Source organism: Anser cygnoides, chromosome 1, assembly GCF_040182565.1.
Source record: "Anser cygnoides isolate HZ-2024a breed goose chromosome 1, Taihu_goose_T2T_genome, whole genome shotgun sequence".
NCBI classification, from domain to species: domain Eukaryota; kingdom Metazoa; phylum Chordata; class Aves; order Anseriformes; family Anatidae; genus Anser; species Anser cygnoides.
The window spans coordinates 134,960,962-135,033,050 of NC_089873.1; the positions used below are offsets into that span (position 1 = coordinate 134,960,962).

Consider the following 72,089-nt stretch of genomic DNA (forward strand, 5'->3'; position numbering starts at 1 on the left):
ATCTAATAATTTTAATCTACGTCACTAATCTTCCAGTAAATAAATAGATCAGACTCAGAACAGAAGGAACAAGAGGCTAACAAACGTACTTAACATTAATCTACACACTTCTGGACAGATGAGAATGACAAGGGTCCTCCTGCTATTTTAGTGACTTTTGTACTTGCCTAAACTGTCACCCAAAGTATCAATTCAGATGTAAACATTTTCTCCATACTAATGTCTGCTACAAATTAGAACTCTATAGTTAAGGAAAGATTCTTTTTCCACTAGTAGGACTTATGCAGCCTTCTCAACCTCAAGCTCGTCCTGTCAATACGGGGAAAAAGTACAAGATGACAAAAAGAGAAGGCAGTAATTTCACCATAAGATGGTTTGGTTGTGTGCAAGATAAACCCAGGGCCCTCTTTTGCAACTATTTTTCATGTGGATTTGGGCTGCAAGTCAGTTGCTGTTGCTGCCGCTTCCTCTTCCTGTCCATACAAAATATGTGCATCGAATTTAGTTAGAATTTCCCAAACCACCAAAACCATGCGTAACACCTTTTGTAAAGTATTATTAAAGGACTATTCCTCAACACACAGAAAAATTCAAATAAAACAATGTTTTATGCATGAAGACTTCAGTATCTTCTATCAGTCCCATGGAGTTTGTTCATATTTTTATATATGTATTCTTTTTACAGATCACCATTCGTGCGAAAATGCCAGATATTCACCTTTTGTCCCTGTGAAAATGGCACACAGACATTTCTGTATTACTGTAATTAGGAGGATAAATAGGATTGTGCCCTTGATTAATTTCTCTCCCCCCTTCTTTAAAAGCTGTATTTTAATTTATAAATTGAGGACGTGAGCTATCACAGGAGAATAAATAAATAAATAGGTAAACAAATAAATAAAAATCCAAGGCAACCGATCAGACTCCCAGTAAGCAATTTCAAAGCCGTGTTAACCAAAAAGATGCCAACAGCACTTCCAGACACATTTTCTGAACGCTCTCACGCCGCCAGCACCTGCCGCACTGAACGCCTTTACTCCTTATGCTGAAGAGCAGCGCGCAGATCGGCACCTCCCAACTGAGCGACGTGCGTTTGTTCGCATTTGTTGTTGCCTGATCACCTATATACGTAATAAAAGCTATTTTTTTCCCTGTGATTTACGTTTTAAATATTACGTTCCTGCCAAAACTCTGCTAATTTATCTTCATTATAGGCTAGCATGTACAATGCCGGGTTATGTTACAGCAGGGTCTCGCCTCTGTATATGCACTTTGCGTGATGATTGCACGTACATACACCATCCTGCAGACTTTTATTTCCTACTCCAGAAAAGCCACTTACACCACCACAACCCTATGCCTGCGGGTGGGGTGCTGAGCTCAGAGCAATTAGTGGAACAGAGGCAGAACTACCACCCGCACATCCCCCCGCCGCTGCAACAGAGCCCCTCACATCATGGCGGCTCCCCCAGCCGCGGGCTCCCCCTTCCCCCCTCCCACCCCGAAGCCTCGCCGCGGTCTCGCGAGGTTAGGTGCGGGGCGAGGCTAGGTGCGGGGCGAGGCGGCGCGGCCGGCGGTGGGCGCCGCGGGCGAGGTGCGGCTCGGGCTGCCCGCGGCACCCGCCGCCATCTTGGCTCCGCCGCAGGGAGGGGCGGGGAGAAAAGAGGGCGTGTGTGTGTGTGTGTGTGTGTTTAAGGTTAAAGTTGGAAAGGAGGAGGCCCGCTGAAAAATTGGCTTTCTGGCTCGAGTGTAAAAGATTTCGTGGCTTTTCTTAACGTCGCGATCGCTGATATTGTCGGCTGGCTTTCTGTAGATGTCACACGTGAAAAGTGGGTCTCGCAGTTTGAGCTCTGTGTCGCTTGTTGATGGCGGTTGTTTACTGGGCGTGGGGGGAGGGAGGAACAGTCAAATTGCTTTGTAAGCCTCAATTTACGGCCCACGAGATGAAATAGATAAATTGAAGCTCACCTGAGTGGGATTAAATGTGGAGCTGAGACCCTGTCCACTCAGAACAGTGCTGTTTGTTTTGCACTGGTAGTCAGGGCAATAGCCTGTTCAAGCAATTGTATTTCTGTGTATTATCCTTTAGAGTCCGAGTCTTGCTGGGTGTAAACCAGATTTACAGCTTGATCTGTGTGTAACTCCCGTGAGACCCTTGCAGCACAGAAAAGCACGAGGTTTTTCTGGTACTGACCAGCAAGCCTGAGTCTCACCAGGCTCCGGCATCGCCACTTTGGTTTTGCGGGCAGTTGGCTTAAGTGGCTGGAACAGGCCTGTCAAATTTTTCGGCAGGGGCAGAAAGAACCACCTGTTCATGTTGTTAATTATAAGGGAGGCTTTGTTTGTTTGGTCTCTGCAGTATTATCAACGGTAGTTCTTCCTGTTTTTGAAATGAATAACTCAGTTTATGGTTGGTGGTGAATAGCACAGTGCTAGATGGGTGCTGGAGGGAGAGAGGAGTAGCAACTGAAAAGTTCTGCCTGAAACTGTTACATTTTCTTACAAATCAACTGTTAACACATCTATGTTTTGGGTTGTGATCCCTTGAAAGCTAAATGTGAGGGGGCTGTGAAGGGAGCTATGTTTATAGGGTCAGGGCCTTGGTGTGCAGCTACCTTTCAGCTACTTCATGTTCTGTTTTTGTTTTGTTTCTTCATGTTTTTAAACAGGTTATGTTTAGAAGAGAGGAAGTTTCTACTGTGTAATTGTCGTGTCCAAGAGGTCGTCTGTTGATATTCCCTGTGTAGCTCCATGGTAAAACAGCTTCTGAGAGTGTCATCATCTTGATCTAGAGGTTACTTTTAAGAAAATGTGGACTGTTAGAAGTCTCTGTACTGCTCAAATACAGTTATGTCAGTTTAAAGAAGGCAGACTGTGTAGTTGTGTATTTCCACAAACCCAGAAGTTCTGGATTGGATTTCTAAATTATTGCACCATAACAGCACCACATGACAGACTTAAATGCCAGGTAAGTATTTACTTTTGTGGTGTTCTAGGCATAAGTGATATGCAACGATACAATGATGGTGCATCAGTTCTTTTAGAACCTACAGTCCTAAATTTTCATCATAGGTATCTTTTGATGCCTATAAAAAACATCTTTATGAATTGAAGATGCCTTTTATAAATAAAGATTAAGGGCCAGGCAGCAAGAAGTTGCAGGAGAACCAGTGTTGTAGAATGAACTTTTTTTGTATCTTGTAATTCTGAGCTGGGGAGAAACATTAATTTGTTTCAAGTTATGCTCCAGACAATCCTGAACCATGGCTGACAGCCTTACTAGTCCTTGAAAAACCCTTTAGTGAAGAATAGGACCAGAGTTCTCCAGAAAACTATCTTTACTAATACAGTATTGCACAGGGGAAAAAAACAAGTCTGTGTTTACTGGATTGATAAAATAAAAATAAGAATTTGATTAGTAAATCTGTGGATATTAACAAACTTTGTGGGAAAGGACACAAAATTAAGGCTAATCTCAGAGACTTGACTGTTCTAAGTTGTAATGCTTCTCTTTATCTAGATGTCTAATTAAGTTTATCTTTAAAATAGAAATTGCTGCACATAGTTTATAAATAATAGATTGTGGTTTCAACTAGTTAAATGAGGGCTAAGCAATTCTGAGAAATTCTTCTGGATGGTTTTATGACTATTTTAATAGACTTTTAAAATCTATTTGAGTATAATTCTTTTTTTTTCTTATATATACTTGTTCTTTCAGTTTTAAATATTCCTATTTTATTATAACATTGTAGGTTTCTGAGGTAAATGTTAAACCATCGGTAATAGATACAACAGTTGCTGTTAGTGCAGAAGGAACTAAAGCAGATGCTGGAAAGAGTCCCAGTGAAGAATGTGATGGAAGACAACGTGAGTTAGAAGGTATTAAAACTTTTCCCACCATCTTAAAAGCAAGCTTTTCCCATCCTTTCTAGATAACTTGTATTAATGATCAAGATAGTCTAAATTATTAATTTGAAAGTTTGACATCACGTGTTTTATTTATTTTTCTAGTTTTAAGGAGAACATATATGTTTTTTTATGTCTTGCAAAGACTCATGTAATTTTCCTAAGAGTATTGATGCCTGATTGGATCATATACTGATTTTTTAAATTATTGTATTTTTTTCCTTCAACTTCATCAAACTTGCACAATGCTTATTCATTGTGACGGGATATATGCAAAACTTAGTTTTATCATTCTAGCAACTGTGGTGATACTTAATTAGAGTACAGTCTGTTGGATGGGTTATCATTTTGTGTGAGCCTGTTTTTGATGGGAAAAATCAATTCCTTGAATATTTACTGAAGGCTGTGAATAGTGTGTGGTGCTAGTGAACTTTTTTCCTGCTCTAAACATGAAAAACAGTTAAACATTCCTTTGTGAGTGCTGATTTCTGATTTGGGTAAATTTAAGATATTCTTGTGCCTTTATAGTAACAAACATGGCCTTTATTTTAGCCTCTCTGCTCACCTAACTAGTTCTTCCATACCTTTGTTTGTTTTCTCGTTCCTAGCTAATAACAGATTTTCAAATGTCCTGCTATGTGTCATCCATTATATCTCAAACTACTTCACGGTAGTTTTTAGCTCCTGTGCTTCAGGGTGCTTGGTCATTCATTCTCATTCTGTGTATATTTAATTTTTATTTGTAAAGGGTTCCAGTCAGTTGCTGTAGGCATTTCCAGGTCTTGTTTAGAAACGGGATGTCAGGGAGGTAGTTACAACTGGTTAAGGCATTGAGATCATATACTGTTTATATAATTACATTGTTCAGGGAACATCAATATGAGAAATTGTTGTGCCATTTCTTGCTCATGACAACTAAGAAAAGAGTACCCTGAAAAAGCTATATTGTAATACAATCTAATTCTGCAGTAGAAGCTTGTCCCTTTATATATACACTTTCTTGTCAATTTGCATTAGAAATGGTTGAGATATGACTGAGTATAAAGTATTCCCCTCCAAATACATTTTTAATTGCCAATGAATTTGTTTTGCAGATATGAGAATCTTTTAAAGAGAAGTCCTAGGGTTATGTTTATTCCTGAATGCTTTTGCACTATCTATAAAGTAGGGAGATTGAACAGCTCCAGTGTCCTTCCTTCTAGTTTCTTGTACTTCTGTTAAATTTTTATTTTTCTCATAGGCAACAGAACCATACATGCCCCTGTGTCTGGCTGAAATATTTTGAAATTGCCAGTCATGTAAGATGACAGTGTTTTTCAAAAGCAGTGGCAGGCAAATGCATTTGGTATGTCCTGTTTATAAGTCAGATCTCTACAGTGTATATACTGTACAGAGCTCTGCTGAAATGTGTTTGTTCATCTTGTAAGGTGCATTTAATCTTTTTTTTTCTGAAGGCATGCCAATATGATAATTTTTGAATTAATAAATAATATCTTTAAGAAGATAATATCTTTAAGAACTTCTGTTAAACCCTCAAATAATATTTATTCTGAAGTCTTGTGGAACAGGTGTTTTGTACCATTTCTAAGATAGCAAGGCTTCTGCTATTTGCTCAGTCAGCTGAAAAAAAAAAAAAGGCCTATGCCCAGAAGTGACAGTGCTCCTCTTTCCAGTGTTCTGTTAGAAACTGGCAGGGAATAATTATACTGTACACTTGATTACATTTCTCTGTATGTCCTCTTTAAAATTGTTATAACGCTACTATTCTTTCCGATCAAAAGAACACTGATCTACCCGAACATCAAAGCAGAAGAATCTTTTGAATCATACTGTCTGAAATACACTATTCTAACTTGCAAATCAAGTGCACTATGACAAATTTGCAAGAATCAAAAGAAATGAGACAGTTTATATTCTTATAAAAGTGAGTATATTGGTTTCCTTTTTCTGATTTTACAGGGCACTCACCTAATGCTGTCTCATCTTTTCCTCTTATTCAGGGAATACTTTGCAAGGTCAAACAACATTGCTTAACTGCATCTGTCAGGCAGATAGCCTGTGGTAGAACCATGGTTTCTATTCATCTGTATCATATTTGCAGGTTAACTGCTTTGTTATAGGTTTCTTCTTGCAGTGTGGTTTGTTTGTTCGTACGTATGTGTTGTTTTTTTTTTTTAGTAGGATTTTTTTTAAGAGGCCCTCAATTCAGTGTGCAAACCTCCCTGCAAGTAGATGCCTACTGCTGAATAAGATTTTTCTCTTCTGCTATTTCTTCTCTGTAATTAAGATTATTTGTAATGATTTTTTTCCTCGTTGAAAGGTTGAAGGGTTTTCTCAGTCATGCAGCTAGCTTTAACAACTGGATCTGCCTCTTGAACCCGAGTGTAATCTGCCAACTAATGTTTGTTCTGAAGTACTTTTAAATTTCATGTATATGAAACAATATATAATGTAGACCTGGGAACTGACCCAAATTAATAAAAATGCAGTGCTGTGATAACGCAGCAATGCTGTTGCTAGTGTTGATTTGAAATCTTCTTGGGAAATTTGTAAAGCATTGTTGTAATGTTAGACATACAAACCCAGTGTATCAGGTAATTCTGTTTTGTTCTTTGTTTTTCTTTTTGAATTGTTTTTGACTGCTTTTGGGGTTGCATTAGAATAATGCCTTCATTTTATCCGTTTGGACTGGCAATCAACTTATTCTTAACAGAGTATCAGGCTCCGCAGTTGTCTTCAACAGTAGTTCTTTATGTGAAATCTCTTTTTTTCTTCTTGCTTGTTCATATCATGCTGAATTCTTTTGTCAGTCAAGAAACTGATGTAAATACTCATCCAGTAATTTCCCTTTCTGCCCATTGGGAGGGGAATGAAGAAAGAGGAGTGTATGGGATCTAACTGTTAAAAAAATAACTTGTCGTAGAGTAATGCTGTGTCATTCAAGAACAGTGGTTACTCACAATAACTGATAATTCAATAGAACTGAAGCTCATATAGGAAGATGAAGCTTTGTTAAGAAGCCTTATAAGAGAAGGCAAGGACATTTCACTTCAGTCAGTATTTTTTCAGCAGTTTTTGCTGAAGTCTTGACTTAAGTCACCTGTTGGATTCATGTAACTTCCCTGAGAAGTAATCCCTGGGATTTGTGAACTATTGCTTTCCTTGTTAATGTTATGACTATTCAACTACATAAGTGTGGTCCTTATTTAATGTAATATTTCACATTAGTGTTTTATTGAGCCCGAAATCTTTTTTGAACAAAAATGGGAGTTAACTTTTCCATACTTGGGTTTCTTCCTACCTAATAATAAAATTGCTTTAACTCATGTCACATTTTGTCAGAATGGCCCTTGATGTAAGCATTTTGCCCCATATTTGTAGAGGGCATGGAAACAGCTGCAGGAGTTAATTAAACTTCCAAGAGTTTAACTAGCCCAAAAGTAAGCACATCATGGCATCATATTTCTATTTTAGTTTTCACTCTGAAGATTGCTTTTAGTATTGCTTCTTTTTTTCCAGTAAAATCTTGACCAAACTTTTTTTTTTTTAACTTCTATGCTGTGATTTTTTTCTTGTAATTTAAAGAGCGTTTTTTAGAAGAATTTACATGGTCTATCATTTGCTTCATTGCAAATGCCTTTTTCTCATATTCCCAAAGCAAAAATCACCCTGAACTCCATGCTATCAGTACTGAATGTGTTAGATGCAAGCTACAGGTGTTCATACTCGCTAATGCATATGCAAGTGTTTCCTGTGTAAAGGGGGATAAAATGCAGTTGATAAATTACCTTATGAGAGTGTGGTGTTTTAGCAGAATGACTGTCCTAAAACAGCAAGTGGAATGCCCTGATACTCTCCTTTTTTTTTTTTCTAAAGGGAAATAGTAATCCTTATGCTTAAACAGAGAGAAAGGCCCATTTGCAGTCTGAATTTAAACATACTGTAGGTAAAGCAGTTAAGTTTAGCATGTCTCCGTATCTGCTGGTTTTAGAAAGTTCTGCTTACCCTCATCTTTTCTACTCCTCCCATCATTGAGCTGAAGAGCAACCTAGCCAAAAATCTGTTGCTGTATGTCTCCCTCTCTTCATCAGAACTGACACCAGAGTGTCTGTAGGTGGTTTCCAAAATAAAAATGTCATCAGCTATCTCATTATTATAACCGAAACAATCAGGTATATTCCTGAGTGTACTGATGTATTTAGTCCCATTCATATAGATGTGTACCCAAATGTACAAGATTTTATTTTTAAATTCAATACGAAGATAACCTGTACAATGTCTTGTGAATCTGTGCAAATGTAGAATATCTTGCTCTTACAATTGTAATTATTTGCAGAAAAAAAAGAGCTAATAAAATATATAGCCTTACATTTTTTCTTTTTTAATAAACCACCCCTAACAATCTGAACTTATGCTTTCTCTTTTTCTGTGCTTGATGCTTTGAGTGTGTTCACACATTCATGAGCAAACTTCTGCTTCGTATTTATATTTTACCTCAGTGTTTTTTCTGTCTTCTTTTTAATAGTACCAGTGATATGTTCTGTGTTTTTCCTTTCTAAATAAGAAATGGCTTCATAAGAATTTGTCAATTACTGAATACTAGTACTAGTAAGTAAATGAACTCCGAAGATGGAAGGACAAAAATCGCTTCTCTGGAGAATTATATTGGGTTCAAGACTGTACATATAAGGGGATAATGATGATACTTGAGTGGCCAGCAGTTTTGTAATTAATTTGATTCTGACTCTGGGGGGGGGGGCTGTGTTCTCTCTCCAGCATAACTTTTAATACTTTTAAGTTGCTACTTCTATATTTCTTTGACAAATTATACGAAAATGTGCAGTTATGTTATATATAGATGGGTTTTTAATGTCCTGATTGAAAAAGGGATTTGTGCTAAGGATTTTAGAATGGTGGTTCTCAATTTTTGGGGATGATAAACTTGAACGGCTACTTATTTGAGGTATTTGGTAATCAAAAGTGCTTACGATTTAAAAATAAACCGCTTTTTATATAGGTATTAAATATTATGTATTCTTTGCCAAAAAATAGGTTTGTGTTATAAGATAAAAGTAACTGGTCCTTTTCCTGACTGCAAAACTTTATTTCCACAGCAAAAATGAAACATATCAATCTGTCATTTGCAGCTTGTGGGTTTCTGGGTATTTACCACTTGGGGGCAGCAGCTGCTCTTTACAGACATGGTAAGAAGTTACTGAAAGTTGTTAAAGATTATGCTGGAGCTTCTGCGGGATCCCTGGCTGCCACTGTCCTATTAGCAGTACCAGAAAATATAGAGGTAAATTAATAAACTCATAAGTATAGGACATGATCATTTTCAAAGAATATTTTAAAAATATACTCATCTACCATTAAGTTGCTTAAATGTAAATATTTTTTCTTGCTTCTTGTAAAGAAACAGGACTCATTTATGTGTTTTCATTAACAAAATCTGTGAAGCATGGACAAAAATGTTTATGAAGTAAGAATTTATGACAAAAGTTGGTGCTCAGTTTATAGTAGAAAATTGTGTGGACTGTATATTTTAAGCTATGTAAATATAGTGTGTGTCTGAATGCTGAGTTGTATGCAACCAGATATATTTCAGTTCTAGTATGACAAAATGTGTCTGTATTTTATTTAATCATTGTGCATTCTTGGCTAGATGCAGGCTTTGTTAAGCAAATGTATGGCACCATCCTTTGTGAGAGGAGTTTAAAATGAGTGATGACTATTCTTAAAGTCAAAACACCACGCACGGGCTCGCATTTTCATAGGCTCCTTGCAGTTTGTGCTCCATTAGAGAGCTTTAGACAGCACCAGCTTTACACTCAGGGCTAAGTAGCAATAGCAGCACTGTATGCCAAAGGAGGATTAACCCTTACAAGCTATTGTTCTAGCATGTCACATACATGTTAGGCCTTCTGTTAGGCATTTGATATAGTCCCACACATCCTTGCTACTAAATTGGAGGGGTATGTTAGATGGGTGGACTGTTAGATAGATAAAGAATTGGATGTGGCTGTTAAGCCAAAGAGCTACAGTCCACAGCTCAGTGTCCATGTGGAAAACAGATACAAGTGGTGTCCCTAAAGGGTCTGTGCAAGGACCAATACTATTTAATATCTTCATCAGTGACACAGATAGTGAGATTAATTACACACTCAGCAAGTTTGCGGTTGCCATCAAACTGAGTGGTGCAGCTGATACATGAAAGGTAACGGATGGCATCCAGAGAGTCCTTGACAGGCTTAATGAGGCCTATGCAAATCTCATGAAGTTCAGCAAGGCCAGGTGCAACCTGTGTGGGGCAGAGGTGTACAGACCGGGGGATGAATTGATAGAGGGCAGCCCCGCAGAGAAGGACCTGGGGATACTAGTGGATGAAAAAGTCATCATGAGATGGCTGTGTGCACGTGCAGCCCAGAAAGCCAATTGTATTCTGGGCCCATATAAAAAAAAAAAAAAAAGGTGTGGCCAGCAAGTCAAGGGAGATGATTTTTCCGCTCTGCACTCATGAGACTTCATCTGGAGTACTGCACCCAGTTCTGGGGTCCCCGGTATATGAGAGAGAGAGACCTGTTACAGTAGGTTCAGAGGAGGGCCACAAAAATAGTCAGAGGGCTCAAACATCCCTCCTATGAAGAAAGGCTCAGAGAGCTGTTTTTGTTTTTCAGGTTGGAGAAAAGAAAGTTCCAGGGAGACCTTATAGCAACCTTTCAATACATAAAGGGGGCTTATAAGGAAGGTGGAGAAAACTTTACCAAGGACTGTAGTGACAGGACAAGGGGCAATGGTTTTAAGTCACTCTTTTCTCACCATGGATGTGGTGTAATGTAAAGACAGCAAAGTGATATTCAATGACTGCTCTATAACAGGCTTTCTGTGAAAACATTACCTTTTATCCAGTTTTGTTACGTTTGATTGTTTTTCCCCATAGCTTAAGGCTGCTTCACCCTCCTGATGTGCCTGTAGAAAGTTTGCTTTAATATATGTAGAGGACTCTGCCTTGCTGAAATGTTAATATTTCTTTAATATTCTTCAGTGATCAGAAACAGCATTATTGGAAGGGGTTGGACTGCTAGATAATTTATTTGTTCTAAGTACCCTTAGGTTTCAATCTAGTGAACATCAGATAACTTTTTCTATGCCACTCTGTAAAGACTTTAATGGCTTTTGATTCAAACAATGGTGTCAGCTAAGACTGTGTTTTGCCACTGAATTCTTTATTTTGTTTCTGCTATGACACAAATTTAGCTTGCAGAGTTAGCTATACTTCTGTTGCTTTCAACAGTAAGTTCTTCCCTTGGCTTCTTTCCACCCCTGCCCCATCAAGTGCATTCTTTGTATGGTTTGATATTAGCCAAGTTCCAATCTGTTGTGAAGATAACATTATATATGTTCTATACAGTTTTTTTTTCCTTTTCTGTAACCTTTGTTTAGTAGTAGTTCAGTTTCAACTTCACCTAGTATAATACTTACCTCTAACCCAGTTTTCCTATATGATAAGTACTAATTTCCCATATGGTAAGCAGCTAGCCTTTTATTACCCCAAGGAAATGTTTCTACTTTATTCTAGGTTCTGGGCAGGAGAATTTGTTCCCAGCCTGATACAGGTTACAAAGATATTTCTAAGCAAATATATGAGAAGAATTTTTGGTTTTTATTTTTGTGGAAATTGTCCGTTACATTGAGTCTGACGGGCTTTACCTTGAAAATACCATTTTAGCATAAACTGAAAAGTGTGTCTAAACTTTTTAGCCCTTTAATTTTCTTACTGATATTTTAGTTATTCTATTATATTGTTTGAATGGAAAATTGAGAAATATTTAAAGGTGGGTCAGAAATATTTCCTAATTCTCATGGCATTTAAGTAAGGGCAGTGTTGTGTGCTGAATAGAAAATACTGCATTTTAATATCATTTATTTATTTTTATTGAAATTTCTACTAACTTTTCATATCAGCATAAATATATTATTACATTTATTATGTATTTCTAACTGTTGAAATATCTGATATCCACTATTGTAATTCTGACATCTATTAGGTTTTATTTATTTTCGGAGTGATGGCTGTGTTACACAAGCTGTAATTAGGAGTTTTCTCCATTTCATGGTCTCAAAGCTCTAATACAAAGTTTTATGAACTAGGAGACAATGTAACACTGAGGATTTCTTGTTTTGACTATTGCTGTTCTAATATGACAGCTTGTAAATGCATTTCTGATGTGTCTTAGATTTTTGTCACTATTGAAAAGGCAAGGGACTTGAGAATTCTAGGGACAGATTTTCAAATGTATGAAGGCTTACAGTTACAGATAATTACCTATTCCTTTCAGAAGTACTTGATCATGTTAGATGTCAAGTTTGCTTAAATCAATACAAGTACTTACCATTTCTAAACATGTCCTCAGTCCCTATTTAAAATTTAGATGCACTGTTTAAAGTTTCTGGCACTAAAAATTATAAATAATTTATAGCTGCAAGAAGTCGTCCCTTTTGACAGCAAGAATTGAGAGTCTAGGTATGATCACTTCTTAGCATTTGTAGTATGAAAAGAAGTTCTGTCATTCATTTGGAGTTGTCCAGCTCCCTATTACTCCTACTTCCCTGTCACTTTAGTCACTTTATTAAGACATTTTAGATCTAAAGATAGTATTCCTGAGATGCTTCTATAATCTGTAGAAGTTCGTGGGTTTCTTCTGTCCTTGGTAAGTGAAGTTCCACCTAGAGTAAAAGTTCAAATTTAACCTATGTTTAATGAATTAGCATGAGTCTTTACAGGGATCATTGCTTTAAGAGGTATAGAAGTCTTAATCCTGACTAGCATTTTTGATACATTTGTTAGAAGGCCATACAGGAAAAGTGGATGCAAGAACCACATCTCTACCTTTCACTTAGGAAAGTGCTCTATCGTACTTAGGAGAGTTCAAGTGATGTGAGGGAGTTAAAACTGCCCCAGCCAGCTCGCTCCTCGTCTTGTGCTGGCCCTCACCCCAACTCTTTCCCTGTTGCTTCTTCCATATACTCCCTCCTCAACACAACACATTCACCTATCATCTTTTTGAATTTCACCACTCATGTCAATCATTTATTTTGTTGCTATCAATATATTTGTTCTTCATGCAAGAAGCTAATAAGCCAAGAACCCCAAACTATTTATAGACAGTTTCTACAGTCTTGTAAGCATAGACGCACAGTATGTTTATTGAGTACCAGTTTCAAAAAGTTGGATAAGATTGTATTTCAGGGTTTTCCTAAATTCAGGGCTTAAGAGTCTTTTTTGCTAAAAAATAAACATTTCATATTCTTTTACTTCTTTTGGAGTTTGTATAGCTCACATTCCAAGCTATCTTTCCACAGTCATTAACACTAGGCATTTCAGCTCATGAAAAAAATGTTCTCTGTGCTGTGGAATCTATAACCTGTTTTTCTTCAGCTGGTCTTTTGATCCTTTGTCTTCCATCAGCTGTAGTAAATGTAGTATTTCACTCATAGGGAGGTGTGTTTTTTGTTTTTGTTTTTTTTTGGTGTCGTGTTTGTTGTTTGTTTTCCTTTTATTGTTATTGCTTCATTAAGAATTGTTATATATGCTTTCTTACAAACTAGTTCTTATGACAAGATCAACAATTTGTTATACATATCTTGTTACAAGCACATACAGGAAAATATCTTAATATGGTGTTATATTGACTAAAGTCTTAGCTGTTAGTATATTCTAGATACCACAGTTAAATTTACTTTCTGTAATGAAAACGTCCTTAATGGTGAATATTTTAATTTTCAGAAATGTGAACAGTTTACCTATGGATTTGCAGAGGAAATTAGAAAATTGGACTTCGGTGCAGTAACGCCTGGTTATGATTTTATGAAAAGACTTAGGTACTTAGACTTAATGTATCTATTAAATATATTTTTGTGAAGCTTTCTAAATAAAAATGGAGGGTAAGCATATTTTTTCCATGCTGTGGGGAGCTCAACTTTCTTTCTTTATCCTGTAACATATTTGCAAGATCTTTAAATAATAGTGGTGAATAATGTTTACTACTTTCTTCGTTCTAGGGAAGGCATAGAGTCTATTCTTCCTTCTAATGCACATGAGATAGCTGAAAATCGTCTCTATGTGTCAGTCACCAACGTGAGAAATGGGAAAAATTACTTGTTTTCAAGTTTTGCCTCCAGAGAGGACCTCATTAAGGTAATGAAGTTGCATGTAGTTGCTTTAAATAAAAATGCATGAGATTCTTCAATGCATAGGAGTATGTTATTAGGTATACAATAAATAACTGTTTTTTTAGTCAAGTGCTCACTTACACTATAGTGGTATGACAACAAGCAGAATTTGATTCCGAAGTTTCAGAGATTTTGCTAAAATGTATTTGTAATGTGTTTCCTTTCTTTGTTTTAGAAGTACTACCTTGTGCTAGTACCACTTGTACTACTTTAAAGCCTACTAAAAAAAAACCAACACCAACAGAGTAACTAATGATTAATTACTTAGTAGGTTAGAATAAAATAGAGAATCTTCAAGTTTTCTAACAATTCTGTTCGTCATTTTTGCATCTCTTATTTCACTCATATCACTTACTATGCTCAATCACAAAAGAAAGCGAACAAAAAGAATTCCTGTCTTTAAAAAAAAAAAAAAAGGCAGTTTTTGGAGAGTAGTCATACTGTCTTTAAAAATCTGTATCATGATTGTAAACATAAGCTGATATAAAACAGTAGGAGGAATTCAGGTGCGTGTAAAGAAAATGTTCTAATAATTGGTTGCATTTTAATAGAACACACTAAGATATTGCAGAATAAAGGAGAAAATAGAATAAGCAGGAAGCTTTGAAGAGGAATTCCTTCTTTCCCTGTCCTTCTAGATGCTTAGAGAAGTGGGTTTGAGGTACACCTTTTCTTAGGGTTTTGTCATGGGAAGGCTTTTCTGGTAGAGAAATAGCTAATGTTTCACTTTTGAAAAATAGAAGACACAGCCTTTCTGTGCAAGTTCAGACAAATCTCTGGTGCTTTAGATCACTGGGAAGAGAAATAAGCAAGGAAAAGAGCTGTCAAAGTGAGAGTTAAAGCCTTCATATAGAGCCTTAATCCATATTTGTTTGTGGAGGAGAGATGTGGCTGAAAGGTTGGGCATTTTTTATGTAATCTTCATGGGTTGTTGTTTTTGTTGTTGTTGTTTGCACCCGATTGCCTTTCACATCGTATATACCGCTGTTTGTAACCTGCTTCTGTTCCTCAGATCTGCTTCTCATACCCACACACGAGCACATGGCATGCATATGGACCATATTTAGCTATATTAAAATTTCTGACATGCACCTCAGCGTCTTTGAGGTGTAGTATACTAATTTTGTAGATTATAGATGGATGTTTGGGTACATGTACATATAAGTAGGTGCATGCCACACACACATTCATAGATCCTGTGTGGATCTATGATGGTGGGTAGAAAGTTATGTGTGTGCGCACATCTACACTTAACAGAAGAGCAGAAGAGGTGTCTCGGTCTTAAAAAAAAAAAAAAAAAAAAAAAAAAAATTGAGAACTGCAGTAGACAACAGTGTAGGCTTGCAGAAGAACAAGTAGGAATTTGTTAATACTGGAACATACTAAATATAAAGTATTAAACTCATGAAGGATGTACATATGTGAATTTTCAGGCTGTTTGTAATATTTTGGAAATTTTGAATTACTTCCAAAATCTGATTTATTAGATTATTAAACACTGCATTTACATGCCAGAAGAATGATTGGATTGGCTTCTTTTTTTTGCCAATACTCTGTACTGCATTTTTTTAGAATATATGCATTTCTGCAAAATCAAAGATTTACTTGACGTTGTGTGAGATTAAATTCATACTCCTGTATCATATTAATCAATAAGTCAATCAATTTCTGATAACTTTGCTTTGAAAATTGTCCTTGTCATCATTAAACCTACTGAATTATTTTAATCACGTTTTGAGAACCCCCAGCAGCAAGACTTTTTAAGATGGTAATGATTATATGTAAAACTAATGTATTTATTTGCTACTTCTATATTCTTTAATAGAGATAAATAGGTATGAAAATAGTTACTGGTTCAGAATTATTTTGTTGCCTTATCTTCACTCTCCTCCTCTATGCCTCCTCCTTTTCTTTTCTCTAGGTCCTGCTAGCAAGTAGTTTTATACCAGTGTATGCAGGAATGAAGCCAGTGGAATATAAAGGAGAGGTAATGTTTCATTATGTTTGAGTTCTGTTTTTATTCTTTTTCTCTTTTTGTTTTTTTTTTCAAGAGCATCCTTCATTTATGGTTTAATTGTTTAATCTTAAGGGAAGTTAGGTGGGGATTGCAGTACTGTATTTTGTAGAAGTTATTGTTTCTATGGACACTGGAGGTTAACACCGTGGAAGATGGTAAGAGTTTGTTCCTATGTTATTTCAAAAATTAGGAGTGCTGAGACTGAAGTGATGTCTTCAGTGTGGAGCTGTTCCCTCAATATGTTTAACATTTACAATGAGAAGTCTCCCTTAGTAAAGATGCTTCTTATGACAAGCTGTGTTGCCAACTCTAAAACACTGCAACTAAAAGAATCATCACTCTGCTTTTCTGTGTAATGGAAGGAATGATAAGAGAGGTCTTGGCAGCCTGTACACTCCTGAAGCACCTGTGTCTATGTATGTGTTATAATTCTGTTGAGAACTTGAAAACATGCCTCACCAAGCACTTCCAAAACTCTTAGCTCTGAACAAACATTAAAGAATAATCTTTATATTCTCCCTATCATGCAAGGCTATGAAGTTTTGAAAGGCATACACTACTATAGGAAAACCTTTTTACCTTTATCCTATAGCTTACTTAGCTCCAAGAACTTTTTTTTTTTACAAAATATATTTACATTGTAAAAAAAATTTGATTTAGTCTGTAATCACTAGACGCAGAAAAATTTTGTGCTCTTTTTAAGATACACTATACTTTTTCCTTTCTTTTCCTCATTGTGGTGGTTTTACTCAGGCAGGGAGCCGAGTTCCACCACGGCCGCTCTCTTCCTCAAAGAGGGAGGGAGAGAAAATACGACACAAAGAGCTCAAGGTTTGAGATAAGGATGATTTATTTAAAGGGAAAAGGCGGGGGGGGGGGGGGGGGGGGGGGGGGAAGGCCATGTGGAAGCACAGAGAGAGAGGAAAAAAAGTTACTCTCTACTTCCCATCAATGAGTGATGTTCGGCCATGTCCTGGGAAGCAATACGCGTTAACGGTTGTTCAGGAGGACAGAAGCTTCCACCACGAGAGCCCCCTCACTGCTTCCCCTTTTCCACTTTTTATTGCTGAGTGTGACATCATATTGTATGGAATATCCCTATGGTTGGTTTAGGTCAGCTGCCCTGGCGATGTCCCCTCCCCATCACTTGCCCACCCCCAGACTGCTGGCTCTTGGGGGCTTGGAGGGAGTCCTGATGTGGTGCCAGTATTGTGCAGCAATAGACACAACACTGGTGTGATACCAGTGCTGTTACAGATACAAGTGCAGAGCACAACACGGTATGGGCTGCTGCAGGGAAAGTTAACTCCATCCCAACCAGACCCAGCACACTCATATGCATCAAAGTGATGTCTTGAGAGTATCATTCATTCCCATGACCACCATGCAAAAAAAAAAAACAACAACAAACCATCACTGCTAAATTGTACCCATTTGTCCCTAGAAATTATTTATATCTAGGGACTTTGAGTTCATTTTGAATGTCAGAAAGCTTTTCAGCTTTAGAATTACTTATACAGCGATAGATATCAGCTAAAATGCCTCTAGGGTTCAAATCAGTATGCCTGACTGCTTGAGTTAAATGGAGACTGGTTTGCAGCTTGCCAGAGTCTCAAGATTTTGGTGATTGGAGTATTTGTATGTTTCTGAGACATACGTGGATGTTTGAGGTTCATTCTGCCACTACTTAAAGAGAAGGGAGTGTCTTTGTTAAACCTCTTATGTTGTTGTCAATTAACGAATTGAAAAGTTGGATCAGAGTTTTGTCCAAATTGATTTAAAACCTGTTTTACTGGATGAACATTGCTATTATGATTTGCCTGGGTTTTGTGGTATTTACTGAAACACCTTCAGCCTTTTCTTAGTGGACAGTTCTCATTCCTGCCTAGCTTTATTTTTTGTATTCAGAAGTTAAATCAATGAATATTTTAGGGCAGTTAGTTTTCTGTTATTTAAAACTGCTTGTCATTCTCAAAGCTTCTTACTACTCTCATTAAGTCAGATTCATCAAAGGTAGTTTCTGGGAAATAGGTTGGTTTCATTTATTCTTTGTTGTAATGGATTAGTTCTGTGTATCTGCACTGACTTCTCATACAGTGCATTTGTGGTTTGGGATTCTTTTATTTATCTGAGAAAACTGTTGCCTGTAAATAGAAGTGACTTCTGGTCCAAAACACTTTGAGCAGTGCGAGAGCAAAAAACCTTAGAATCTTTATTGCAATTGTATTTCTGTGGCTCGGAATAGTGGATGATGAGGTTGTGTGGGTAGGCGTCCTAGAGTGTGCAGTGTAGAGCCAGGTATGTGGAACGGCACCTTGTGATCCCGATACGGTAAGCACTGACGCCTGTACGATGGATTGGATATTGACTAGGCTTTGCAAGCCCACCTATCATGTTAGCATCATATTCCAAGTTTTCTGGAAGTTCTGCTGTAACGGATCAAAATTCTGACTGTCTGCATTTACACTAGTTTCAGGGAGGAAATTCCCTAGACCATATGGCCCATGGCAGCATGGAATCAGGCTTGTGCCCTGACAGCTGCTTGTGTCTACTAGCTGTATGTGTGCTTTAGAACAGTTGGTTGGGATCATTGCAGGGCTACCTGTGTCACCTGAATAGATATCAACAAGTTGTCTGAGAGTAATTTTTTAAAACATAGTATGTTTTCTGAGCTATTTATTGTGTGATATGTAAGGGAGTATGTTGATGCACTTTTGCTGGAATACTATCAAAAAGGAGTCAAACCTATTATCTTGTACATACTGCCTGTAGAGAGTGAACCCTGGTGGGAATTGTTCCCAGCATTGCACTTTAGTTTTCTTTTTGTCAGGAAGCGTTTGGCTTATGCTAGAATAAGCTGGCATATCTGCACAAAGCATGCCAGGAGACGAGATGTCTGGGGTGAAATGGGTAAATTGCACGGTAGTGTAGCCATTGCAACGATCTGTTCATAGTGTGTTTTGTTTTGGTTTTATAGGCCTAAAAATAACCTGAAGGAAAAGGGTGTGTAATACAAAGAGAGCATCTGAGAACTTAAGTCTGTTAATGATCTTAACCACAGTGGGCTAGGTTTTTACCTGGATTGGGTATTTAAGATGCCCATGGACTACACTTCCAATAACAGCAGAGAGGCCCTCTGCTATGCATACTTGTGCATGCTGTCTTTTGTTGAAACAAGCGTTTCCTGGAAGCAGTGGGACTCATTTCTTGTACACTTCTACATGGACCAAACGTGCTCCAAGTGCCATAACCTTTATTTGAGTTGGGTTGGTGTCTTCTGAACCTCTGGCAAGGTTAATCTTTGAGCTAAATAAAGATCTTCAGATGACTGAGTTGACTGTTTCTCATGATGAAGCTATAGTGTTGTATCACTGTAGTTAGTTTTTACAGAATGGTTTTGTAAAAGCAATCTACTGGTAAGTAAGTAGATTACACTAGTGTCACAGAATTGATTTTACACAACTTTAATGTAGCAGTAATTAAGGATTTATTATATAATTTTATGGTAAAGAACAAGATTATACTGTATGATTTTTAACAGCACTTAGCATTTAAGTATCAGACAATTTAAAACAATGATTTTAGCAGAATTTGCTATAATAGAAGCAGCAACTTAGTTAAAGATTTGAAAATGACAAGGTTCACACGAGAGACTACCGCAGGGTATTAGGAGTTTCTAAACTCAGCCTCATACTTCTATGATTCTCTCCTAAGGAGAGAATCTCACCATTCTTCCTCATCAGTGTTTGTCCATAGATGAGCTTCATCCTTGAGGAGTCAGCCCTCAGATGCACTTTATCTCAGGTGTCCCAGCTCAGGGGGAGACTGAGCATACAGCCTACTGCTTCTGGAGCAAGAACTCCAGTAGTTCTTGCTTGAGATCGCTGTCTATAGTATCATGAGATAATTGACTTTTAGTTGGTGATTTTCCAGAATTCAGGTCTTTTTCACTTTGTTTATGATTCAAGTAGGGTCAGTGTAAAAACTGAACACTAACAGAATAGTATTTCATGTGCCTAACTACAAACCTATTAGCTAAAAGTTTCACAACCAACAAAATCAACACGGTGTTCATGCAAATGAAGACTTAGGGGTAAAGTTTGCAGCTGTCCTTGGTTATGCTGGGATGGAATTTGGCTGTGGCCTCTATAAAAATCAGTCTTGTACTTCTGGACTGTCTTGAGAATCAAGAAGTATGTGACAATCTGCAAGAAATTCATTGGTTGCTTTGTTTTTTCTTGCTTGTTCTCTCCTATACTCAACTCTTGTAGCAGACTTGGTGTCTACTCCCTGCGGTTTGCCATGGATGTCTAGCTCCTTCCCACTTTTTTATTCTCTGCTTTCCATCTACTGCTGTCTTTGTGGTGTGATGCATGATAGTGTTTTTGGATGTAAGGAAACATGAGACTCTAGGAGACAGTAAGAGAAGTTATGTGTGTGTTGTGGTTTAACCCGGCTGGCAGCTAAACACCACACAGCCGTTCGCTCACCCTCCCCCCTCCCTCTCTGGGATGGGGGAGAGAAACGGGAAAGTGAAGCCTGTGAGTTGAGATAAGGACAGTTTATTAAGACAGGAAAATAATAATAACAATAATAATAATAATAGTGATAATGGTAATAGTATTAACAATAATAATGTGTAAGAAAACAAGTGATGCACAATGCAATTGCTCACCACCCGCTGACCGATGCCCAGCCTATTCCCGAGCAGCCGGCCCCCCCACCCCGGCCAGCCACCCCTATATATTGTTTAGCATGACGCCAGATGGTATGGAATACCCCTTTGGCCAGTTTGGGTCAGCTGTCCTGGGTCTGTCCCCTCCCAGCTCCTGCTGCACCCCCAGCCTGCTCGCTGGCAGGACAGAGCAAGAAGCCGAAAAGTCCTTGGCCTGGTGTAAACACTGCTCTGCAACAATTAAAACATCAGCATGTTATCAGCGCTCTTCTCATCCTAATCCAAAACATAGCACCCTACCAGCTACTATGAGCTACTTAACTCTGTCCTAACTGGAACCAGGACAGTGTGTTTCAGCTCATGCAGTCACTTTACCAGCATATATGTACATTGTCCAGCTTCTACTTTGCAAGACAGGAGTATACCTTACCTGGAATGGTTCATGTGTCGTAGTAATGATCTTACCTTTTCCTTACCTGTTGACATAAAATTTGTATTTTTAAACTCTGTGGGGCATTTTGTTAATCAACTAAACAAGCCGCCTTAGCTTGATTAAAACATTTAGGTGTCTGGAGAATTTATAAATATATTTACACATTGTTGAACACTGTGTATGTACATTGTCAGTTCCTTGATTTTTATGCCTCTTATCCTCCAAGTTGCTTACTCATGGTATTCTGAGAAGAAAAATTCCTAATTTTCTTGAAAGTGGTTGTCGAGGAGACTGGAACAGAAAGGATGAAGTATTTGATTATTACCATATTGTACTAAAGCTACTTTGAAAATACTTTTATTTTTCAGTAGAAGTGGGTTGATGGTGGCCTTACCAATGGCCTTCCTATCTTGCCTGCTGGACGAACCGTGACAATTTCTCCTTTCAGCGGTCGATTAGATATCTGTCCACAAGATAAAGGACGCGTGGATCTTTATGTTAAACTTGCAAAACAAGATTTAATGGTGAGTTGCTGGTTTATTTAATAACTTCAGAAGAAGAAAAGGTAGTTGAGTAGTTAAGTTTATGCTTATTTTTGATTGTTTGTTTTCTGTATATACATTACTTTTATATAACATTTTTGGCATTTTCTGTTTTGACATGGAGTGTAAATATTCCCTTATACAGAAGGGAGAGGAAAAATGTAGAATAAATTTTGTCAGAAGGGTTGAAAAGTATTTATCTAGTACAAAATAGAGCAAGTATGTCACAGGTTATTCAATTTAAATAATCTAGACTTGCTTTACATATCATTTGTCTTTGGCTAGGCAGTGTTTACAGAGAAAAAAAAAAACTTAAGACTTCCCTAAAATACCTCAGGAGAGGGAAACTAGCTCATCCATTCAAACATACTGAAATGAGCTGCTGTAACTGAATTTAAAATATGAGTTTTAAGTTGTACATTTGAAATGATATACACTTGACACTTCATTGCTCGGGAGAGCTTATGTTAAGATTTTGAACCTTGTAACCACTACACTTTTCCCGAATTTTTGTTTGATGTTACAAAAATGTTTGTGTGTAATGACTAAGGCTTAGACTGATTTTTATGACCTCCTTTTCATTGTTGACATTTCTGTCTCTGCAAGCTTTTTCTCACAAACTTTTACCACAGTATTGCATCCTTTGTCATGATGAAAGAAAATACTGAAGGCAGTAGACTTATCATTACTATCAACAAAATTTCATTAGAAAGAAAAAAGAATGTTTAGCAATATTTGCTACACATCTTAAGTTTCACTTTGACAGTTCTTAATGTGTTTTCTGAATTTGAGTAAAAAATAATGTTCTCTGGTGTCCTAGACTGTGACAATTTCTGAATCTTTGTAGTGTTCCACAGAGATTTTAAGCATCATAGTACTTGGTAAATGATCATAAAGCACGAGAATACTTATTTTACTGATAACATGCATAGTTTATGTTTCTTGGTTGCGGCTTGTGTCTAGTATCTGATGCATCTAGAGGAAGAAAATGAGTTGATGAGTGGATTAATTTTGAGAATTAATTGCGTAGTTGCATTGCTGCTTGGATCCTCCAAATGCAGACTTGTGTAAAATTTTGTACAACGTTTAAAATATTCTTTTTAAAGCACCCTTGTGTTTTAGAGCTGTAAAAATGTGAACTAAGAAAAATTTTCTTTCAGCAATATCATAATCTGTATAAAATGAAGAGTTGTCTATCTGTCTTTGTATCTGGATTGGAATGTGAAGAGTGTTCTCTCTTTGAACATCATCCCTCTATTAGTGTCAAAATGTAAATTTTTTTTCAAATGATGATGATTTTGGCACTGTGTTGCAATATTTCTATAGATAAAGTATATGGCTAAAGTAGATATTAAATTATTCATATAAATGAAGTATTTAAATCTTTATTAAATCTGTTTGTAGTTTTCCTGTAAACAACTTAATAATGTCTTTATTTAAAAACAAAGTTCTAAAATCTTCCTAGTTTACCAGGAAGGTCAACAAAGTGACCCTTTAAGATGTTAAGTAATTTTTACTTTGTCGGAAGTAAGAAGCTGCATTTGTACTCATACGTAAAAGATCGACTGGGAATGTTTTGCTGGGCTGGATGGGGCTTTGAGTAATGTGGTCTAGTGGGAGGTGTCCATTCCCATGGCAGTGGCGTTGGAACTGGATGGTCTTTAAGGACCTTTCCAACCCAAGCCATTCTGTGATTCTATTATCACAGTGACAAGTTCTCTGGATACCCAGTACCCTGAGCTGGTGGAAGGGGATGGGGAGCAGAATGTGGCCCCCACAATCCACAAGGAAAGGGTTGGCAACCTGCTACAACACTTAAATGTACGCAAGTTGATGGGGCTGGATGGGATCCACCCGAGGGTACTGAGAACTGGCGGAGGAGCTGGCTAAGCCACTTTCCATCATTTTTTCAGCAGTCCTGGCTATCAGGGAAGGTCCCAGTAGACTGGCGGCTAGCAAACGTGATGCCCGTCTACGTGAAGGGCTGGAGGGTAGACCCGGAAAACTATAGGCCTGTTAGTTTGACTTCACCACCAGGGAAACTCATGGAGCAGATTATCTTGAGTGTCATCACGTGGCACTTGCAGGGCAACCAGGCGATCAGGCCCAGTCAGCATGGGCAACAGGTCCTGCTTCACGAACCTGATCTCCTTCTGTGACAAAGTGACGCATTTAGTAGTTGAGGGAAAGGCTGTGCATGTGGTCTACCTTGACTTCAGTAAGGCTTTTGACACTTTTCCACAGCATTCTTGTGAAGAAACTGGCTGCTCATGGCTTGGACTGGCGTACGCTTCATTGGGTTAAAAACTGGCTGGATAGCTGGGCCCAAAGAGTTGTGGTGAATGGAGTTAAATCCAGTTGGAGGCCGGTCACTAGTGGAGTCCCCCAGGGCTCAGTACTGGGGCCAGTCCTCTTTAACATCTTTATCGATGATCTGGATGAGGGGATCGAGTGCACCCTCAGTAAGTTGCAGATGACACCAAGTTAGGTGCGTGTGTCGATCTGCTTGAGGGTAGGAAGGCTCTGCAGGAGGATCTGGATAGGCTGGACCAATGGGCTGAGGCCAACTGTATGAAGTTCAACAAGGCCAAGTGCTGGGTCCTGCATCCTGGGGCACAACAACCCCAAGCAGCACTACATGCTGGGAGAGGAGTGGTTGGAAAGCTGCCTGGCAGAGAAGGACCTGGGAGTATTGGTTGATAGTCGGCCGAATATGAGCCAGCAGTGTGCGCAGGTGGCCAAGAAGGCCAACAGCATCCTGGCCTGTATAAGAAACAGTGTGGCCGGCAGGGCTAGGGAAGTGATTGTCCCCCTGTACTCAGCTCTGGTGAGGCCGCACCTTGAGTACTGTGTTCAGTTTTGGGCCCCTCGCTACAAGAAGGACATGGAGGTGCTTGAGCGAGTCCAGAGAAGGGCAACGAAGCTGGTGAGAGGTCTGGAGAACAAGTCTTACGAGGAGCGGCTGAGGGAGCTGGGATTGTTCAGCCTGGAGAAGAGGAGGCTCAGGGGCGACCTTATTGCTCTCTACAGGTACCTTAAAGGAGGCTGTAGCGAGGTGGGGGTTGGTCTTTTCTCCCACATGCCTGGTGACATGACGAGGGAGAATGGGCTAAAGTTGCGACAGGGGAGGTTTAGGTTGGATGTTAGGAAGAACTTCTTTACTGAAAGGGTTGTTAGGCATTGGAATAGGCTGCCCAGGGGAGTGGTTGAGTCACCATCCCTGGAGGTCTTTAAAAGACATTTAGATATAGAGCTTAGTGATACGGTTTAGTGGAGGACTTGTTAGTGTTAGGTCAGAGGTTGGACTCAGTGATCTTGGAGGTCTCTTCCAACCTAGATGATTCTGTAATTCTGTGGGTTGAAAAGGACCTTAAAGATCATCTAGTTTCAACTCCCCTGCTCTGGGCAGGGTTGCCAACCACTAGAGCAGACTGCCAGAGCCGCATCCAGCCTGGCCTTGAATGCCTCCAGGGATGGGGCATCCACATCCTCTCTGGGCAGCCTGTTCCAGGGCCTCACCACCCTCTATTATGCCATATTCTGGAGAATGTGATTGTTCACATTAGGAAGCGGTCAAAATCCTTACACAAGTTTAGCTTGTGTCAGCTACCACTCCCCGAGACAGTTCCTGGAATGCGTCCGTACTTAAAATGTTTCAGAAACTCTGGGCAGTTTTACAGTCAGATAGCTTGTCTTAGAGGCTATGAATTTGTGCCAGTTTGTGTTGGTTCTCAGCAACGTACCTGAACATGTGTGATTTACTAGTATAGACTTAGCCATGCTGGTGTTTTGTTTTTACATATGCTACATGGAACAGATAACTGAACAGAAACACAGTCAAGTCTAACATAAGTTGCTTTAATATATTAATTTCTATCACTTCTCTCTGTTGCAGCTGTCTCTGGCCAACCTAGTAAGACTTAATCAAGCTATGTTCCCACCAAACCAAGAGAAAATGGAATCACTGTACCAAAATGGATTTGATGATGCTGTTCATTTTTTACTAAAAGAAAACTGGTTTGAATAGACAGCACATAGAAAATAAAACCTGGTGGCTGTTGAAGCACAGCTATAGGTATCCTTACCTATCCTAGATTGCTGTCACAATTTCTGTTTATCGAAATAAAAATCTCAGCTGGAATTGCTTCAGCTTCTGCCAAGAAAGTATCAATTCCATCCCGAAGAGCTGTATAAACACGTCAGAATGGGAACTGTACTTGCCTGGTAATTGTTTTGTTTTGAGGTAACTCAAATTTAGATCCATTTTGCTGCAGCACTGGACTTTAACTTGGTGAGCTTGTGTTACCATAATTACAGAAATTTGGAAGTCTTATCTGATATTATTTGAGAGACTCATCATGGTTGTATCATGAAAAATTACAGTCTGTATTCTTCAGTTAGTATAATTGTTGTGCATGCTCATCAGGTGTTTACAATGTTGCTAGTCTAATGTTTATTCTACAATGCTCTAGAGGATTTGAACTCAGCGCTAGCCACAAGAAATAAAATATTTGCACTTTTACTCTGAGTATTTTTTTAAACAATAAAAGCTCTTGCCCTTTTCAGTGAATGCAGTCTTTCTAAATTTAAAATACTATTTATTTTTTTTAACAGAAGTGTGATGTTTGTGATATTAAAATATCTTGTGCATAGGAATAGTTATTTTTTATGTTTTCTTCCTTTGCTAAAATTGAATAAATATATTTTCTTGAAACTTTTGTCGAGCTCATTTATGAATTTCTCAGAATGCTATAACAATCTGATTGTCTACAGAAAATAGTCAGTTGGAAATAAGTTGAAGTAAGTCAGCAGGTAATGAACCCACTGATATCTTGTTCTGTTACTATTCACCTTGTATTGATTTCCTTAAGTGCAAGTTCAAAATTTTCAGTCTTAATACCTAAAATCCACAGCTGTTTAAAATCGAAGTGTTAGGTTTTTAAATGTGCTTTTTAAGTTGAGCTCTTAATACTTACAAAACTTTATAGAACTCAAAATGATGGAAAATCTAGGGAGGTAACAAATAATAATTAAAAGCCTCTTCAGCACATAACCATGTATTTCTGTTCATACATAGATTGTATCTAGGATTCATGCGGTAGGGATTGAATTATTCTATTAACTGTTTTTGTTAGAAAAAGAAGTAATTAAAACAGAAAGTTTTGCACCAGCATTTTTAGATGCATTAGGTTCTGTATGCAATGAAAATAGGATAGCTGTATGACTTCCAGATCTGTACGACAGCATTTCTACAGGTAGAAATGAGGTACATTACTTTTGTGCTGTCAAAACACCTGTGGCTGGCTTACTTGCTTACTTGTTTATACAAAGGATAACTTTTAGCATAAGTAGAAATGTGAATAATGCTATTAAAAATTTCTTCTTTAACGCTGATCTGGTGTAGCCTGAGTTTCTAATTCAATGATGTTTTGTCAGTATGGCAGAAACTTATTCACTTAGAATTCTGAGGGTTTGGAGCTACTCACAAGCTTTTGGAAACAGCATACGTGCTCCACTCGGTTACCTTCCTAAGCAGTAATGGAGCCATGCGTATTTAGAAAACCTGTAAAAAGCTTGTTTATCTGGATGCAGTTCTGTAAGAGTTGCTTTTAAAGAAGATTATTATCAGTAAATGAACTTTGCATTTAACGTATGTTGGTTTTGAGCATGGAGTGTCACAGTTTGCTATGCTCTTTAGTCTAGGAAAATCTGACTTCTTTCTGCATGTATTAATGTCACAGACAGGAACATATGCCATATCCTGTTCACTGAACTCTGAGAGCTACAGGTAATGTTCAGTGCTTTAGAAATTGACCTTCAGAGGCTTATGATAATTTGACAGAACACTTTTCAGGAAGAATAAAATTACGTTTAAGCAGAGAAAAGCTGCAGAAGTGTTTATAAAGATAAGATGAAGTTTTGTTGTTGGGGGGGGGGGGGTTGTTGTGTTTTTTTTTTTTTTAATATCTCGGAGCATAAAACTTCAATGAGAACAGAAGTCTGTTCAGACATAACACCAATGTTCAGAATGGTACTGAACAGCAAGACTCAGAGATTTTTATTACCTCCATTTTATAAATATTTTCTGATTGTGTATGACCTACCAAAAGCAGAAGAACGCAAGCCTATTGTCTTATTGTATTTAAGCTGTTCATCTGGTCCTAAAGAGCATAGTAAAGCACATTCAGAAATGCATTATCCTCAGCCAACGTTTGAACCCATTTTGTGTGGAAAAAATTAAATCTTCTTAAAAAAAAAAAAAGTTTCTTGATCAAATAGGCTTGCAGGGTAGGATTTGCAGAAGGCAGTTTTAAATCATGAGGACAGTTGCAATCTCTTTGTTTTAGGGAAGAAGCAATGTCTGCTTCTGTACGTTCAGATTTTGTTAGTACTACCCATTTTATTTCCTCCTTCAAACACATGCAGCTGTATAATCTCAAAAATTTAATATGTAGAGTTTTAAGTAAATTTATTTTTTCTAAGCTAAGTAGTGCTTTTGCAATAGAGACATACCTTACTAAAGATGAATTTGTTTTCATACTGGTTTGGTCTCCAAAATTGTGTGAATTGGTCACAGTTACCTTCTATTTATCTTCATAAACTTCAAAACTTTAATTTAAAAGTATCTATAATGCAATAGTAATGCTTTTGTTTCTGAAAATAATCCAATGTAGGGGAGCCCATATGGATGCGGGGAATACAGTTTCTGTTTTTGTGGAACGTACATGCCATTTGTCGCTACACAAATGAGGGGTAACCTATAAATGTTTGTAAAAGCTGCCTTTAGGATAGGAAGACTAGTAAGAGTACCTTTAGGTCAGTCTGCTTCATGGCAAAAGACGTGATCCCTTTCAGCTAATTTCCTGCTTGTCTTCATCTGTAGTCGTACTAATTCTGTCCATACCCTGTCCCAGGTCTCCTAGTTGGAGATACATACGGCTGTGTATGTTCCTAACCGAAACCTTAGTTCTGTTTTAAATCTCTTCTGTATATGGTCTTACTGGGCAATTACATGCATACACTTTTAAATATTTTCTCTTTAAACAGAAATCTAATGAAGTCAGACTTGTCTTAAGCTTTCTTGTATTATCAGCAGTGATATTCCTCAAGTGAATATTAGCTTTACTGCATTAAGGAAATTTAGTGTAGTTGTTTGTTTTACAACACTGCAGGTTCTTCAGTTTTGTATGGATCTTTTCTGGTTAATTTTGCTGACTAATAGCTGGAATTTTCTGTTAGAGCATCATAACTGTTATACTGAGAAAGGTTCTGACTACCTTCTTAACATTTCTCAAAAGCCTAAGGCAGTAGGGAGTCCTCTTTCAAAAAGTAGCGGATAAATGGATTTGAAAAGCAGTTACCAATCTCCTTTATCAAAACAAACCAAAATCAAATATATTAATTTGTAATTTGAAGAATACTTCTTAAATAGATTCATTTTCTGTAAGGGTTGTTTTAGGTGAAGTCCTTGGAGGGCTGAAAGCATAATCTGCACTTGCTAGAATTTCATATTCTGATGGACTTGCTACATAAATAGGCTGCATAACCTTTTTTAGAAAATGTTATTAATATCTTAAAAGGTTGAAGGAAATTAGACTTGCTAAATCTCATATCTATTTTCTACCTTGATGCTGCTGATAAGTGGTTGTGATGAAGATAATAGCAAGCAATACTAATTATATATATATATATATACATGCCATTTCTGCTGAAACCTTGTTACTATCTCAGCCGGTCACATTGTCTAGGAAACTTTTTTCTTTTTAAACTCACATTTCACAAATTCTTTTGAAAATCATTAGTATCAATACGGTCAAATCTAGAAAATGAGACAAAGATAATATTCTGAAGATTAACATATTTTTGTGATAAAGCACAATGCTAGTATATCTGTTCTGAGGTTATTCAGGTTATGCTAAGGATATGCTAAGGTGCTTTTGTTCATGTTTGTTTGTTCTTTTGTTATTTAAATGCAGAGGTATGTTTAAGCAGGCAAGAAATACAAATCCTAAGAGGTTATTAAGAAATAATTTGTTTCTGTACTGCATCTGTTTCTTTCTCTCTTGGCATATAGATAGTAAAGTGTGTTTTAGGCAGTATGGGTCATTTTATACTGAAATATTTTTACTGGTTTTAGGAAACTAGTCTGAGATACTGTTGTATTCTGGAGATATGCTTTACGTGATATTTTTTTTTCATATGATTTAGGTATTGTTTTGTCAGTGTTGTTTTTTTTTTTTTTTTCTCAAATCCTTTTTGTATTTCCTAAATGAATAGGCTTGTGTTTGAGAATGTAAGCTATATGGAGGTATTGTTCCTCCTTCAGGCAGGTCGTTGTGGCATTTTTTGCGCATGCCACAAAGCAATGGAAAATTTGAAATGCGAGTTTTTTAATCACTCAGGTAATTACACGGAAGAGAACTTGTGTAGTTGTGATGTACTAATGAAAGACAAGCCCCAAGAAAATTGGTTTCCATATTTGTGAATTGGACAGCTGTGCAGGACTTCGTGGCTTCCATTTTAATTTTGCTAGGGATATAAAACATGACACCTACTGAGAAAACCGGAATTTCAGTGTGAAAACAAACAATGTGGTAACTTTCCATTTTTTCTCATTAAACCAAAAATAAACTCTAGAAAAGCTGCCAACTGTCCTTCCTCTCTACTCAGCACTGGTAAGACCACATCTGAAGTAGTGGCTCCAGTGCTGGATTCCCCGGGATGAGAAAGATAGGGACTTACTGGAGAGAATGCACTGCAGGGTCACAAAGAGTGGGGTCTGGGGCATCTGACATATGAGGAGAGACTGAGGGACCTGGATCTGTTTAGCCTTGTGAGGAGAAGGCTAAGGGGGGGGGTCTTATCCGTGTGTATAAATAGCTGATGGGAAGGAATGTAAGAGATGGAGCCTGGCTTTGGTCAGTGGTGGCCAGTGACAACACAAGAGGCAATGGGCACAAACTAAAACATGGAAGCTTCCCTTTGAACATAAGGAAAAAGTTTTTCACTGTGTGGGTAGCAGAGCACTGGGACTGGTTGCCCACAAGGGTCGTGGAGTCTTCTCCTTAGAGATCTTCAAAAACTGCCTGGACAATGGGCCTGGGTACCCTGCTTTAGGTGATGGGTGGCCCTGGTTAAGCAGGATGATTGGGCTTACATGAGCTCCAGAAGTACCCTCTAACCAATGGTTCTGTGATTCTGTGATTTACTGTAGAATTTGTTTGATACTGTGATGATTTTACCCTGCTCGCCCTCTCCTCAAAGGGAAAGGGGGAGGAAATATGATGGAAAGGTCTGGGGTTGAAATAAGGGTGATCACTCACCAGTTATCATCACTGGCAAAACAGATTCAGTAGTGGGGAGATTAATATAATTTATTGCCTATCACTAGTAGACTAGAGCAGCAAAAAACTAAAAGCAAGCTAAAAAGGTTCCCCTTCCCATAGGGAACGGCGGCTGCAGTCAGTGCCTAACTCTTTGTCTCTGCTGCTCCTTCATGGTCACTCTGCCCCTGCTCCCCGTGGGGTCCCTCCCACGGGATGCCGTCCTGCCCGAACTGAGCCTGCGGGGGCTGCCCACAGGCAGCAGCTGTTCAAGCACTGCTCCCACACGGCTCCGTACCACAGGGTCCATCCATCCCCCAGGAGCAAACTGCTCCAGCACGGGTCCCCCACGGGCGGCAGCTCCCCCCAGACCCCCTGCTCCTGCGGGGGCTCCTCTCCACGGGCTGCAGCTCCGGCCCGGGGCCTGCTCCTGCGGGGGCTCTCCATGGGCCGCAGCCTCCTCCAGGCCACATCCACCTGCTCCACCGGGGGCTCCTCCACGGGCTGCAGCGTGGAGATCTGCTCCGTGTGGGACCCATGGGCTGCAGGGGGACAGCCTGCTCCACCAGGGGCCTCTCCACAGCCCGCAGGGGAACTGCTGCTGCGTGCCTGGAGCATCTTCTGCCCTCCTGCTGCACTGACCTTGGGGGCTGCCGGACTGGTTCTCACTCCTCACTCTCCCAGCTGCTGTTGCACAGCAGGTTTTTTCCCTTTCTTCAATCTGCTCTCCCAGAGGCCCACCCAGCATCGCTCCCTGGCTCAGCTCTGGCCAGCAGCAGGTCCCTTCTGGAGCCTGCTGGAGCTGGCTCTGGTCTGACGTGGGGCAGCTGCTGGGCTCTGCTCACAGTGGCCACACCTGCAGGCCCCCCACCAAAACCTGGCCACATAAACCGGATACACATATAAATATTAACATTCCTTACACTACAACATTGACTTTTTAAAGCATAAATTGGAAAAAGTAATATTTCATATGTCTAATATTAAGTGCTTGCACTATAAACTCATTTTGAATTCAGTCCTGATGTGTCATTCTGTTCTAAGCTGCCATAAAATTTCCACGACCTTGCTGACTTCAACATAATTTTTTTTTTTTTTTACTATTGCTATTGGTGTTAGATGGTGGCACATATTACCTATTATTTGTTTTTATTTCCTCTGAACTTTCAAAGTACTTAACCTTTCTCACTGAAAGTTAGACATAAACTTCTTCAGAAACATTACGTAGAAAATACCTTGGCTGTTTCTGAGAAGCGTGTGAAAAAGTGCCAAAATTGTGTTGACCTTCATTTGAAGGGCCATTGATCCAGAGTGGAGTCAGTGTTATGAAGTGGAAAGAAAACAGCCTCATTCAAGTATATGAGTTATCTGAATGAGATGCCTTTTAAATCTGCGCTCTAGTTATGTCTGCTAGAGTAGGTATGAATTCTTGTTATTTTTGCCAAAATGCCAGAGTTGGAAGATTTCACTGAATGCATTGACCTCTTTGTGCTTCTTGTACTTGAAGGTGACTTTGGTTCACTGACTCCTGCCTTCAGTTCTCTTCACAGAAATGAATCTTCCTTTCCGATGGACTTAACACCTTGCACTGTAAAGGATGAATTGACATTCTCTCTCTCTAAAGCTACATGTTGAAATGTATAAACATGCCCTGTATTTAACCCAATTTAAAATTTTAACTTTAAAATGAAGTGTTAGACATGTATTATATACAACAAGGCTTTTATTTTTAAAGATGCTTAAAATATGAAATTTGAGGTGCTTCTGAAGAGCTAATTTCTCTGGAAAATAGACACACATATTTACATCCACAATTAGAGTTTGGGTTCCTGATTCTGGAAACTTATATATCTATGCCTGTTTGGGTAGAGGAGTGGGGAAGACTGTTATTTAGTTCCTGCTGTCTAGCATGGTTTAGTGGCAGACTTTAGTACTAGTTTAAAGGTTGGACTATGCTCAAGCATAGTCTGCCTGTCCCTCTGTAAGTCATGTTTAACTTTCTCTAAGTGTATCAAACAGCTTCACCAAAAGGAGTCAAATAGTGAGATGAATTTCTTAAATGAAAATGATTTTAATTGGTATCTTTGGTGATTGAATAGGGAAATATTTTAGAAAAAGACACCGGTGATGAAGTTTAAGCTGAACTTTATTAGCAATGTATATCCACTTCTTAAAATACAGTTTTGAGTATCAACTGTGACTTATTGGTCTCCCTCCTCCTCCCCCCCCCCCCAAGTAAAAAAGAGTTTACTCACTTTTTATAATTACTGCATAATTAATGTGTAAGGCTGTAATCTCTGACATTTTATTCTATGAATTTTTTCTTTTCACATAGTGTAGTTTCAGTGGTAAGCAAATTGGAAACACAATATTCAGCTTGCAATATTTGAGGGAAAAAAAATCTATTTTCAACAATTTATGTAGTTTGTCAAAATATTAACTTAAAGTCAACACATACATAAGTATTCCATGGCACTACTTGCTCAAGTGCCTAATTACTACACAAATTACGATAAGCTTTTTCTATGCAACTTAATTCTATTGTTATTTACATGAATTCCAAAGTATTCTAATTCAAACAAGTTTAAAAGACACTTATTTATGCAAATAGCTTATCTTATAATTTTAGGTATTGCACATGGGCAGCAAAGACAAGCCCTACAACAGAAGCGATTATATTTTTCTTCAGAAATTAAAACTTTCAAAAACACATTATTTTCATTCTGTTGGGAGATGCATGTACCCAAAGCACGTTATCTGAGTAGCATAGGTGGCTACAAAACTAAGTGTGGAAGACTTTGCAGGGATTTATAAACATGGGGGTTGTATAGGGAGTTAGAAATAAGATCAAAAAGAGCATGTGAGAAATTTCTCTATGATAAACTCTTTAAATTCATCACAATCTATCACTACCGTGGACAGATACTATATTACAGAATTTGGCATTGCTATTGTAAAGCAAAGAAACTGTCTTAAGCCAAGGAAAAGCAAAATTCCAACTGTGTCTTTTTGTTTGAAATGGAAAAAAAAATTCAGTATGTGTGGTCAGACTTGTTGGCATTAAAAAGAAGTTTGAATATCTTTAACTTTTACAGTATTTTGATGCTAGCTGTGTACAATAAAGCTCATTGTATCTGTAGCTGTATAGACCGTTATTTCATTAGTTTGAAATAAATACATGAACAAATGAAAAGAGTCTTGAACAAGGAAGATTCCAAGCTAATGAAGTGTCTTGTGTGTATATTTCTTCCATATTTCGAAGTAGTATATATCACAGATACTTACATCTTTACAGTTACAACTGTATGGTTTATTTTTCATATCATTTTCCTTTCAATGTGACTAAAGTTCTTACTAGTGACATATCTTCATATTCTTGGTTAAACCCATTATTAACTGCTCTGGATGGCTTGTCATAAGTCCATTCACTTTTCAGGGTAGCGCTGCTATCTCTATTTCTTGACTCATTCTTGCACTTTTTACAGCACTGGTAAATCTGTTTCAATATTCCACAAAACATATTGTTAGGCAATAAAAAAGTGTTTCCATCAGATACTCATCTTTTTAGAGATCATATTCCTCGCTTTACTGGGATAGCAACCCAGTATTTATTGTGAGTTGTTTGTAAAGTTATAATACTTTTCACAGCACAAGTAAACATGGAAATACTAATGTTAAATACAACTTCATGAACTGACATACTATTCAGTATTATTCGTAATAAATTTCAGTGGTATGTTAGCTAAGACCCTAATACCTAAGTAACTAACATGTTGGTATTTCATAGCCTGTATAGTTTTAACTAAGTGGTATATGGTCAACTGTAGACAATTATGATACAGTAAAACAATTATGGTATGTTTTAGTTTAAAATAAGAGCAAGAACTAATATTAAACATTATTAAATTGATTGATTAGCTTTTTATATGCTGAATTCTAAGACTTTACAGTTAGCAGAATAAGGGTAATTCATAAAAGTAGGTAGAAAGTGTGTCCAACTGTATACCAGTGATTTCATTTAATACTTCTCCAATTCCCAATACTATCTCTTAAGGTGCATACATGCTGCTACTTTATAAAAATAGAGCATAGGTTAGGGGGAGAGAGATTATTATTGTTTAATAATTTATTTATTCTTTATTCTTATGTAATTTAAATCAGTGGTTTTTTTGGTTTTTTTTTTTTTTTTTGGAGAGTGGATGAGATGGGTATCTTTTGGGGAAAATAAACAACTAACAGCTGTAATGGTTTCTCCATAAAGTATACACAATTGTCATGCAAGTTTCACTGCAAAAGTGCATTGCGATGCCCTATTGTAGACTTTGAAGCACAGAAAAAGTTTGACAGAGGTAAGGGAACAGCTAAGAGAATTTTAGGCTAAGAAAAGGTGAGTCATACCTCTTCCTGAGATAGCAGCTCCTTCCAGAAGCTACCTGAAGGGTTCAGCCAACCATGACATACCAGATTTAACCAGTGGCCTAGAAGGGCTGAAGGGCCTTTGAGTGATTCAGTCCCTCTTTCATTATTGCACGCTCTGATTTTGACATGATACACATTTTCATGATGTTAAACATTTGTCATTTAGTGAAAAAAAAAAAAAAGACCCATAAGAAGTTCTAAACTCTCTGACTTTGTAAATCTCAGTGTCTTTCTCTTTAGCTGGTGCAGTGGGTTGACCCTGGCCAGCAGCCAAGCAACCACAGAGCTGCTTGCTCACAACCCAGTCCCCAGCAGAAGAGGGGAGAGGACAGGAAGAACAAAAGTGAAAAATCTCCAGGGTCAAGATAAAGACAGTTTAATAGGTGAAGGAAAGAGAAAAAAAAAAAAAAAAAGCGAAGCAAAGGAAATCAGGAAATCACTCACCAGCTCCCTCCAGCAGACCAATGCCAAGCCATTCTCTGAGCAATGGTTACCTTGGTAGTGCAAAGTGCTATTGTATCTCAGCGAGTTTTTTTGTTTGTTTGTTTCTTTTTTGTTGTTGTTGTTTATCACTTCTCTCTCTGGCTTGAGTTGACTCTGTCTAACCACACATCCTTTGTCTCCAACTGCCTGAACTGTGTGAACATTTCTGGTTTTGATGTGGCTTTGAGGTAACAGAACTTAACAACTGGGTTTCTAAAGAAAATAAAACCCAAACCTTATTTGACCCAGAAGGGCAACCAGATACCGTAAATATCTTTGTAGGTCTTGTAACTTATGTCACTGGTGTCAAGTCTTTTCATAATGAAATTCTCTACTGTGGAGTAGCATCAGTAGAGAGAGCTGTTGCCGTAATGCTAGGTTCACTAATGCTTAAATAGCCCTTTTAAATTTCACAAGCTGAGAAAGCCTGCTAAGTTTGTTGTCTGTTCCCTCCTAGTCCAATTTAAACTGCATTTGTTAACTTCTAAGGGACTGTACAATATAGTTTTTTGAGAGGGGAGATTGTTGGTGAAGCACAAGGAACTTTTTATGTCTCATAAATGATAATCTTTGAACTACATTTGCAAGTAAGGAGCTTGTAAATATAACTAGAGCACATTGTAGCACTGTCCCTGCCTTCAAAGATTGTGTAATGCTCATTTGCATCAAGTTATGACATAGCTCAGATTTCTTCAGCTCAGATTTATTTCCTTATGCAAAGTTTCCTTCACATAAAAGATATTTCCAAATATGATCAAAATAAAACTATTAGTTGAAAGCTGCCTTTTAGTTTTTTGTTCCGTAAAAAGTGATTGATTAAAATGATTATAAGTAGGGGAACAGAGCCACGATTAGGGAAGACAGAAGGATTTGTAGAATATATAGGAAGCATAAGAAATCACTCTCATCTTACACAGTTTTGTATCAAAAAAAAAAGTATTTTCTCCTTCTCTTGAAAATATTTTCAAGTTTTCAAGTTGTCAGTGTGCTTCACTGCTGGCCAGGAAAATGTCAGGCAGGGACCCATATCAGCTGGGGGGTCAGGGTGGACATAAAACCCTGGTATGACTGGTTGACTGACTGAAACATGAGTAAAACGAAAGATGAGCAGACATCCATGTATGCCCAGTGGAGCTCATTAGGAGCTGGAGCCCAGGAATGTGGAGGAAGCAGGATGTGTTTTAAAATGCTGATTGTGTGGTTTTTTATTATTATTATTTATTTTGTTTTGTTTTCTAATTCTGTTTCCTTTCCAGGTAAAAGTAATAACTCTAGATGAACCACCAGCATAGACAATAGCTTCCCAGTTGTCAGCAAGCTTAGAAAACAGATTTAATTTCTCTGTGCATCTCCACTGCCACAGCTTTCTGTTTCTTTTATGGTCATGCTCTCAAAACATCCAAAGGCAGGGAGTTCTACCTCTAGCTCTTTAGTTAACAGAAAACAGACTGAGTTTTCACTTTGCTGCAGCTGCACAATCTATTTATCATTTCTTTCCATCAAAAGATGCCACCCTTCTTTAGGTCTGTAGTATTTATTTTTGAAGTTATTACTTACACCAAAAGCCATGATAACTGTGGTGACAAAGATGGTGTATCCAAGAAGGAACCACCACCACCCGGTCGTTTCTGATCTTGTACAGTCTTTACATTTGAAATCTGAAATGAAGAGAACAAAAAATAAGTACCTGGAAAAAAAAAAGTTGCTTTTCTGATAAAATTTCAATTGAAGGATTAGTGAGGATTAGTCAGCACAGTTGTCTTCATTTTTATCACATTTTCTTTCACTCTTTTTTTTTCAGGCTAAAAGGTTAAGCCTCTCATTTGAGAACTGTTGTCTTCTTTGTTATTCAGATGAAATTTTTGAAACTGTTCTTAACAATTTATAAAATGAAAAGTAAACAAAATTCTCAGTGGGCTCAAAGTGGGATATACAAAAACATCTTTGTTATACAGCACACACTTATGCAATGATAAAAAAGCCTGCGGTGGTTTTTGTTGGTGTTTTTTTTTTTTTTTTTTGCTTGCTTGTTAGCTTTTTAAACTAAACCAAACATGATTATGGTGTGTAAGTCAAAAGAATTTCATCGACAACTGTTTTTCTTTAGGAACTTAAAAGCACTGCATTGGACAATTGTTATACATAAAGTGAAATCTAGAAACAGTGAAATTCTTTGCAGTACTTAGCATACGGCTAGTTAGATTTGCCTGGAAAGTCTACATGCACAAAACTTGGCTCCGCTACAATAGTGTACCTTAGTCACTGAGTTCACAGTCCCCATCAGGATTACAGAAATTATTTAGATAATTTGAGGACTGGGGAAGAGTTATAAGGTGATGCAAATGCTTTTATAATTACACAGAAAGAAACTCCCACTCCTACGTATCCCTACTTTCACAAACCTTCTTTCTAAAAATACCCACGGTACTTAATTTACTATTCATTTTTCAGTGACTGGAAGGGGAAGCACGAACTGCATATTTCGAAAAAGACAGTTGGCATACAAGGACTGAGGGAAATGGTGAAAAATGGTACAAAATATTTTCATGGATTTCTGTTTTTTGTATGAAGCTAAGTAAAGATCCATCAAATGTGTGTGCAGAATAATAAGAAAAATATTTTAAATGTGTAATGTATATATTAATGTGGAATATCAATTAAAATAATAAAATAATATGCAAAATATCAAAAATTTATAGAATATATTAAATGTTGATTCAGTGTTCTGTTGCAGATGCAAAGAAAAGTCCCTGTCCCTGAGAAGTCTGGCTGTATAAACTGTTCATACCTTCTCTCCCCTACTCATGATTGTAGACTGTTTTTCCCCAACCTTCGTCTGGTAGCAGTGAGTGGTGGGAGAGAAGACAGTAAAACTTATGGAAGACTTAATTCTCCTTGGATATATCAAGTCGGTTTCTGTGTATTAGACAGTTCTTACCTTGTACTGTCAGCTTGGTGCCATTTCCACATTTGCCCTGGGTTTTCTGGGTTAGCGTCACATCACAGAAATAAAAGTTGCTGGCATTTTGGTCAACATTGCTCAGTTTTAAGATGGAGTATCCCCTGAACACATCCTTTGTAATGTGTGTATGTGGTCTGTCGGTGCCTGAGCTTGACCGAAGACTCTGCTGGTTGTTGCAGCTGGGGCCCTTCCTCCAGTACACAACTGGCTCCTCATTCTCGTCATTGGGGTATTCAAAGACACACAGCATCCAGGTTGTGGAGTTAATGAGCACACTGGCATCTTCAGGGTATTGCACAACTGAGAGCTCTGGCCTACTGCTAGCTGTAATTATCAATTAATTAATAATCACCTTTATTAAAAGCAATGTTAATGCTCTGTTAATATTATCCTATTAGTCCAATACATCATTATTTAAATATTGACATGCAATTTGTTTTGTGCAGGAATCCTGGAAAACAAGGAAACACAATATATCTAAATGGAGTAAAAAAAAAAAAAAAAAAAGTAACAAAAACTTTAGCAAAAATGAAATTCTATTCTTGTTTTAAATATAAGGATTATTTAAGTTTACTCACTTTCTGATATTTTCTTTCCAATGTCAAAATCTTTTTTCTATGTCAATACGAGTCTTCAATTTCTATATTTTATCATATTTTGTATTAAAAATAATATTTTTGATAATTCCTAACATCACATTCCAGGGCCCTTTTTTAAAAATATATTTTTTATTTTTTTATTTTATTTTTAATTCTTCAAGTCTATATGCAGTAAAGATTTATACAGATACTGTGTGCATGTAAATTATCTATAGAGTTAATGCAGAAGGATGGTGAGACCATAGATGGATAATATGGGATAATTTTTTTGCATATATGCAGGCAAGAATGAGATAAAGGACTGGGAATATGTCTGAAATAAATCTGTTGCTGTGCCTTGAACTAAAATAATAATAATAATAAAACTGTTAATTAAAATAAGATTGCAATGAACAAGAGAATACACCACAAGAGACCAATCTTTCATTAAAGGTAAAGAATTCCAGAATGTTAATACTTAGTCAATACCAAACTGGCAAGTAAGTCTTTACTAGTTTGGAAATAAGTGAAGAGGCTTTTCCAAGACGCGTAGTTGTAGAATCATACAATAATTAGGGTACCTCTAAAACCCATCTTGTTCCAGCCCCTCTGCCATGGGCAGGGATGCCACCCACTAGACTAGGTTGCCCAAAGTCCCATCCAACTGGCCTTAAAGAACTCCAGGGATGGGGCATCCAAAGCTTCTCTCAGCAATCTGTTCTGGTGTTCTGCCACCCTTATTGTGAAAAATTTCTTCCTTACGCTCACTTTAAATGTAACTTCTTTAAATCCACCTTCTTTAAATCTACCTTTACCAGGCCCTGGTTAAAAGCCTTTCTCCACCTTTCTTATAAACCCCCTTTATATCTTGAAACTCTGCAGTAAATTCTTCCCAGAGCCTTCCCTTCTTCAGGCTGAACAACCCCAATGTTCTCAGCCTTTCTTCATAGGAGAGGTGTTCCAGCTCTCTGATAACCCTCATGGCCCTCCTCTGGACCCATAATGATGAACTGTGAGAATTTTTTTTTCTGAATAACAGAAAAATCCCTACTTGACACCCATCTCAGATCAGCTGGCAGTGACATCTCACTATTTCTAGCACCTTATATGACTAAATTTTATCTGCATTTGCGTCTCATCCCAAGTGTTTTGAGATTGTAACTAATAAATCACACGAGATTAATCTGCTTTCAAGTCAGTAATTTAAACTTTATATAACCACACTGAAACTCCAACACTTAACCTTACTCTCCCTTTTTAGTCAATAAACTGAAATAATAATTTAAAGGCAAGATTGATTTAATGCCACAATAAAGGTTTAAACAGATTGAATGATTTATTTATTTACTTACTTTACTATAAGAACATCTATTTCTCATGTAGAGTAATAAATTCATGAAAGAGACATTCAGAATTCTGTGAATCTTTGCCGTCTGAGGAACTGCAACTAGACTTTAACCATTAACAATCCTGTATTTATTGAATTGCTTTGAAATGAAACATTTGTCTTACATAAGTGTTACATATGCATTTTTATACTAAGTATAAAAAATTGGAAAGTCATTACTAAGCACAAACAACACATGCTTTTAAAAATATTAGAACAAATTAATATGATGCTTCAAAATAGTTGGTTACCTCTAATTTTTTATGTAATTCTTTTTAGACTTCTTGTCATCTGAGCACACGTACTAAGAAATGTATGCTCAGAAATGACTGTTCTGTACTTGAAAGAGGTTTGATTTGCTGAAATATAACATGGAACAGATTTTTAAATGGATATAATCCAGAGGAGTGAAGGAAGTTTCTAGACTGTATCCTTCATTTACTTGAAAAATAACTATCATCTTAAAAAAAATAAATCAATACAGCACATTGATAGCAATATTTCAAAACCCATGTAAAACCAGTTTCAGTATACTCAATGAAGGAAAACAACTTAGTGTAAAGAAAAAGATGTGTCATATCTGAAATATCTTTTGCATTTTCATCATACTATACAATTAAAAAAAAAACAGTTCCAAATGCAATTTATATTTCTTACCTTTTAAATTTGTTAGTGTAAGTGAATAGTTTTAAAAGTACTCCAAGACCCACTTATACTAAAATCCTGAAATAAAGTTATTGACCTAAATATTAAAATATCAGTACAGATTTCTAATATGCAAAAGTGAACCTGCTCTTGTTTCTTTTTGTTATTATGTGTCAGTCAGATTTATTTATTTTTTGACACTTTCATCCTTGATTAAAAATTAGCACTGATTTTCTCAAAAGTTAGATTTTTAAGAATTTTGAGGTTAAAAAACAAAACAAAAAAACTACTTACCTGCAAAGTGAACGAAGTAAGACATTGTAATTAATACACCAATCAGCATCATTTTCTTGGAATTGCCAATGAAAAGTTTTAAAAGGTCAACTGAGACTGCTAAAACCACAGCTATCAGCAACTAGCTGAAAAATAAATTAAAGTTCTCCTAAAAACATGTTTTTAACCTTGTTTCTAAGGGGAGGTTCCTGTGGTTTTACTCACTGTAACAATTTGCCTATCTGCCTTCACACATCCCGGACATTGCAGCAGATTGACTTCTAATATTGTAGTTTCAAGTTGAACTCTGCCGTGACTGTTTTTACATTCTGAGTATTTTCTTCAGACAACTAGGAGGAGGATTGGTTTTCTGTGGTGAATTTACTCAAAGCTGACAAAAACAGAAATAAATCATTGGTAGCAACAGTGACAATATAATACAACAAACATGTCAACAGACACCTCTCTCTGATGTTCTTGCTGAAAGACCTGTTTAAGCCTTTAGTACCAGAAGGACGAAGGCGACTTTGCTCTATCTAGCTTTGGTCCAATTAGACAAATAAAACATACCACAAGAATGTTTCAGAAATAAATAAAAAATAAAAACAAACATAATTTCTTTTTTTTTCGGAAGTGATACTGAATGTCTAGTTATCATCATGCAATCCACCATACATGAACATTAGCTGCCAAGAACCATTATGTGGCAAAGAAAGCAATGTAGTTACCACCCTAACACATACCTATGGAATTCACAGAAGCCCATTAGATCAGCTAACCTCCTTGTAGCTCCTTGTATAAACTATTAAATTTCATCCTGCACAGTTACCCCCGGGTTTTACTAAAGCTTGATTTTATCACACTGAACTGCCCACGGATTTGAATGTCTGCGTTTGACTAGAGATAACTTCTATGGAAATATCTAGTTTTGATTTGAAGACATTGAGATGCATCTACAAACTCAATTGCTTGTTGCTGAAATGACTAATGATTCTCACAGTGAAAGGCCGTGTCTTCACCTTACATTTAATGAGTACTTTATTATCTCCATTTTTTGCCACCCGCTCCCCCCTCCCACCCTTTTAAAGATGTTATATGGGATAACATCCTGATATTTGTTTTCAAATCAAAAAAAAAGCGTTCAAGGCTCCTGATATAAGACATTTTCTCCAGTCCTTGAATAAGATATATATGATTGTATATAGACACCTTAAAACCATTTTTCTATAGAGCTAAAATCAAATTTCTACTCTTCTGCTCCTCTGTCTTGTTTACAGATACGAGGATACTCCTCCGCAGGGTCCTGCTGGGAGGTCACTATCAGTTGTTTGTCTACTTGAAATGTTGAATGCCTTTGCAGAATCACTGCCTTCTAAGACAGTACAATTATATTCCATTTTCAATAAATAGCACTAAGACTAGAACCAAAACCTCTAACTTTCCAGTAGGCATAATATATTTTGTCTCCTCAACAACAACTTTTAGAAATGTTTGCTAAGCTGATCTTAAAACACTAATTGTATACTCTAATCATTTTATTATTTTCACCTATTTCTTAAAGAACTCCATCCCCCTAATCCACATTCATTCAAATGTATGTCTCAGGAAAATAAATAAATAAATAAATAAAAATTGTAGACTATTTAAACTTACATTTGTGGACACATTATTTACTGTTGTTATCAATGGATTAACTAAAATTAAAATAGAGCAAAAATTGTGTTCTAGAGACACCAAATAGCTAACTAATCATACAAAGGAAATAATATCAACAAGAAGATAAAAAATAACTCTTATTCCCTAAAAAAAAAAGCATAGAAAAATAATTTTAAAGAATTTTTAAAGAGAATATATTATTAAACCTATGCCAACCTTTACCTCATTTTTTATCAGCAGATTAACATATGTATTTAATTACCAATATTAAGTAAAATTGGTAATTAAATAGTAGGTGTAAAAAGAACAGCTAAATTGGATATTATTCTTATAAATCATATCTGATATTATTCGGGTTAAAGAGAGAAATAAAAGAAATGTAAAATTCTTTGAATTTCCTGCTTCTAGGAGGTAACTCCCCATATAACACTATTTTTAGCTATAACATTTTGAACAACAGTGATAAAAGCCCTTAAGATACTGGTTTGAATAAGCAATAAATGATTCAGAAAAAACTGATCAAAGGCAAGCATAAGGAATTTAATGCAGCTGGTCCAGGATTCACACACACATTTGAGCAGTTATCCAGTATCAGAAGGTTGTTGTTTTTTTTCGTTTTGTTTTCCAGAAAATTAATGTATTTAATTTGATAGAGTTACTCTATATTTTAACACAGTGTTTATCTCAGTATCTTGTTCTAATGACTTGGATTCAGCTAAAGTTTAACCTGGTTTTAATCACAGAATCACAGAATGGATGAGGTTGGAAGGGACTCCTGAAGATCCTCTAGTCCAGCTCAGCAGGATCACCTAGAGCACATTGCGCAGGATGGTGTCCAGGTGGGTTTTGAATATCTACAGAGAAGGAGACTCCACAATCATATGTAATTACGATAATGTTGAACTATACTACAAAGTAGAACTTCGGGATGTAAATAAGCATTAGTTTATTGGCTAAGCAACAAAAGGCAAACAAAAAGGCTTGCCTACAGTTGTAACTAACTAATCCATTAAGAAATTATTGTTTTAATTGCCTTAAGTTTAGGTATTAATGCTATACAATGCAAAAAAGTATACAGCTCTTTCAAATGATAGACAAAATTCCTAGTGAAATGAAGTCCTGCGAGAGCTCTGAGTTTCAGCTAACCAAAAGATTTATGCTCATATATAACAATAAGCTTGAATCTATTGCTATTCAGTAATATTTTTTTTGAAAAGAAACTGTGTCTCATAGGAATGATGTGTATGTGACATAAACACATTCATGAAAAATCAGATGATTTTTGTGCTTACTGCTTAGTTGCTGTGAGTGAAACTTGTGACCAAGAAAACATGTCAAAGGTTTTGAAATAATTAAGATCTTAAAAAAGACCAAATCTAGAAATGTTACGTCATGACATACAATAGGAGATATTGAAATGTCGCTGCATAAAAGTGTTTTTACTCTCTAGCATTGGAGAGAGATTAATTTTAAATGTTTTATATTCTTCCTATACATGACATAGGTAAAGTTTGAAACTTAAGTTAATAACTGTACAATGACCTTCTAACATTCTTCTCTAAAAAGAAGCACACAACCTAAGGATATGGTGACTGAGATGTAGGTCTTCTTCAGGACTATCCCACAGTGATGAAAATAAGAATCATCTCTATTAAAATATCAGAACAATACCAACATATAAGCATACTTACTTTTAGACTTCTTTCACTCCTCTGTGGTTTCTTATTACCAGCTTCAGCTATAATTTCAAGGAATTTGGAAACTTGAGTTTATCTAAAATTATATTTTTAATTATCCACTGAAATGAGGATTAGTTTTAGGACTACAATAGAGACAATACATATTTATAAGGCCTAGATCCCAGCTGATTATTGTCTGTCTACAGGACTGGAAGAAAAAGATGGATAGATTTACCTAGCAGGCTGTAGCTTCTCTGTTAGCAGAGTTGTTTTCACTATGCTAAGCGGAAAAATTGAGAGTGTAACTGTGCAGATGTCTCACTGCTCTGTGGTTGCAGCCTGGAGGAATGGCACAGTTAAGCAATTTCTAAATTAAGTCCAAATACACAATCTGTTTTGAAAATTTATAATGGTATCACCAAGAGATGAGAAAATAAATTCTGTGCAAATTTCTACTGAAGCCATGAAAATAGATAATAAGACATGAGGGAAGATACAAACAATCTGAGAGTGATATCTCTTCACCGGTCCTTATTTGGAGGTATTTAGCCCTGAAAAGCAATCAAGCATTTTATGAGTGTCTATAAAAATGCAGGTGAATATGGCAGCGTGAAATAAAAGAGTGCCTTGTAGTTCATGACTACCCAAAAATAGCTACTTTACAATGTAAAACTGCTTGAAGCAGACATCTCCTTAGCATATATTAAACAAGTAAGATGACTTGCATCCAGTTTATTGTTTAGGTTTATTCAGCATAAACCTAGAGTCCAAGAAAGCAGGTAAACATTGTAGAAAGCTTCCTAATGGTAAGAGTAGCAGAGCTCTGGAATAGATTCTCTGGGGAGGCTGGAGACCTTTGAGAAAGATGAGTGTCAAGAACGACATGGGAGCAGTGGATCCTATCCGGGACTATTGCCTATGGTCTTGAGGTTTCTCTGTGTTTTCTAATCAGATGTACAAGATGGAGGAGGGCTGTCACTAGCACAGACTGAGAGAACATCAAAAGCTGCTTTATATCCAGTGACTGTTGCTGAAAACTTAAGAGAAAATCTTCAGGTTGCCCAGGTAATGCAGACTCTGTAAACTCCTGCTGGGTGTCTCCGTAGTAATGCATTGCTTAGCCTAGTAGGAAGTTAAAGGCATTGCAGAATCTTTTCTACTGGTAGGCAGAACGAAACAGGAGCAAAAATGAAATTCACAATGAAAAGCAAATACTTCAATTGTACCCTCATTCACAATTAAAGAAACTAGATGGATATGACAGGTGAAATGTGGAAAGAGTACATGATCTCTTGACCAAAACTACTACCTTAGTTTAATTATTTAACTATTCCTAATTCTTACAGCCAAGAGAGGAAATTTCAGCACTAGCAGAATATTTACCATGTGTATAAATCTCTTTAGTAACCAATATGAATTAAAAGTGCTGTTAATCATTTGAAATCTGGAGACCAAATTTTTTCACTGTTCCTTTCCATAAATTGATAAGGATGTAACTGCCAACAGTGTATATCAGTAGCGGATCTGCAGCTTGCAAGTTGAATTTAGAGCAAGTTGTTTATGAAGTCAGCTGATTTCAGGCCCCAGTATTGTGTGTTACTAATAAATAAAAAAGTTAATTGCAGTTTAAAAAAATTAATTGCAGTTTAAATACAATGATTGGGGGAAAATAGCTTTATTGGACTTAAAAATGTGTGATTAAGAAAACGCTTTAATAAACAGTAATGGGTGGCATCTTTTCTTCTAGCTTGATCAGGAATTTGAGATTTTCCACGCAGAGAAATATGGAACCTGCTAACATTTTCTTGATCTCCTGGGTATGTCCACATGCAGAGCTGCTTTTAATTGTGCAGTGAAGTGTGCTTGTGCATTCTGGAAGACTTTTCCATATTCTCTCAGTAGGAGTGGAATGATCTTGAGTCTCTTTTTGCTGACAGCTGACACCACCATCAAGGGAAATGCAGTCTGGTTATCCAGTGGATTCTATGGGATCTTTCTGTTGACCAGCAGCAGGGATTCTACAGTATATTAAAATGACTTACCCTTCCTGGGAGTTCTTTTCTTGGACCTAGTTCAGAGAAATACAAATAGTAGTTAAATGCTTAACAAACAACCCAAGCAGGATAGTGACACTAAATTCCAGCAGACTGCATCATTACCTGCATCAAAATGGATAGGCTAGAGCGATGGGCTGAGGTCAACTGTATGAAGTTCAACAAGGCTAAGTGCCGGGTCCTGCACCTGGGGCGCAACAACCCCAAGCAGAGCTACAGGCTGGGAGATGAGTGGCTGGAAAGCTGCCTGGCCGAGAAGGACCTGGGAGTATTGGTTGATGGTCGGCTGAATATGAGCCAGCAGTGTGCCCAGGTGGCCAAGAAGGCCAACAGCATCCTGGCCTGTATAAGAAGCAGTGTGGCCAGCAGGTGTAGGGAAGTGATTGTCCCCCTGTACTCGGCTCCGGTGAGGCCGCACCTCGAGTACTGTGTTCAGTTTCGGGCCCCTCGCTACAGGAAGGACATGGACGTGCTCGAGCGAGTCCAGAGAAGGGCGACCAAGCTGGTGAGGGGTCTGGAGAACAAGTCTTATGAGGAGCGGCTGAGGGAGCTGGGCTTGTTCAGCCTGGAGAAGAGGAGGCTCAGGGGCGACCTCATCGCTCTCTACAGTTACCTGAAAGGAGGCTGTAGAGAGGTGGGGGTTGGTCTGTTCTCCCACGTGCCTGGTGACAGGACGAGGGGGAATGGGCGAAAGTTGCGACAGGGGAGTTTTAGGTTGGATGTTAGGAAGAACTTCTTTACCGAAAGGGTTATTAAGCATTGGAACGGGCTGCCCAGGGAGGTGGTGGAGTCACCATCCCTGGAGGTCTTTAAAAGACGTTTAGATGTAGAGCTTAGCGATATGGTTTAGTGGAGTACTTAGTGTTAGGTCGAAGGTTGGACTCGATGATCTTGAGGTCTCTTCCAACCTAGAAATCTGTGATACTGTGATACTGTGATACTGTAAAGTATTTCTAATGTGAAAATAGTATTTGATTCAAGTTTCGAAGACAAAAATGATATTCTGTTCTGGCACTGCAGTGATAAATTAAATTACTTTGGGCTCAGGACTATTAACTATAGTCTTTTAAGAATCTCCTCTGTCATTCCTGTTAGAAATAACTTCCTAAGAACATGGATTAGTGCTTTATATTGCAGCATCAATACCTATTTTGTGAATCTTTACTATGCTAAGTAGTTGGACATTTCTCAAATACAGTCCCTGCAGCATTCAGAAGTGTTTTTTGGGAATGTAACAACTATAATTTAACTGTAATGCTAACAATTTTAAACTCCACAGTCTTATTCTTGCTAACTTAATGGTCTCCTCCCATCCTACAAAACAAAACAAAACAAACAACAACAAAACCTGAGAAACTGCCAATTTAAACAGACAGTTGACTTGATGACAGTGACAGGTCTGTTAGAGCACAGCCTTTTAGGAAAAGTCAGACTTAGCTTGGTTTCCCCTACCTACATACACAGCTTTGTTCCAGTAGAGGTTACCCATGATCTTTAGATGCCATCACGACCTTAGAAAGATTTTCCTTCTTACTTTACATAAGTAACTAACAAGAGGTAGTGATTGTGTTAGAAATCTATATAATGGAAATAGAAAGCAAAACGATTACTCCTCCAACTTTACAAAGGTAAAAGGTAATAAATAAATAAACAAATAAATTTTAAGAGGGCTAATAAAGGTTATATACCTATTCTGATCCTTAGTTACTTGCTTATGATGAAATTTCCCTGCATGTCTTCCACAGATAATTATCCACTATTTTTTACAATAATAAACATGATTAAAGCAAGTAGAATAAAATTAGATGTTTTAATATGTATATATAATTGTATATCTAGTTGTACGTAAGACATAAATTAAAGCAGATTAAGCAATACTTCTTATCATACTCTACATATTTTATAGGTGATCACGTTGGATGAGTTTTAATAAAAACATAATGTGCTATGCCTAAAAAATGTAAATTGTAATTGCACAACTTTAATATTAGGATTTTCAGATTTCAGTATAATGAGAAAACTCATGATGTAAGAGAACAGAGTAAGATAACTATGTACAATTTAATAATTCTTTTGACATTCAGCCATTCAAACAGGAAATTACCATCCTATACAAAGTACAAAATGAATTCAAAACGGGAAAAAGAGAAGGAGAGAAGCATAAGTGAAGAAGTTGTCTACTTTTATTTTTCCCCATCTCCTCAGTCATCCCCCACATGATTACCTTACTTGGCATTGAATTGGTCAACCACCTTCCATTACTCAATGTTGTTAAAGAGAATTTGAAAAATTCCCAAGTTTCTTTTTCAAAAGCAGGATTTGCAAACATCAGAAGAATCTGTGCCTTAGCTTCTGAAGCACAAGGAGAGATGCTGATGCTATCAACAATTTTATACTAATGGAAAATGTATGTGTGCTCATCATGGACAGAACAGAGAGATCCTGCAAAAGAGAGAAATACAATCAAAGCATCACATTTTCCTTTTAGGATCCTCCCTGTAAGACTTCAGTGTGGTTGGCCTTAAACACTCAAAAGTTGTATAAAGTTAGACTCTGAAACAGTTTGCCTGTTTACCAAGATCACATAATAGAGAATTGGGCCTTCAAATTTCTGGTGCTCAGAAGCACTGGACAATGGAGAAAAGTGGGATGGTTTCCTTTTTGTTTAGTTTCATTGTTGAAAGCACAGGAGTAGACACCTGCAGACATTTTAAAGATGTTCTTACTTCAAACAACAAATACTGTTCAGAATGGTTAACAATGCTGTGAGATTTTTGGAGACAGAAAATGATTGTTTGGTTTGCTTTAAATATTTTGTTTTGACTTTAATATATATATATATGTATTTCTTGGTTCATACGGTTCCAGATTTATTTTAACCTAACCAGGACAGGGAGTTGTCTATGGCCAGATCTTGAGTTACAGTAAAGCCGTTTCAGACTGAAAGCTGGAATCCCAGTTCTTTTCATCTGAAGACACTCTAGAAACTGGCTGTTATGACAAATGAGTTGCAGCAGCTTCCCTTTCTCTGGCTGTGTTAGTGAATGAAAGTTGCCATGGGTGCTGCTGCTGAACTCAGTCACCTTGGCTGATTCTGCTCTGAAATTGCACGGGACCCTTCATGGGACTCACTTACATAGGAAAAGATTTAGTTTGGAAAGATGATGTGAAAAGGAGGGAAGGGAAGGGAAGGGAAGGGAAGGGAAGGGAAGGGAAGGGAAGGGAAGGGAAGGGAAGGGAAGGGAAGGGAAGGGAAGGGAAGGGAAGGGAAGGGAAGGGAAGGGAAGGGAAGGGAAGGGAAGGGAAGGGAAGGGAAGGGAAGGGAAGGGAAGGGAAGGGAAGGGAAGGGAAGGGAAGGGAAGGGAAGGGAAGGGAAGGGAAGGGAAGGGAAGGGAAGGGAAGGGAAGGGAAGGGAAGGGAAGGGAAGGGAAGGGAAGGGAAGGGAAGGGAAGGGAAGGGAAGGGAAGGGAAGGGAAGGGAAGGGGACTGATTGTTAGAATTCCATGTTTACATGTAAATGAAACAATGTAATTTTTGACAATACAGATTACTGGTTTACAGAAAAATCACAAGAGGAAAATGTTATTAGCTTCATAATTTTTCATTATTGACTGCAAAATTATTGTAAGGAGTTGGAGCTTTTGATCTTATATGGTAAACAATCCTCATCACATAATTTCATTTGTGCAGCTGTCAAAAACATCAAAGAGCTTTATAGGAAGCATCCTGTCTGGGAGCTGTAGTTACACCACACTAATCTAAAGATACATAAATATGATAGTGTTTTTACATTTATCTTTAGGATATCCTCTTCCTCTTTTTCATCCGCCCTTTAGCATTTTCTTCTTCTACCTCTACACTTTGAGATTTCTATTTCCATGCATGAAATATAGTTTCTGTAGAGATAAAAGTTCATGGCTTGATACCAACGTAGAATGTCTATGTTGCAATAATGTAAGTAAGTAGGATTTGAAAGGAGCTAATGCCATGCTTTCAAAGTTCAAGCAACTGTTTTGCTCAACCCAATTACACCAACACTGACATAAGTGCCAGAGCAACTAGCTATACTTCAGGGAAAAATCATATTTCAGGCTTATATCCTCCACCTCAGGTTGTTTATGAAATTAGCAGCACAATAAATAAATACATATATGAATAAATAAAAAGAAGGATTTCTATTTGCTGCTAGGTAATGTTAACATTAAAGTTAATAATTTCTTTAAAGGGAAAATTAATACATTCAGTCAAACAAATTGCTCCAGTTAAAGTGGATATGTCTCAAGAAGTTGAAACAGATGTATAGTGTAGAAAGACTACATCTTTTTTTAAACTCTTCCTGCCAACAGGTGAAGAATACTTACATTAAACTTGATAAGTGTGTTGCTTAGTTTTGATATGGGAAAGCATAAAGATGTGTTGATTTAGCAGTAAACAGAGCTACTCTTGAAATGGTTTCATCTTTTCTGTTGGATGTTTGAAAGGGTAATCTTGATAACTAATTATTTTACGTACAGATTGTCTTATACTTAGCTTAGTCTATGGCCAGCAGGACTGTGAGGTGTAGGAGAATTGACTCTGATGCTTTCACTATAGTGATAGCACTCAGGAGACTGAGAAACTCTTACAAATGTTGTCACCTTCTTAACCAATGAAAAGGTAATAGCCAGGCTGGTGAAGTTCAGTCCAGATAAATTCCTGTAATTGGTGGGGTAGAAGCAGCAAAACATAAGGCAAGGTTAGGATTTCTCTGGGGTGTACAGTTGCCACATTTTTGGTCAAACAATGAGATTTCCAGCCCACTGTAATGTCACTTTATATTGCAGCCATATCATCATTGTGCAGACAGGATTTTCAAAAACAAGATTTACAAGGGGGTTGCTTTGTTGTTGCTTTGCTAAGAAATATTCTCATTGGTTTACTGGAACTCCTGTGTTTGCAGTTTGAGACTGCAGAACAGCCGAAATGTAGTTTCACCTCAAGCCAGTTTATAAACCAGAACATGCATAAAAATATGTGGCTTTGTTATTGAATTGATTTCTCAGTGAGAATAGAAAACATGATATTTTGTTCTTTGCACTAGCTGCATTTAAATTTCAGTGTGGATTTTAAAGGTTTGATATTGATCTATAAAGACCAAAATAGTTTTGTTTCTGCCGTCTATGGTACAGCAGCAGACAGTGAAATACACAGTAGTAAAAATTTCCTCAATTTAACACAGAAAATAGTATTTCCAGGCCAGAGGGGCAACTTCAGTGTGGTTCTCCATTTTCAACACAGAAGAGAGCAAAGGGAATGAGGATGGAGAGAAAGAGAGGTAAAGATGTAGAGAAAGGCAAAGAAGAGTGTTTTGACTCTATAATAGCATTATTCACACTGCACTCTGTGGAGTTTTCTGAAATGTAGAATTTCACATCGATAAGCTGAGGAAGAACTGCAGCTTTCCATTTCTTATGCAAGTGCCATATAACGTCAGAAAAAAATGTGTTCATTACAGCATTGTTGAGATGGGCTGAGAGCTGACCACATGTATTAAGAATACTCTGAGCATGTGTGAAGGATTGGTCTAAAGCTATAGAAGAAATCTCAGAGTAGCATACATGATTAGGAAATTGTGCAGCTATCACTTTTGGGTGTGTCCAGGGTCAGAACACTGAACTACTATGTTTGTTCTGGTAGAAATATTTTCACAGTATCACAGTATCACAGATTTCTAGGTTGGAAGAGACCTCAAGATCATCGAGTCTTCCTGCCCTCGAGAATTTAGGAATTTCTTACTTCATAGAAACAGACACGTTAGGAGCCCAGTTTTATGCAGCACCTGTAGTAGCAAAATGCTTTTTTGTTGTTGTTGTTGAAGTTCTACTTCTATTTGCTGAACCATAAGTATTGGATAAATGGCAGCAATTGACCATCATGATGTATCAGTAACATCACTGTCAGATGACATCCCTAAAGGGTAGCAGGTGGAATCTAAACCAGCTGTCAGATCCAAACAAATACATGTCATAACAGCATCTTTCTCCATTATTGTACACATGCTGACATTCAACAAAGCTCATTTAAGTTGTGTTTTTGTTTGCTTGTTTGTTTTTTAGTTGTTAGTTCAGCATGGAAGTGTCTTTTAATAAAAATATAGATAATAAATTGCATGTAAGTGTCCCTACTATCTTACAGGGTGGATTATGCATTCTAAAGGGGAAGGAGAAGAGGGAGAGGTGAGGCAAGTAAAAAATGTATTATGCATGATGGGGAACTGACATATCATTTTGAAATTACCAGGGCCATGAAGGAAGAAGTAGCAAGTTCAATTTCACCTCTGTGTCATATGTTGGTGCAGTGTGTTAAGGGGAAGCTTAATGTTTTAAAGTATCTTTTCAAGTTTTCCATTTCCCTCTGCTGTGATGAAAATGAAAAAGTGTTAAACTTTTCAAATATTATTAAGTATGCAGTCATATTTTTCATTAGAGATATGTGAAATTTCATTTTCAGAGCTAGAAAGGCAAGGTTAAATGTTAAAGATTTGATATGTCTTAAGGCAAGCTTCTCCTCAGTGTAAGAGGTTGCTGACAGACTGCCCAAAGGATGTACTTTTCTGAGGATGATTTGATAGACAGAATCAGCAGGTGGTAAAAAATTTCAAAAATTCTGCTGTTTGAAGAAATCTCCACTAGCCATAATTTCAGTTCAGCTCTTTACCCTTTGCCCATAACCTTTCTTGGTGTAATGTTATTGCCATTGATTATGAACAATTATGTTTTGGGTATTTTTACTACTTTTTATTGCAATATTTCTTTCATTTTTGATCATCATTGTAACAGCCCTAACATTTTCTAATATGGACTGTTACAATCTTATTCAATTGGCAGCCTGCCCCCAGCTATGTTATTTTATTACTACTAGTAGTTGAGAAATGAGAGGAATGTAGTTCCCAGTGACAACAAATGTAAACAGAAAGAAAACATTTGTGTCTCTGAAACCCTCAAAAGAAACACACTGCTAACCAAGGAAACCACATGGCCTTCAGGGGGCCCTAAATGAGAAGGTTTTCCTTTCGAGTTTTAGCTAGACTATCTGTTTTTACAGTTGGCAGGCAGGTTCTCTTAAAATGTTGCAGAGGGTTTATCTTTCCCTAAGATGAAATATTGGTTTTGTGGCTACTTCATCATAATGACGATACCACAAAAGCTTGCATTGTCTTCTATGGCAGAGTACTATTACAAAGGAAATGGTGTTATATTTTTTAATATCACTGCCTTATAAAGGGCTTTTTAACAGGGCCCTTTAACGGCGAAGACATTTTGTTTATAATCTGTAAAATTTTGTGGCAAAAAAAAAAAAAGTTGAAAATTAATAGGCCTGTTTGTCCTTTGCAGCAAGAACTGCCTCAGGAACATGTGCCCTCTAAACTCTCCACATCTTTGCACCTATACTGCATCATCAGCAATGGTTGGTGTGAGAATGACGTTTGCTCAGCAAATTGCTTGTGGCTGGGATTCTGACTGTGAAGAAGCAATGGTGAGACATTACTACTTTGGTTTAATGTAGAGGTGAAGCCATGTGTGTGCTTTTGTGTGACTTCATAGAGATGTCACCCTGGAATCAACAGCTTTCTCACTCGCTGCTGTTCCTTTCCCTGTTTTCAGGACACATGCTGCTGTTTCTTACTTGTTTGAGAAGCATTAGCAAAAGCTAATGTACCACTCTCACAAGAGACCAAAAAACTCTGGAAGAGTTATTGTTGCCTGCTGCTGGCTTTGGCAAATCCCTTACTGCAATATTTGTTTTTGATGGAGGATGTTGCTCTTCTGTCATCTCTCACAGAGTAACTACCAGGATGTTTTCCCTTTAGCACTTTCCGTGTAGCTGACCCCTACAGCCAGCCATGGTCCTGGACCTGACCTCACCTCAGGGCAGAGATCAGAGCAGTTAATGTCAGGAAAGGAAATACTCCTTGGGAGCTGCTCACTAGGAAGCTTGGGAAACTTGCACTCTGCATGCATGTCACTTAAATTGACAGAACATGCAAGCAGCCAGAAATGCACTGAAAAAGCACCAAGGAGTAAGGGTTACGAGCACTTGGGGTTGGTAAGTAAAGCTTGCTTGCTCCAATACTACCAAAATTTTTAAATAGAAAGGGGAAAGCAATTGTCTGTGAATTGCCTTAAAAGTGGTATCACCTCTGATATTGAGATCCAGGCCTAATATTCTGTTTCAGTTTCCTTCCCTGTGCTCCGAGATTAGATATTGAATGTATTTGGGGAATACCTTGCTATGTCCGTAGATACCTTTGGATAAAAGCTTGTCATTTAAATGTATTCTCTACTATAGCTTAAAGAAAGATTTATGGAAGAACCTCCCATAGCTGCCAATGTGGTGTTTTGTAGTAAAGGCATGTTGCAACTACGCTATCGTGTTGAGTAATGATACTATCTAATACTATCTAAATACTATCTAATACTATCTAATACTATCTAAATTGAGTAATGATACTCTCTAATGATACTAAATAATTCAGCAAGACCCTTTTCCTGCTACTGCTCCATTCACCTGACCCTGTTTTTCTTCATCTGTGTTTCTGCTTTATTCTATGTTTACATTTGCCATTTATGCATTAAATACATTACAGAACAAACCTAATCTATCATTTAATAGACCTACACTTTATAAAGAATAGATATTTTCTGCCTTTCTAGATTCTCTCAGGCATAGAAATCTGTGCCTTGTTTTGAGTTAGCTTTTGTTCACATAACAGAACACTTTGGCTAAGCTTTCTGAAGCCTATAGATCTCACTAAAATAATGTGCATTTCTTGATCTAATTAGGCCTTCAGCACACAAGATAGTCACTACAGAATTAATGGGAAAGAAGTTTGCTTATTGAGCAGTGAGAATAAAAATAAATATTATTCCTTTCTCTAGTTTGCAGATAGACAGTGATATCTAATTTTTTTTTTATTTGTTCATTTGCTTGGTTTTTATTCTTAGAATGCTGACCTTTGGAGCCAGAATATTCCTTTAATGCATTTACTTTCCATTTAATTTCATAGTTATATTGAAGAATATAATATAATATTATATATATGTCAGTAATATAACTGACATTAAAGATTATGTACCAACAGGAACCTTAAGACCAAAGTTTAAAGCCTATTCATAACACAGTTTGATATTGTAATATAGCTTGGCATTTTAGCCAGAATAACAGCTCACAGCACTAACAAGTGAGTTTCCAAACAAAATTAATTAACATTATTCTCAAGAATCACAAGGCACATACATTTGTATCTTTTTTCTGACTACGTTTTCCTAAGATGTTGAAATTTATTTTTCTATTGTAAGGAAGATCTGTTCTTGAATCTAGAAACTTTTAAGGAACTTCCTGTTACGGCGGCTGGCATTAAAAAATAAAACAATCAAACAACAATGAAAGCACAAACACACACACACAAAACACCCAGACATTTAGAGGAGTTTCAGAAATAAGGTATTTGAAAACCTATTGCACCTCTTTCAGATGTAGAACCCAGATTTTCCTTTTGACCCATTTTATTCATCATATTTATTCAGATATAGACTTGGATTTCGATTTACGTATTTATATTCATATTTATGTTTCAAGTGTTCCATGCAATTGCAAGAGAAATATTTATCAAGATTCAAGCCTACCTTTATTCTAGTTTTATTTAGCTTCTATTGGATGTAGCACTTCCTTGGTTTCTCAGACAAAGTTCAATTATCCTACAGAGGGAAGGACTAGTACTGTAGGGAGTCTTGTAGCAATTGTGCTGGCTATCATGAATGTAAAGCACAAAAAAGTAGATGTAGGATTTAAAAGAGGTGGACAATGACTTCTAACTGGATATCTAGAATAACCTTGCTGAACTTTTCCATATGTATATTAGAGATACAATCAATTATAATTTCTCCGTGATATTTTCTCAGTTTATCTAGTTTCTTAGTTTTCTGCATACATTTTCACTTTGAGTACACTTACTAGTCTTGTTATATATGTGCTGCTTCTGAAATGCAGCCTTAGGAACAGCTACCATTCAGAACTTCCTCGTATTTACTTACTTGCTTTCTTACTTACTTACTTACTAGCTTACTTATGTTAATTGAATAAATCATAGCTTTTGAACTATGAGCTATGTATTGTGCTACTACCAAAAGTACTATTAGATCAAATCCCTCAGTAGGGATGTGGCTAAGTGTTGATACGAGAGCAAGAGGTCTATCTTATCTTTCCTGCAATTTTCAGTCTAGATAATACGGGGAATGGATCTATATATCTTACTATAGCATAGACAAAAATATCTTTGCTATTAAGTAATACAGTTTTTGGCCCAAAGTTTTCTGTGTCTGTTTTCACTTTCTGTTTTACTCAACATAAAGTGATATATTTATTTATATAAAATATTGTGTATATAAGATGAATGCATGAGACTCTGAAAGCAAGGATGTCTATATATTTTTGTTAAAAAAAAAAAAAAATAATCGTTTACTGTCTGTACTGTCATTACCATTTCCATAGCTTTGGCAAATATCTGCACACATGGTAATTGTTTTATTGGTGGAAGTTTTTTGTTTTATGTTTTTTTGTTTGTTTGTTTGGTTGGTTGGTTGGTTGGTTGGTTTTGACTTACTGAAACTGTATTTTCAGTTAATACTTAACTAAAGTAGTGAACAAAACTATTACAGGAACATCGATTTTGTTCACCAGTTACATGCCTTTCACATCTTTTTTCCCACAGCTTCGTTCTGTTTACCAAGTACTGATATGCATTTTATGCATCTAAAAGGCCAAATATCGGTTTGTGTGGGAAATTTCCATTAGACCATAATAATCTCCAATTAATTGCACAGCAAATATTTATTTCTCACACATCAAATTAATGAAACAGTTTCAGTGAGAGAAAAATCACATCAGCTTGGCAAACAACACTTATCAAGCTATGTAAGACTTACAAGACATTCTTGGCAGAAATCCTTTATCTAGAAGAATTGTGTACCTTTGGGAATTCTGTTATCACTTAATTACAAGATTATAGTGTTAGTTTTTTTGTTTGTTTGTTTTCTTTTTACCTAGAATAGAATTGAATAAATAATAAAATAAAATAAATACAATATTAAATAAAACCTTTTTTTCTGAATTTCATAATGAGTCATGACATGGCTACAACAGTATAATTGAACAGTGATTATTTTCAAGCAGCTACAAACACCATTTTATCTTAATATTAAATAAGAGTGATATTATACTCATATTCAATATTCCTAGAGCACTTATTGCTCACCATATATAAATCTGAAAGTCAATTTTCAAAAACCTCACTTTGGTCACTCTCCTATAATGACTATGTTTTTCATAACAGCACTGAGGCTGTTTTTCATGTGACTGCAGCAATGACTATTTCATATCTCACATATATTTTTGTATTCCCTTCTCACAAGTCTGTGCTAATATTCCCTGTTCTGTTTGGTGAGTGAAAGCAATGACACTATATGCAACTGCTTCCAACAACAAAGTTCAATGGTGCATACATAGCATGACAAAGTTTACTGAGCAGAGGGAGTAGAAATCCAAACTTCATTTCTGACTATTTTGGTTCATGTCTTTTCTATAAAATTTATTTAATTTTTCTTAACATAAATTTCTGAGACCCTCATAAATATTTATTTTGCTTGCACAAAGTTTTCTTTTTATGTCATTTGCTTCTTCTGAAGCTGATCCAAAAGTAGATACAGAGGATTTATATCCTATAAAAGGGCTCTTTACATAGAAATTCAACTTTAATAACTAGGAATAATATTCATTTAACTGAATTTGTTGCCAACTACCTGGAGGAATTAACCCTACTTTTTTTTTGAAACTTGGATGAAAAGAATGATGTGTTGTTGGTTTGTTTTTTTTTTTCCTTGATAGTGTTTAAATCACAATTTAAGATATGCCACTATCCAAGGACTGTTCACTTTTTATTTATTAAATGAAGCGCACATAGAACTGTGTTCATGAATGTGGAAAATTTATCTTAAATTCTTCCTGGTTGTACAGGAAAATGTTATAGCTTGGACTAGAAGAAATGGTCACAATAAGTAAAGAGAGAAGCCCTAAAAAGATCAAAGTTCGTAAGAACCATGTGTGTTATCTATACTTCCTGAAATGCTGATGAAAAATGTCTTTAGAAATTAGGTCAGTCACAACTTTAAAGTCTTGTAATTTGGATTACTTAAGGATTTGGATTACTTAAAACTTCAAGTCTCTATTCCATGTGTGAGACAGACTAGAAAAGAGGACTAGCTACAATGTTTTTTGATCAAATTTAAATTAAAATATTTGATTTCTTATTGTTGCATCAAGTCTTTGTTGTTTTGCCCTCAGGATCAAATGTTCCTTATTTAAACTGAAAACATTTTTACACTGTAAAAAATCCATGCACAGAATAGATTAAATAAATGCTGTAGAAATAATTCTTACAAATAAAAGCATCCTATATTTTTAAGTATATACATATAGATATTGCATATATCTTGCAGATGAAATACTGTCATATTCTAGAGATATATGGTGAAGCAGTGCATCTTAAAGCTGTTGTTTCAAATGGGTATTCATCTTGAATATCTTGTTAGTCATCAAATATCCTAAATAACCTTATGTTTTGGAAATGATGAATATTGCTGGGAGGTGGGGGGAGAGGGCAGAACAAAATACAAAAGTACTTCAGCAATGTTAATCCAAATATCATTTCCTACACATCTTTCAAAAAATCAGAAATATTACAAATACGTTATTTTCAAACTATTACTTTTAAATTGTGGATAAGTATATACAATCCAGAAGACAATACCCTGTCACATATGCAACAAATCTGCACCTAAAATAGCTTTTATTTTTGTAGCATATGTATTGCTGCAGAATGGGATAGGAATGAAATTGCGTAGTATGGCATGAAATTTTCATTTGCTTTCTTTGGGAGATGTCTTGTTGCGTTGTTCTTACTAGGGATTAAAGTAATTATCCCAAATTCCTATTCCATAAAATCTTGATATTACGCCATCAAATATTCCATAGGTGTGGAACAGAGCTGTAGCATTAGAGAAGTTTGGTAACATTCAGAAAATGCAAAGAGGAAATAAAAGCAATCATTTGTCAAATCAACTTAAAGTAGATTTGAATATCTTTATTGTGAAAAGTCATTCTTTGATTTAACAAAAAACAGTAGACTATTCCCCATTATCAGCAATATATAACCACTATTTATCTGCTTTGCATATTTTAGAAACCATAATACTGTGATCTTGAATGTAGGAAGTTGTCAGCTGCCTAACTCTGTCATATCAACCATATTGCTGTGTTATTGTGCATTTGCTAAAGTGTATGAATATGGAAGATCAGAAGATGCAGAGAAATAGAGAGGGGGAAAGAGAAATGAGCACTTTTCCAGTGAGAATTAGATGGATTGTACACAGAATATGATTTCACAGTCTCCAGGTCTGATTACAACTGACTCATCTTTCTGCCTATATCTCTGGAGCTGGAAGCAAAGACTGGGATTTTCTGGTGACACTGAAAGCCCTGTATAGGTCTCCAAGCTGTGAGAAAAAGACATTCACAGAAAGTAACAGTAGAGAGGAGGCAGTGGACTTAATGAGTGGCTTCAACCAGAAAAGATTTTCCACCAGACAGATTTTGTGTTAGGCCTGCTATATCCAAAACCCATGACTTTCGAGTTTTGGCTCAAATGGCTTTTTCAAGCCATTTTACTGAGATAGAGCTTTCCTTAGTTTTGCTGAATGGAAGAGGAGCAAAGTCACCTGAATACATCAGTCCTTGCGTCTAAGTATACGAATAGGAATTTCATAAATTGTTTTTGCAAAATCTTTCTGCTTTTCAGAGTTTTTAGTTTGAAGTGCTCCTTAGCCACAATCAGCAGAGCTAAATCTTTCATTATAAAAATCTTACAACATTGCATAACAAGAAGAATGAAATATCTTCCAAATTGTTATTTAAAAACTAGATCCAATTTCACATTATTATTAAATTAAATGCCCTCAAATTCCATCTCAGTCACTGAAAGGTTTTTATCACTTTGCCTCACAAAAGACACCACTGGGATTTTAACGTTTGGTTTCTGTAGCTAAGGGCATATTGAAAATCCATCAGTTTATTTTTATGTTTCAGTTATTTTCAGTCACACAGTGTCTTAAATTCAAATGCAGAGCTCTTGCAGTTTCAGCTGCTGCATTACCGCAGCTTCAAAGTCCAACCAAGTCTTTATCAGCATGCTTCAACAGTTGTTTTTTTTTTTTTTTGTGTGTGTGTGTGTGTTTGTGTGGAACAGTGAAAAGTACAGTTACTCTTCTTATTTCCTACAAAATCTGAACTGAAACACCTACCTACTGTGAGGCACAGGATGTTTGTTTGTTTGTTTGTGTTGTTAGATTGATACTGGATGTAAATTTCCACTGCTCATCTACAAAGCTTACACCGTATAAAAGGAAACTATATATATATATTACAGTTTCTGACCATATATATATAATGTAATATATATATATGTATACGTAATATATGTATATGTTATATATATGTAATATGTAACATAACATAACATAATAATATATATAACAGTCTCTGACCAATATATATATTGGTCAGAGACTGTTGAGAAAACTGTAGAGTGACTCCCTGTCTGTAGGAATGTTTTTTTTTTTTTGCTTTCAGCAAGGGTAGGATCTCATATTTCCATTCATTGCTATAGAAATAACACTTAGGAAACTGTAAAGGTCTTTTATAAATCAACGTAACAAAATGCTTAATCCCAAATCCTTTGAAAGTTGTGTTAAATATGCTGAATCTTTGTATTCTCTCTCCTTTTCTCTCTCTCTCTCTCTCTCTCTCTCTCTCTCTCCCTCCCCTGCAGTTTAAGGATTAGCTCTGTTTCTTGTGAGATGTGCTGGATCAGTGCTTGTTGAGAATAAGCTGGTACAAGATTAGTAACAGCAGAACAGCTATAACCTGTAGACTTCCTTAATTTATGAACTGAAGTAACTTTATCACATTGGAGGTGCTTCCTCACATAGGCAAAAATAAAGAAAATAAAATATCTTGAAGCCTCAGAAATATTTCAGTAAACATAACATTTACTCCTAACTCAGATACAATTCAGAGATCTAACAGGAAACTGCTTTTTGTCTTTCTTCAAAGTCATCAATGTGTCCTTAAACTTTGCCTATGAAAAGAAAACTTGCAAATGTAATTCTCTGTCAATTCTCTCCACTGTGCATAAAATAGCAGACATTGCAGTCAAAACCTTCAAGAATTTACCTGTATTATGATTTGTAGTCAAAGTTCTTTCGGAAATCAAAAATACTAAATTAATAATATTTGCTGTAGTTTTCCTTTACGGTCATTGAAAATATCTTGTGTGCGTGTGTGTATGTGATTGCAATGATGGGATCATAATGCTAAAAAACAGGAGAAAAACAGGCTTTCCATAAAGGAGATCTGTCTCCCAAAGAAAGCTCTGGAAAGTGATCTGAATTACACATAGAACTGAATTTTACTTAACTAAAAATAGCATTAGGGATTAACAACTTTTAAACCAAATGTCTTCAACAATTGTCTTCACCAGTTATAAAAACAAAACAAAACAACAGCAACAACAAAACACCTTGCAGCCAAATAAGATAAAGTGTATGTGTGTTGCAGGAGGTATTCTACAAGAAAATCAATCCAGAAATTGGTGCTTCATAAGATAAGCTTCTCATCAACTTCAACTATTATATCTTTTCCTGTTACACCCAAAGCTCTTCCTGCTAATGCATGTTCTCACACTTGCATCTATGTGTGTAACAATTATTTTCTACTTTCATAGTCAGAATAGCAGTTTATGGCATAAATTCTGCTGATTTACCAGCAAGAAGTTCTAATATACCCTGATTCTGATATCTTCTTGTTTAAAGGATAGAGGCTGCCTGATTACACAGCCATGAGAAATTAAACAGATATTTTAAAGTGAATAATGCCATTTAAAGGTTTTGTTTTGTTTTGTTTTCTCAAGAAAAAGATAGTAGTTATAAGGTTAAAAAGAAAAAGAAAAAAAAAAGTAACTGAAACTGGACATACAGTTCCCAGTTGGGTTTTTTGTTTGTTTGTGGGTGTGTATTATTATTATTATTATTATTATTATTATTATTATTATTATAAAATATTAGGATTTGACAAGCCACATGACTTGTAAATTTCAAGCTGTTTGCTTCTTTTGACACAGTCAATTATCACTTATGTTTGCCTGCCATAGAGAGGAGGATACCAGTATTTTACTTTTATGTGTGAAAGAAGGATAAGATATGGACCAGAAAAAAAGAGATTCTAATAGATTCAAGATGTTGTTGAATGTTTAGAAATCCTGTTTTTCTCGGACAGGTGTGAAATCTTTCATATTTGGCATAGAAGATTTAAATTATATTATGTAAAATATGTTGGGGCTACTTTTATTTATGAATAGGTTTTGCTAGCAGTCTGTTGTGTTTTTGTCATTCAGATTTTACAGTGAGATAATGTCATAAATTTTAAGAAAATGCAGAAATATGATCTAGATTAGATTAGAGCACAATCAGACATGATCTCCTATAAGGAATTCATGAATATTTGAACAAAGTGATGCTGTGGACCTGTCTGGGTCTTCAATAGTACAAGAATATGAAAAGTAAACATTATTATTTATTCTGGTAAAATATGGAAAAACGTGAACAACTGTAATAAATTAGTCTCCTTTTCTTAAAATTAAAATTTATCTTTGATAGATAAGAGTTTATCTTAGTGTTGAAAATGAAAAATACTTGAAATATGTTTGACACTTTGGGCCTGAAATTGGAAAAGAATAAGGAACTTAATAGTATTCTGTTCTTTTGTACCGTCTTTCTTCATGAAGAGAGAGACAGGTTATGAAACGCACTAGATTTTCCAGACACTCTTTGTTACAGGGCAGGTGATAAAAAACATCCCAAGGTACCTCTCCTGTGAAAAGACCAAATGTTTTCCTTGCTACAAATTTCCTAATACTGTAGACTCTGCTCCATCTGCAGTTTTCTGTTTTATGTTTTTGAGTAGCAGGAATTCTCTAGGCTCAACCTTGCCTTGTCTTCCAGAGACAGTTATTCCCTTCTTGGGGGTGGTTTTGTAGGAAAACACAAAACAGACTAGAATTATTAAATATTTTTCTCTATCACCAAGAAAATTCTTAATACTCTACTAGTCATTTGTCTTGTCAGAAGTGTTTTGCAACCTTTCTCCTGTCTTGAATACAGTTTCAGTCTTTCTTCATTTTGTCATTTTCAAACCTATTCTTACACTTGATTTCACCATTATATGTAATTTGGTTGTAGTATAACTGAAAGACTAGTTTATATGATCAAGACTGAATATCTCAGGTATACACATAAGATATGAATAATCTTTCATTTTTTAACTATATTCTGTCACTTATATACAAAACAAATGAGATGGAAGAAAAACAGAATCCTAGGGAATGGAGACAGTATACCTTTTTATTTCACAAGGAAGGATAGTTAATTCATTATAATTCTTTTGGATTTGTTTTCCTCCCAGGGTAGAACTTTTCCCAGGGTAGAACATTATCTTTGAGAGTACATTTTGATAAGGGGTCCTGACTTATGTTGTGTTTTGGGAATGGAGTTAAAGAAAACAGGCGAGGAGCAGGGATCATACTATGTCTCAGTGTTTCCCAGCAGTTGTGCAGTTTGTTGGGAAATTCTGTCAAATAATAATAACAATTAAAAACAAACAAACAAACAAAACACAATGTAGTAAATTTCAATCATAGCTGCAGCTACAGATTCAGGAATCTACCTCCATGTTCTCAACATTATCTCAAAGATTTACCAGCTCTCTGTGCAGCAGGCATCTGAGGTTCAGGTGCGCTATGCATATATGCTCCCTGGAAGTGCCTGCACTGCTGACAGTGGGGTGAAGACATACTTGACTCCAGTCTTGACTGCATGAGTTGACTGCAAAACAGTCTGAATGCCTTCCACCTTTTTCCCATAAAATGTTCTTGAACCTCCATGCCAGTAAAGAACAAATAAGAACCCTGTGTGATAAACACAGTGTGATAAACTTTTTTTTTTTTAATGTCAGAAATTTCATAAGCAGTGTTAAGAATTAATGAAAGCAAAATGTTCCAAGAATACTCTATTTTAAAAGTATGTTGAACAAGTTATTTGACAAATAATATGGTTGTGAGTTATTTAACAGCCTCCTAAACGCAGTATTACAAATGGGTCTAGAATAACTATATTTTCTTTAGGTAACCATAAATAACTTTTCTAGGACTTTATGTTGTATATATGTGTATGTATGTATATATAAAGTCTGTGTCTGGTTTTGATGTCTGATAAACATTGCTTCTGGTAATGGGATCATAAATTTGGCACCTTACTATCCATTTACTATATGTAAGAACTGATTCTTATCCTCTTTTATTCATTTCAGTATTTTCTGCAGTGATGCTTTTTATCAGGATTTCTTTTGTCACAATTGCTAACATGTTTATCAGGGATATCAAATCAGGTTTAACATTTCTTTCTTGCTAGACTTCAGAACAAAATTCTTATCTGTACTCATTAAATTTAAATGCATGTCATGCACAGTCAAGACTTCTTTTTTATGTCAGATGGAAGATGCAGCCTGTTTAAATAAAAGTCGTCTAAGAAGAATGGTAACTTGAAGCAAAAAGTAGCATACAATATTTACTCTGTGCTGCTGCTAGCATCATACTATATTTAAATATTGGTTTGGTATTTCACCAGTGGAGGACACTGCATGAAATACCTAATTTCTGTCTGCAGTATAAGAGTGGAGCTAAGTGTCCCAGCAGGCAACATGCCTGGAACCATCTGACCAGTATGGAACTTTATGATCCGGCCTGTATAAGAAATCATAGTTTTTCCCAGTCCAGTATTACCCTTCTCAGAGCTGGTCTCCCATACACAGTCAGGGCTATTTCCTTAGAAGTACCTAGAAGTGTTTCTGGAAAATCGAGTAGAACTGAGCACAGAATATGTTCTCCAAGCCTAAGAGATGTCCATTTTATCTGTAACATTTTTCTTTGTTTTAGTGGTTAGAGCACCTATACAATGGAAGAATGAATTGGCCTTTAAGTCCTCCTCTTCAAACACCTGCAAAATAGTTTTGAATGTGGCCAGTTCATCAAACCTGAAGTAATTCATCTACTAAAAATTACATGCTATATCTGACTGAAAAATATTTGCAGTTCCGGATTAAAAACATATCAGAAAGTAGCTCTTGTATCATCTCACACTGATTACAGCTCACTCTGCGTGCTTGGCTGAGATTTATGGTATTTATATTTATTTTTTAATGGAATTGATACATTATGAATTTGTAGTAAAACCATGAAAATGTAAGTGATAAAATGTAAAATGATTTGTTGGAGTTGTTTATATGACAGCCATCTGTGTGCCATACAGAAGCAATTGCTTAATTTCTGCCATTAAAAGTCACAGGTGTAGGGGAGGACTTCCTCAGATCAGAAGTCCTATGCTCGGAGCAGAGTGAGGAATCTTCCCCTTGTCCTGAAACGCCCCTATGCAAAAGATATGATGCTCTGGGGCTCAAAAAATGAGAGAACATCAACAACAACTATGGTAATGGTCAAGACCCAGGAAATGGCAACTGCAAAAATGTAGAACAGCATACCGCTTGTTTAAGAACCATTTCCTCTAAAAAAAAAAAAAAAAAAAAAAAAAAAAAGTGTTGGTAATTGGAGATTCCTCTCTGAAAGGCACTGATGTGCCCTTCTGTAGCCCAGACAAGCCCTAGAGAAGGGTTTGCTGCCTGCCTGTGGCCCTCATTTGTGACATCACAAAGAGACTACCACGCTTAGTTAAGCCGGAGGCCTATCACCCATTCCTGATCTTTCACGTAGGGACAACTCAGGCTGTGATAAGGATACTCAGAAACATCAAAAGGAGCTTTATATCTCGTGGAAAGATGCTGAAGGGATCAGAAGCACAAGTGTGGTGTTCTTCTCAGTCCTCCCAGCCAGAGACTGGGACCCACAGAGGAGGCAGCATATGGGTCAGGTGAATGACTGTGTGCGTAGCTGGTACCATGTTCAGGGTTTCAGATTCTATGATCTTGGGCATGCTTTTGAGAGACAGGGCATGCTGACACGGGATGGGGTGCATGTGACCAAGTGGGGCAGAAGCGTTTTGGGCAGTGGGCTGGCTAGACTCATTAGCAGGGCTTTAAACTAGATTCAGTGGGGGAAGGGGATGTACCTGTAAATGACACAAAAGAACCCCTGAATGCCAATACTATAGAAAACAGCAGGGAAACACCTGTGAATTATCCCATATGAATTAGCAAGGACTCCTCTGAAAAGGTGATGCATCCCATAGCCCAGCTGAAATGCCTCTACATCAATGCATGCAGCATGGGAAACAAGCAATCTAGATAGGCGGTATCCACTGATCCCCTCTCATCTATCAAGAATGACATTTCATTTTAAAAGCTTATCAGATTACTCAGGCAGAGCTGAAGTAGCTCAGCTGGGAGAGCATTAGACTGAAGATCTAAAGGTCCCTGGTTCAATCCCAGGCTTCAGCAATGTTTTGAGAATCGTAACTGTGAATTGTCCCATACAAATTAGGAAGGACTCCTCTGAACAGGTGATGTGGCCCATAGCCCAGCTGAAGTGCATACACCAATCCATGCAGCATGAGAAACAAGCAGGAGGAGCTGGAAAACACAGTGCAATTAGACAACTATGATCTAACTGCTGTAACAGAAACGTGGTGGGACAAATCACACAGCTGCAACATTGGAATGGAGGGCTATAAGCTTTAACAGGAGAGACAGGCAGGGAAGGAAGGGTGGGGGTGTTGCCTGCTATGTTAAGAAATGAATAGATGGTGAAGAGTTGACTCTGAGAAACAGCCAAGAGCAGGTTGGGAGCCTTTGGGTAAAAATTAAGGACTGGACCAACAAAGGACCAGATATTAGAGAAACCAACCAGAGGAGAAGCATTGCCGGTGCATGACCTGGTGCTCAACAATGCGGAGGGGCTCATTAAAGAGGTTATAATGGGAGGAAGCCTGGATTGCAGTGAACCCTGGATGAGTTTGTGATCTCAAGGGAAATGGGCCTGGCTAAGAGCAAAGTCAGGATCCTGAACTTCAGAAGAGCCAGCTTCCAGCTGTTCAGAGAATTAGTGGATGAGATCCCATGGGACACGGTCCTTAGGGACAGAGGATCTGATCGGAGCTGGCAACTCTTTAAGGATATTTTCCTTGGAGCACAAGGGCTCTCTATTCCCATATGTAATAAATCAAGCAGGGTAGGCAGGAAACCAAAATGGCTGAACAAGGACATGCTGGTCAAACTTAGGCAAAAGAAGGAAATGCACAGATGGTGGAAACGGGGCCATCTGGCCTGGGAAGAGTACAGAAACGCTGTCCGAATATGTAGAGACAGGATGAAGAAACCCAGGGCACTGACAGTACTAAACTTGGCGAGGGATGCGAAGAATAATGAGAAGGGGTTTTACAGGTACACTGGCCACAAAAGAAAGACTGAGGAGTGTATACTGCTTCTGACAAACAAAGACCAGAGCAACTGGTAGCAATAGATATGGAGAAGTCTGAGGCCCTTAACTTCTTTGCCTTGGTCTTCACTGGTGGTCAGGCTTCTCACATCTCTCAGGTTCCCAAACCTCTAGAAAGGGTCTGGGGGATCAGTGTCCCTCCCACTGTAAGCAAAGAGCAAGTTCAGGACCTCCTGATGCAACTGAACAGCTACAAATCCATGGGGCACAATGACGTACATCCCAGAGTCCTGAGGGAACTGGCTGATATAGTCGCCAAGCCATTCTCCATCACATTTGAAAAATCATGGCAGTCAGGCAAAGTGCCCGGTGACTGAAAAAAGGGAAACATCACTCCCATTTTTAGAAAGGGTAGAATAGAAGACCTGGGGAACTTTTTTTTTTTTTTTTTTAAATAAAATATTTCTATAAATATGTCTATATTTGTATCATTCTATGAGTTACTTTAAAAAAGAATTAAATTCAAGAAGCCGTACACATTTCAGTTCATGGACATTGATCCTGGCACAAGACCTTATGTTATCTTTTGTTGTACTGACATATTCCAGGGGTCAGTGACTCTGGCATCCAAAGAGAATAAAGGGATAAAAGGAAATAGAAAACACCTTTCTGTACCGCATTCATTTAGGACTACAGAGGTACTAAGCACTAATAAGTACTAAGTGCTTGTACGTGAAGTGAAAGAACTGTGCATAATTTCTTTCCTTTGTGTATTGCTTCAATTTTCAATGACCATGGATGAAAGAATTTTCTTTCAGTCAAAGGTAAAAAAAATAAAAAAAAATAAAAAAATAATAATAGATCCAGGATTTGAAGGTTTGTATTTACAAAATTGTGCTATCGACAAAACTGAAACAGGGTAGCATCATCTAATTTATCTAATTTACTTCTTAGTCACTTTGTAGCATGTACAAAAGTAAAAAGCAATTACTATTTTTTCTCTCTTAAATTGGCAGACTGACATAAAAAATGCCATATACAAAATGACATGCATAAGAAGGAGGAAATTGTTTTTCTTTCCTTTTTTATTCAGAGTCTGATTATCGTACTGTTCCTGAAATACTAAACCCACCATGTCCCCAAAGGCGCCCTCAGCCCTGACTGTCCCACATCAGCCCCCAGGTCTCCCTGACCTGCCCAGGCCCAGGCACTCGCTGCCAGCCCTGGTGCCACCAGCCCCTGCCCCTGCAGCATGGCCAGGATCCAGCTCCCCACAGCCTGGCCCTGTCTAGCCATGGCCCCTGCCCAGATGGGCCCACTCGCAGACCCAGCCTCAGCCTGTCCCTGTCCCCAGGGAAGTGCCTGAGGCATGCTCTGAGGGCTCCTGAGCACCCATGGGGAGCCCAGAGGTGCCCTGACAAAATCTTAAAGATGGAAGATGGAAATTTGAAAGATGGAAATTTGTCTGAGCAAAGCTGCTATCACTTTGTCCTCTAAAATCCCTTTGGCCTTCAAAGAATCATTGTACAGGGTGATGTCTAAGGATATTTTCAGGTTGTTTTTATGCCACACAGGCATCTCCAAGAAAGGGTGTTGGGAAGCATCATCTCAGAAGGCATGCAGCACCTCAGCAGGCATTTCCACTTCTTTTATAGAAGTTGAAAAGGAATTCAAATGCTTCTCTGTATTTTACTGAATTGCTTTATGCCTCTAGGTCACGGCAGTAAGGCTGTGCCAGATTCTGATGCACTAATTATGCTGCTTTTGAAACTGTTTACTGTTGGATAATGGTGCTCCAGGCAGAAAAGACCATGAAGTAGTCTATTCTACTTGGATAATAGATTAAGTATGTCACAACTGTTACTTCTACTTCCAGTTTTTGAAAAATTATTCTCTAGGAGAGATGTGGTGGTTAAAAATTATGCTGGAGGGGTAGCATGTAGGTCCTAGTGCACTGAATGACTGTCTCAGGATCTTTATTCTTCCATTTGATTTGTGCAGCTATGCCAGGGATGAGTTTACAAATATTTATGCTTGAGGCAGAGAGGAAGCATTGAAAGCAAAAGAGAAAGGAGGTGTTGAGGTATTGGCAGGGGAAATTGAAGGGTTTTTTTGTGTGTTTTTGTTTGTTTATTTTCAGTGAATTGGTAGAGTGCAAAAAGAGTAAATTGATAGTAATGCAAGTGAGACATAAATCTGATAAACAGAAGTAGTCCTCTTCCACTGGATCAATCTCTTTCAATTTCATCTTCCTTTTGGTCGGAGCTATAAAAGCTAAACTGCATTACTGTGTAACATGAATTCAAGACAAAAGAGAGTTGAAAAGAAAAGTATTCTTCCTTGCTTCCAAAGGAAAGGGACAAACAGAACAAACAGCTACTCACGGGAATATTTGACTTTGTATGTATAGCTTGTTTGAAAAAATAATAGAAATACTCATTACGTATCTTCTGTGAAAGTAACTGAGGATATTTCTTTTAAAGTAAAAGATAAATAACTGATAACAGCTAATATGAAATTAGTTAATTAGTGCTCGAGACCAAAGATGAGAACTTTGTGGTTCAATTTAGCTAGTGGTCCTGAGGCAATTTTGTTGTTAGTACCATGGTTAGTATCATGATTTCTGTTACTATCTTAGTGAACTTGCAAAATTACTTGCAATTATTTTCAAATTTAAGGTTTCTTTCTGTTCAGGAGAGGAAACATGCTCACAGAATTATGAGAATCATAAATTTTAATGCTATAATCTTACACTAGAAATTCATCTGAGTTCTTAAAGTTGTATCTAATAATTAACAGTTATAAACTCAGTTGCCACTGAAAATTAATGAAGCAATACTTTACTCTTTTTGTTATTTCTTAAGAACTAACATTGCAATGCCTAAATTTTGGAAACATACATTTGGCATTTAATAAAAGTTACTAGGCTATTGCAGTTTCTCTTATTTATTTATTTATTATTTAATTGAAAAAAATCTGGCTCTATACTCTTCTCAGTAGAAGATACAAGCAAGAAAACATGTCATTTAGAAATGCTCAACAGCAAGTCTTGGCTTATTTATCATTTCCAGAACATAAAATATACAATGGAAAGTTTTTCTTGTGCTGAGCCAGGAGAGTAGAACATGTCTCACTAAATTTTTCTATGTATTTCCATATTCTTATCTATCTTGGCTTCACCCAGAGGTGCAAGATGACACAAATTCGCTAGGATCTACTGAAAAAATTCACAAAT

General features: G+C 37.0%; 2 protein-coding genes and 1 non-coding gene across 12 annotated transcripts; 2 read left to right on the plus strand and 1 right to left on the minus strand.

Moving 5' to 3' along the window:
* The first annotated feature begins 1,551 nt into the window (after positions 1–1,551).
* PNPLA4 (patatin like phospholipase domain containing 4) lies at positions 1,552–26,328 on the plus strand. Of its 8 annotated transcripts, none has more exons than XM_048056201.2 (9): positions 1,552–1,594; positions 2,670–2,968; positions 3,753–3,879; positions 9,021–9,205; positions 13,694–13,788; positions 13,969–14,104; positions 16,061–16,126; positions 21,636–21,788; positions 25,702–26,328. In XM_048056201.2, the coding sequence occupies exons 2-9, from the start codon at positions 2,810–2,812 to the stop codon at positions 25,831–25,833; spliced, it is 1,053 nt and encodes a 350-aa protein (XP_047912158.1). In that variant the 5' UTR covers positions 1,552–1,594; positions 2,670–2,809; the 3' UTR covers positions 25,834–26,328. The 8 variants fall into 8 exon arrangements, with proteins under 8 accessions (XP_047912158.1, XP_047912159.1, XP_047912156.1 ...); XM_048056202.2 differs by lacking the exon at positions 1,552–1,594 and adding an exon at positions 1,618–1,829 and having other exon boundaries at positions 9,054–9,205; XM_048056199.2 differs by lacking the exon at positions 1,552–1,594 and adding an exon at positions 1,619–1,829.
* Positions 26,329–31,680: 5,352 nt separating this feature from the next.
* LOC106040505 (uncharacterized) lies at positions 31,681–43,599 on the minus strand. Of its 3 annotated transcripts, XM_013188414.3 has the most exons (5): positions 42,102–43,595; positions 41,898–42,022; positions 38,970–39,317; positions 37,589–37,689; positions 31,681–34,625 (listed from the first exon to the last, which is right to left on the minus strand). In XM_013188414.3, exons 2-5 carry the CDS (start codon positions 41,947–41,949, stop codon positions 34,452–34,454), a joined length of 675 nt encoding a protein of 224 aa, XP_013043868.1. In that variant the 5' UTR covers positions 41,950–42,022; positions 42,102–43,595; the 3' UTR covers positions 31,681–34,451. The 3 variants fall into 3 exon arrangements, with proteins under 3 accessions (XP_013043868.1, XP_047912162.1, XP_066838527.1); XM_048056205.2 differs by having other exon boundaries at positions 41,898–43,595; XM_066982426.1 differs by lacking the exon at positions 31,681–34,625 and having other exon boundaries at positions 36,094–37,689; positions 41,898–43,599.
* A 24,245-nt stretch (positions 43,600–67,844) lies between these two features.
* TRNAF-GAA (transfer RNA phenylalanine (anticodon GAA)) lies at positions 67,845–67,917 on the plus strand. The gene has a single exon. It is a non-coding gene; the product is annotated as a tRNA-Phe (tRNA).
* The last annotated feature ends 4,172 nt before the right edge of the window (positions 67,918–72,089 follow it).

Excerpts from the sequence above, each read along its gene's own strand:
- PNPLA4 (XM_048056201.2), top strand. The coding sequence starts at position 2,810 with ATGTGGACTGTTAGAAGTCTCTGTACTGCTCAAATACAGTTATGTCAG. Across the intron at positions 2,969-3,752 it reads ATGACAGACTTAAATGCCAG|GTTTCTGAGGTAAATGTTAA; the intron begins GTAAGTATTTAC and ends ATAACATTGTAG. Across the intron at positions 16,127-21,635 it reads CAGTGGAATATAAAGGAGAG|AAGTGGGTTGATGGTGGCCT; the intron begins GTAATGTTTCAT and ends ATTTTTCAGTAG.
- LOC106040505 (XM_013188414.3), bottom strand. The coding sequence starts at position 41,949 with ATGATGCTGATTGGTGTATTAATTACAATGTCTTACTTCGTTCACTTT. Across the intron at positions 37,690-38,969 it reads CACCAAGCTGACAGTACAAG|ATTTCAAATGTAAAGACTGT; the intron begins GTAAGAACTGTC and ends TCTTCATTTCAG. Across the intron at positions 34,626-37,588 it reads CAGTTATCATGGCTTTTGGT|ATTTACCAGTGCTGTAAAAA; the intron begins GTAAGTAATAAC and ends ATATTGAAACAG.